We start from the raw sequence: 72089 nt of genomic DNA on the forward strand, positions 1-72089 counted from the left end.
CTCTTGGAATGCCACCACGAGATCCCCAAGAGTCCGATCCAACCCGTCAACAGCCGAGCAACCCCACCAACTACTTCGACAATATGTAGTTTTTTTTTTCTGTTTGTATTATGAATTTAAATATTATTGTATGACGTTTTAAAAATATGTTTTCCAATTTCATATTTTGTTTTAAAATTTAAATTATTTTAAATTCTGAATATTAAATATAAATTAAAATCTATTATATACTAATTAATAATAATATAATAAGAAACAATGTAAACTCCTCGTAAACATTACATGGAGTTTACATCGAATGTTTACGAGTGATTAACATCGAAATATTTACGAGGATTTTACATCGAAATGTTTACGAGTGATTTACAACGAAAGTATTTACGTTTGCTTTACATCAAAATAATTACGTGGGCTTTACGACGAAGTCTTACGTGGCGTTTACGACGAATCCTTTCCCTGCGCTTTACGAGGAATATATTTCGTCGTAAATGTAACGAGTCGTTTACGATGAAACCTCCATTACGACGGACGTTTAACAACGAAACGTCTTTCGACGTTAATTCGTCGTAACACCCCGTTTACGACGAATTTACAACGAATACTGCCCTAGTAAAAAATATGTTTTCTTGTAGTGATTAAGCTACAGACTTTTTTTCTTTAACATCTATCTATCTTATTAAAGTAGAAGTACCATTTAGATATTTTTGGAAACATGAATAATAGTAAAAAAAGAATAAAAGATTGCTTGGAAACATTGATAGCAATCTATTAATTTAATATTTTATAATTAACTTCCTAAATCTACATATACTATACGAATGAGTTTATATAAAAAACAAACATACACGAATAGACCTGTAATTTTGTAATATATTTAGACGTGTTTTTGTGTTGGTCCAATGCTAATCAAACAAGAAATATGATATACATACAAAATGTAAACGTGAGATTAGAGATCAAACCAAGTAATACACATCCAAAACCATAACTGATCATAAGAATACTATTTCATACAAACCCAAAACCATATAAATTCATTAGAGTTATGTATAAACCACATATAGATGTTTCAAAAAAAAACCCAGATATACAATACTAGAAACAAAATTACCCAACATACAAACCTTAATTTTTTATGGACTATCAAACTAGTCATTATTATATTGATTATTCAACTGATCAAATAATTTGAAATACCATCGAATTTACCGCTCACCTTAAAATTATTACTACAATATTTATAGCTCACAACATTTTACGGACGTCCCTGTTACATGACACAATGATGAAATACATAGTTTAAATAATAAACAAAAGTAGTTAAGATTAAATCGTTAAATTTTTCTTTCTCTAAAGTTTGTATATACTGTAAAACATGCATCCGTGCAGTCGCACAGGTCAAGATCTAGTTTAATTTAAAAGAGAGAACGACTAGTGATAATTATATTTAATTTTTACCTTAAATTTTTTAATTCTGTTTCATTTTTTTTTGTATTTGGCTTTAAATTAAACAAATTATAGTGTGAAACAAGAAAAAACTTTCACAGCAACTTGTATATTGAAACAGATGGAGTATATTTAAGTTTTTCTGACTCTAATGATCTTCAACATATATTTAGCTTTGAATAATAATATATTTCTGTTTACTTACGGATTATAGCTGATTTATTGAACTACATTCGATTTATGTGTCGTTTTACTTTCTTATTTATATATACTTGTTTTCATACTATCTTCTTATCTTCTTGCATCCATTATTAAGATATTGATAGTAGATTTTGATAAATGTCATACTGGTGGTAGAGTGAAACTATTTAAGAAAGTATACTAATGGGATTAGTTTTATTGTTTTATAAGGAGATGTTCTGCTTGATTAAGCACATGGGACATTCTGCGTTCGCACAAACTCACAAGGAGAGAAAGATGGGCTTTAATTACACTCATTGATTATTGCAAATGTTGGTCAATTATTTAATGTACTACACAACAAAGCTAGACAGAGGAAGAGAGCGATGAGCTAATTAAGTATACTATTATTAAGACATAGGAATACTTTAGAAGAAAGTTAATATGATACTACTAGTTGTTTTTGTTTGTTCCTAATAAAGTACATCGAAGTCATAAAATATATTTTTTACATTCTTCTAAACAAAACTAAATTAATTAGATATAAGTATAATTTGGTATACGTCTTTGTCATTTCCTCCTTTACACCTCAATCCGCATATTCCACATAAATTGAAATATGTTATACCGATGGACAATCGTATTTTACTTTTTTTTTTCCCTAAGATCATCTCTAGTGTATTTTGCTATTTTTGCTTTTAAAATAGAGAATCTCTATAATAGAGATGAAGTTTACTTCAATGTATTCTTCTATAATATCAATCTTCAAAATATAGAATAAAAATAAAAATTGCTATTTCTTACCATATAAATAGAGGAAAAAATAACAATCTCTATTTTGGAGAAAGATATAACAATGGATTGAAATCATTTTTCTTCTAAATGTTATTATATAGTCAAAAATAGCAATGGGTTGGAAATGCTTTAAAGCAAAATAAATTGAAGATGGTTGCTTTTGTCCTAATAAAGGCTACACTTAATTTGAAAGAAAATCACAAAAAAATCTTCGAATAGGCAATCACTAACACTTTAAACTTTTAATGTTTTTAATTAACATTTTAAACCTTCAACATGACATCTATATCACCAAAAACCTTCAACTTAGCTTACCTATTCATCATCAAGAATATGACCGAAACTATTCATTTATGGATCAAAAGTGATGAGATGTCGGCTTTTTTAATAAAAGATAAATAAATATTAAGTACAAATAAATAAAATCAGAAAACTAAAAATAGAGTCGACGTAAAAAACTATATTAAAATTGGATTTGTGTATTATCCATTAAAGTTCTTTTTACGATTTTATTGTTTGACAGTGTGTGTTACTTAATCCTAATGATCTTGAATGATTTTCAAAAGATTATTTGTTATAATTATGAAACTATCAAATCTTTGGTTGACTATGTTGTTAGCTAATAAGTGTAAAATTTTTTGAGAGTCTACAAATGTAGACTGCAGTGGAAGACGTACAAATGTAGACTGTAGTGGAAGTTTACGTTGAAAATTCTATTAAAAATGCATTTGTGTATTATTCATCATTTTTTCATGATTTAATTGTTTTACAGAGTGTGTTAATAAATCTTAATGGTCTTGAATGAATCTCAAAAGTTAATTTGTTAACTAATAGGTCTATTTTTTCAGAACTAGACTTACTTATAATTCTGCCTTTGTATTTTTATTGTTTGAAATATACACTTGAGACATTTGGAAAGTTTTGTGATTAGTTTTACTCTTGAAACTTCTTGAAAAGTTTGTATAGATTTTCTTCTTTCTTACATGTGAGTTAGTTATTGTTTTATCTTATGGTGGTTTTAATTGATTAGGTGATTAGAGTATCTTGTGAAAAATTAATGGTTAACAAAAATTATTAATATTGTACAAATGAAACACAACAAAATATGGATACAATGTTTATAGATTATGCATCAAAATAACATTTTTTATCAACAACATAATCAGATTCATATTGACTCTGAAAACCAAAAGGGAAGCTCGGCATCCATGTGGACCACGAAAGACGGCTGTTTCTTGGCACTACGTGCTAAGCTATCCGCCTTTGTATTGTGCGTCCTCGATATATGAATGATTTCCGAGCTGAGAAACTTTCTTTCAGGATCTTGAGTTCTGCCAAGTAAATTGCAAAAGCTGGCCATTCGTCTGGTTCCGAAACCATCTTCACCAATTGAGAACAATCTGTTGCAAATGTGACTTTAGCCTGACGTAAGTTCCTCATACATTCTATTGCCCAAAGAAGTGCTTTCATCTCCGCATGCAGGGGAGACAGACTAGCCCTGACATTTCTTGCCCCCATCAAACCATCAAAGCCTTCTAGAGTACTATATCAACCTTGTCCAGCCATAAACTCATTCTCTTTCAAAGAACCATCTGAAAAGCACTACCGACAGGGAATTGATGGTAGAGGCTCTGTCCTTGTATTTGGTACTGCCCTCTGCATTTTCAGTCCATGTGCTTCAGTTCATAGAGTTGACTCTGTTTCTAACCAGGCCAAGGGTATCCCTGAGATCCATATCCAAATTACTGAAAATTTTGTTATTTCTTGCTTTCCTGATATACCATAGTATCCACGCAAATTGATGATCTTCCATTTTCGGAGTAACTCACCAAAAAAATGGTCAATATTTGTAAAGAGCGCATTAGTTGGAAAAATTGTAGGATTGGACGGTATTTTTGATAGCACCCACACCTGAATCGCTGGGGGGCATTCGAAGAAGACATGGTTAATTGATTCCTCTTGAGCCCCACATCTGGCACAACATATTTCCCCTTGTATTCCTCTTGCTCGCAAATTATTTTTCACTGCTATACACCCTGATACCAGTTGCAATAAGAAGTGTTTTATCTTTGGTGGACATCGTACTGACCAGCAAAACGCCTTCAAAATATCAACTGTGGGTCCAAACACTTTCAGTGGTTTTTCCTTATCTGGGTAGACATGTTCCACTTGATAACCTGATTTAACCGTGTATCTCCCATTCTTTGTGAAATGTCATCCATCTCTATCTACCACTTGAGTCCTACTCAATGGTATACTTTCTATCATTGTCACATCATGGGGATCTACCAAAGCCCGAATAGCCTGTGAGTTACAAGTTCGCGAAGCAGAATCTATGAGAGAATCCAATGTAAGGTCTGGATAGGTATCATGTTGATTTTTAGTTGCTGGTTTCGGGCGAGTGGTTGGGAGTCATGGGTCATTCCACACAGCTATAGATGATCCTGATCCCACCTTTTTAATTAGTCTTTTGCTTACCAGAGATCTAGCTGAAATAATACTCCGCCAGCCATATGACGGAGAGTATGATCGGATCGGCTCCAGGGGTGAGGCATTCATGTAGTACCGTCCATTTAAGATTCGTGAAAATAATGTGTTTGGCTTTTCTATTAATCGCCATAACTGTTTGCCGAGTATCGCCGTATTAAAATCCGTGATATCTTTAAAACCCAAACCTCCTTCATCCTTACTTTCGCATACTTTGTCCCATGATTTCCAATGCATACCTTTTGTAATTCTCCCTGGGCTCCACCAGAAACGTGCTACCGTGGTAGTCAATTTCTTCATGATTGCCTTTGGTAATCAATAGCAATACATGACATGATTTGGTAAAGCCGTTACTACTGATTTTATAATCACTTCCTTGCCTCCTTTGGAAAAAAAAATAAAAGTCCATCCATTGATCCTATTATTTAACTGATCCTGCGTGAAACTAAAAACTTGTATCTTGGAACCTCCAAGATTTTCTGGCAGTCTCAGATAAGATCTCATGCCCCCTACATTCTGTATACCCAAAATGTCTCTCATCTTCTGTCGGTAGGCTTCCTCAATCTTATGTCTAAATTGAATGGATGATTTTTGGAAGTTAATAAGTTGACCCGAGACCTCCTCATATTCCTTTAAAATCCTGAGAATTGGTTGACACTCGTCCTTTTGTGCCTTGCAAAAGAAAAGACTATTATCTACAAAGAACAGATGAGATATCAATGGACATGCTTTGACTACCTCCATTTCCGTTAATTGTTTCTCTCTCTCAGCCTTCTTGAAGTTCGTAATTAAGGCCTCAGTACACATAATAAGAAGATAAGGGGATAAAGGATCCCCTTGACGTAAACCGCGATGTGGAATTATGAGACCCCGCGGTTGACCATTCAGTAAAATCTGATATTGCACCGAAGAAATACACTCCCTCATTAATTTAATCCAGTGAGGGTCAAAACCCAATTTCCGTAAAAGGGCGTAGATAAAGTCCTACTCCACCCTGTCATACGCTTTACTCATATCTGTTTTGATTGTCATGTATTTTCCTTGGCATGCTTTATTGGTTCGCAGGCCATGAAACATTTCATGAGCTATAAGTATATTATCAGATATCAGCCTTCGTGCCACAAATGCCGATTGAGTTTCTTAAATGATGGAGGGGAGACAAGTTTTCAAACGTTGACACAAAACCTTTGAGACGATCTTGTATCCTACATTGCAAAGACTTATTGGCCTTAGTTCCATCATCCTTGTAGGCCTCTCTGTTTTTGGATCATACATATATTAGTAATATTTAACCTTGGATCCATTTCTCCTGATACCAGAAAAGTATTTACCATTTCAACCAAATCTCGCTTAATTATGTGCCACGAATGTTGTAAAAAGAGATCTGTCATTCCGTCCGGTCATGGCGCCTTCTCAAGATGCATCATGAACAAAGCTTCTCAAACATCTTCCTCTGTCGCTACCCTTAGTAACCATTGATTCATCTGTGTAGTGATACTCAGTATTATCTCTGCCAGAAAACTATCAAACTCAGATGGGGGAAGTGGTACTATAAAGTTTCTCGAAATATTACTGCCACTTTTTCGACACCGTTGTCCTCGGTAATCCAATTTCCCGCATCATCATGCAAACCCACAATCATGTTACGAACACGTCGTTGTTTTGTTAAAGCGTGGTAAAATTGTGTATTGAGATCCCCTGATGTGTACCACATATTCCTACTCTTCTGATGCCAATATTCCTCTTCATCCTTATATGCGTCTTGCATTTTCCTAGATACCTTTAAAATTTACTCTTGTGATCTATTATCATCTGTCTGCACCTCCTCCAGGACTTTTTGAAGATCATTTATTTTTTCATTTCCATATGGTGGGTTGGCTTTCCGCCATTTCGAGATTTCGTGACGACAATTACTTATTTTGGCAACAATATCTCCCCCACTTCCATTATTATCTTCAGACCATCCCATGGCAATCGATTCCATAAGACCTTCATGTTCAATTCATCTCTTATCAAACCGAAACTGTCCTTTCCATCTGGTCACTTTGTCTTCTAGAAAGGCTACTACGGGTCGGTTGTCAGATCCTACCATCCTTAAATATTCTATATACGAACACGAGAATATAGTGTGCCAATCTTCATTTGCCAGAGCATGATCTTGACGACATCGGACCGTCACTGCCCCTTTCCCTTTCCCCCGCCGTCCTTGCCAGGAAATTTTGTTTCCCGAGCCAGAAACTCTAATAATCCACTGTCTCTGATCATATTGTTAAAAGGGATAAACGAGTCTGCACATCTTAGAGATTCCCTTTCTTTCTCATGATTACAAGTAATGTCATTTAAATCTCCAATAATAAACCAATGCTCTAAGCGTGAGAGCCGATATCTAGTTAACCTTTCACACTCATGTTCCCTCAACTTTTGGACCGGATCTCCATAAACAAAAGTTAAATAAACCTTTTTTCCAAGCGCCACCGCTTCCACATCTTTCATCATGTTACTTGAATATAAGATCCTAATTTGATACTCGTTATTATAGAAGAGAGCTAAACCACCACTTCTCCCGATGGGATCCACTGTTACCAAGCTATCATATCCAAAGTGCGATTGAAAGTCTTTAACAAAGTATGTGTCTTGCTTCGTTTCAGATGAAAATAAAAAATCCAGTTTATGTTTTTGCCATATCTCCACGAGGTAACTTATAGTCCACTTGCATCAAAATAATTATTTACAGAATATTTTAGAATGATAAATTATTACAAAGGAATTTTTATAGATTATGCATCAAAATAATTATTTACAGTTTCTTTGATTATTCATAATCTTGATGCCTCAAATGAAGTCCTGGAAAAGAGTACATGCAAAATAAGATACAATTATGAAAAAAGCATAAGATAAAAAAATTAAATCATATTTTAGTAGACTTCACTAGAAATCTATACTAACAAAAAGTTTTCAAATCTAAAATGTACATTTAGAAAATTTGAAAATAGTTTGTTCTCGAAATTTTTTCAAAATATTTTTTTTTAGCCTAAAATAGTAGTAATGCAAAAACATAGAGTTTGAATCTATAAATTTAGTTCAATATGAACACAATAATACAGATTTATAAAGAATAAATGTAAATCTTACATTTTTGGGAAGATGATTTGAAAACTTTAGAAGGCCGATTTTTTGGTACATCATATTCATGCATTTACAATTCCCCTGTTCGTTTCGTGGTCGCCAGCGTCAGCGACCAGAGTCAACGACCAGTGACTGCGACATGATGTTCGTTTGAAGGTCGCGAGGTTGATCGCAGCGGTTGTCGCTGAGTTGCTCGTTTCCATGTCGTGAGATAGGGTTCTCTGTCACTACAAGAAAACACAAGCTTAACGAGGAAAGTTAACGAGGAAAAACAATCCTCGTAAATTTACGTCAATTTTACGAGGAACTTACGTGGAAAAATAATGTCATCGTTATTTCCTCGTAAAGTATCGACAAAAGCGTTTCGTCGTAAAGTCGATGTAATTTGACGTGTCTTTTACGAGGAAATACTATTTCCTCATAAATACGACGTAAAATTCGCGTGTTATTTACGAGGAAATAATTTACCTTTATTTAGCGAGGAAACTTTGAATCCACCAACTTTGTGGATGTTACATGTTTTTTTTTGCTACCTAATTAATTTTCGTCGTAAATTCATAGAAAAATTACAACTACCAGATTCGAAATTTCCTATAAATATGGATGTTTGAACATCATTTTAAACACACCAACAATAAAAAACGTGAAAGAAAAAAAATGGCTGGCTCCGGGACTATTTACGAGTTGCGGAAGTGGATGTATATGCATAGAGATGCTAACGGGAGAGTGAAGAAAGAATACCTTGCGGGGCTGGAGACATTTATGCATCAAGCAGATTAAACACCGCTCGCCCAAGAATGTGGTAAGATGTTCTGTCCTTGTCAGAAATGCAACAATTCAAAACTGGCAAACCGTAAAAATGTTTGGAAGCATTTAATAAATAGATGTTTCACGCCAAATTACTATATCTGGTTTCAACATGGAGAAGATTTTAATTATGATCAGAATGAAGCTGGTAGTAGTAATAGCAATTTTCAGGAAAAAGAACCGGTTGATCATCATTTGCATAATGAACATAGTTACCATCAGGAGGATATGGTAGTTGATGCATTCGTAGGTCATGATGAAGATGAAGAACCTAATATAGATGCAAAAAAGTTTTACGAAATGTTAAACGCGGCGAATCAACCACTTTACAGTGGTTGTAGAGAAGGTCTCTCTAAATTTTCGTTGGCTGCTAGAATGATGAATATTAAAACTGATCACAATCAACCTGAAAGTTGCATGAACGAATGGGCGGACTTGTTTAAAGAGTATTTGCTGGAAGACAATGTGTTTGCTGATTCTTATTATGAGATTCAGAAACTGGTTTATAGTCTTGGGTTGCCGTCGGAGATGATAGATGTTTGCATCGACAACTGCATGATCTATTTGGGAGATGATGATTCTGCAAGAAGAATATCGATTCTGCAAGAAGCCACGATTCAAGCCGCAAGGACGGGGACGTAATAGGGTACCATACCAAAGGATGTGGAACCTACCAATTACAGACAGATGAAAAGATTGTATCAATCAGAGCAGACTGCTGGAAAGATGAGATGGCATGCCGAGCATACTCAGACGGATGGTGAGATGACTCATCCATCAAATGCAAGAGCTTGGAAACATTTCAACAAAGTACATCCGGATTTCGCTAGCAATTGCCGGAATGTGTATCTCGGACTATGCACAGATGGATTTAGTCCGTTCGGAATGTCAGGGAGACAACATTCATTGTGGCCAGTCTTTCTTACACCATACAACCTGCCACCGGAGATGTGCATGCAACGGGATTTGCTATTCTTGACCATATTAATACCTGGTCCGAACCATCCAAAAAGGTCCTTGGATATTTTCCTACAACCACTGATAAAAGAGTTGAAGGATTTGTGGTCAACAGGGGTGAGGACGTATGACTGTTCAATGAAGACGAATTTTACGATGCGAGCGATGCTTTTGTGGACCATAAGTGATTTTCCTGCCTATGGGATGTTGTCTGGATAGACTACACATGGGAGATTAGCTTGTCCATATTGTAATGGAACGACAGATGCGTTTCAACTGAAGAATGGTAGGAAGACAATTTGGTTTGATTGTCACCGTCGATTTCTTTCCATTGGCCATCCTTACCGAAGAAACAAGAATTTGTTTAGGCACAAAAGGGTTGTGAGAGACACTCCTCCTCCATATCTAACTGGAGAACAAATTGAAGCGCAAATCGACTACTACGGAGCTAACGAAACAGTTCGTTGGGGTGGTAATTGGCATGTCCCTCGTAATATGCATGATTCTTACGGTGTTCATCACAACTGGCACAAGAAGAGTATATTTTGGGAGTTTCCATATTGGAAGGATCTTCTTCTGCGCCACAACCTCGATGTGATGCATATAGAGAAGAATTTCTTTGAAAACATCATGAATACAATATTGAATGTCCCAGGGAAGACAAAAGACAACATAAAATCGAGGTTGGACTTGCCGGATATTTGCTCAAGAAGCGAGTTACATATTAAAAGCAATGGAAAAGTTCCCGTTCCGATATTCAGATTGTCTTCAGAAAAAAAGTCGGTGTTGTTCAACTGGGTGGCATCAGAAGTGAAGTTCCCCGATGGGTATGTTTCGAATCTCTCTAGATGTGTTGAAAAGGGTCAAAAGTTCTCCGGGATGAAGAGTCATGATTGTCATGTCTTTATGCAACGACTACTTTCCTTTGCATTTGCGGAGCTACTTCCAACAAACGTACATGAAGCACTTGCAGGTACGTAGTGTATTATAACGGTCTAATTTGTAAAATAATATATGACTAACAATGTGTTTAATTGTTTTTGAAATATAAAAGGCTGGAGCATTTTTCAGGGATCTGAGCACACGCACTCTTAAAGAAGAAGTTGTGGAACCGCTTCAGGAGAACATTCCCATCTTGTTGTTCAACTTGGAGAAGATATTTCTTCCCGGATTTTTTGACGACATGGAGCATCTAGCTGTCCACCTCCCATATGAGGCATTGCTTCGTGGACCTGTACATTACGGATGGATGTATCAGTATGTGCGAGCCATGAAATATTTGAAGGGAAAAGCAAGGAACCTCACCAAAGTTGAAGGTTCTATAATTGCTGGAAGTTTGACGGAAGAAGTTTCCCACTTCACATCGTACTACTTTGTGTCAAAAATACGTACCCAGAGAAGAGCTCCAAGATGATATGATGATGGTGGTGTTGCGCCAACATATGCAGTTGCTGGTGTTCCAGACATCTTTAGCCAGATTGGACGACTTGGTGGGAAGTCTAAAGAGGTTTGGTGGTCGAGTGAACAAGACGCTCATAGTGCACACACCTATATACTACTCAATTGCGAGGATCCATTGATGCATTATTTTGAAAGGCAACATATATGGACACTTCGAAACACATATAAGTATAATTAATTATATAATTGCGAGAGATTCATTCTTATAAAATGTGATTTTACAGCCTATTTTAGGCATGGGCATCCGGGTCTTCAGGTCGGATTCGGGTCGGGTATTGTCGGGTCCGGGTCCTTCAGGTCCTAGCAATTTAGACCCATATAGGTACCTATAACTTTTCGGGTCGGTTCCGGGTCGGGTCTTGTCGGGTCCGGATCGGTTCGGGTCTATAATTTCAATACCCCTAAAATACCCAAAATATTTGGGTATATTTCGGATCCGGGTCAGTTCGGGTATTTAGGACCCGAAATAGACCCGAAATACCCGAACTGGACCCGAAAACTCTAAAAATACCTGAAAAACCGTAAAAATACCCAAAAATTTATCCAAAATCAGACCCGAAAACCCAAAACATATCCGAATTTTACCTGAATACCCAAATTATATTTTCTAAAAATCTAAAATTTCACCAAAAACCTACAATTATACCCGAAAATCCAAACCCAAAACTTAAAAAAAAATCCGAAATACCAAAAATATACCCAATCACCCAAATAAACCTAGTATATACAATTATTTGCGGGTACTTCGGGTACTTTTAGAGTACTTAGCATGGACCCGAACCGAGACCCGCGAGTCCAAAAAAGAAAGACCTAATAGGTACTTAGCATGGACCCGGACCCGGATCCGAACCTGTATTTTCGGGTCGGTTCCGGTTCGGGTCTTCGGGTCCGGGTAAAATGCCCATGCCTAGCCTATTTGTTTCTCAAGTCGAAGAAACATTTTCTGGTATATCCACAAGTGACGTAGACAAAAGGAAAGATTAACACTTCATTAAGTGGTTGTTGAATCAGGTATTTCAACATTCTTTTTATTTTTGCAGGTTGATTATGACGACGATGCAGATTATCCTAAGTGGTTACACGAAGTAATTCAATCTCCACTTGTAAAGGTCACCACATCACAGATATATTTCACATGAGGCTATACTTTTCACACATATGAGTATGGTAGACAGCGGGTGACCAGTAACTATGGAATATGTGTGAAAGGGGAAACAACTTTCTACGGGATCTTGACGGAGATTATTGAAGTCGAATTTCCAGGGATACTGAAGCTGAAATGCGTCCTCTTCAAATGTGAATGGTTCGACCCCGTCGTCAACAGAGGTGTTCGGTCTAACAAATTCGGTGTAGTTGATGTCAACGGTGGACGAAGGTACAACAAATTCGAGCCTTTCATCTTAGCTTCACAAGCAGACCAAGTTAGCTTCCTTCCATACCCTCGGATGAGAGATTCGGGTATAAATTGGTTAGCAGTGATCAAAGTTACACCTCGAGGACGAATCATCAGTGGAGAAGAACCACCATTGCAAGAAGAACAGATAAATGAAGTCGAGGAACCTGAACAAGAAATTAATGACATCCTTCTCATTGATCCGCATAATCACGAGTACGAAGATCTTACCGATGATGCCATAGACGAAGCTGTTGAAGACGAGTTTAATGAAAATGATGATGTTTCTAGTGATGACGAGAATGTCGATGTATCCGATTGATGTATTTGATTTTGTGTAGGGTGTTTTATGAATAAGATGTGGGAGTTTGTTTCATCAATAAGGTAATGTGGGAGTTTATTTTATGAATAAGCAAATGTGGGAATTATGGTTTGGAATGGAAATAAAGATGGGGTTTGGAATATATGAAGTAAAAAGTAAGAGAGAATCGTCGTAAAGGACTCGTAAGAAGACGAGGAAATAACGATGAAATAAAAAATAAAGAAAGCGACCCCCGTTAAATCCACGTAGGACGAAATCGTCGTAAACACCTCGTAAAATAAATAAAGAACACGGGCCTCGTTAATTCCACGTAGGACGAAATCGTCGTAAATACCTCGTAGTGTAAAAACTAGAAAAAAAAGAAAAAGAAGAAAAATACCAGATTCACATGTGGCAAAACTTCCAGCAATTATAATACGTAAGTCTCGCCCACATGAATTCTAATATCTTCTTCTCTTCCTTTTTTTTTCAAATATTTATAATTTGAATAGGATTTTGCTGAGGAGTGCGATTTGGGAGTTTGTGTGTGGTTTGAGAAGGAGAGAGTTGTGGGTATATTTATAGGAAAGTGCGGCTCGTTAATACCTCGTATATAAAAACGCGGGCCTTTGTAATTCCTCGCTATTTCCTCGTACAATTGCTTGCTATTTCGTCGTAACGTTACGAGGAATTTGCAACGATAATAAAATCGTCGTTAATACCTCGTATATAAAAACGCGGGCCTTTGTAATTCCTCGCTCTTTCCTCGTACAATAAAACGCGGGCCTTTGTAATTGCTCGCTATTTCGTCGTAACCTTACGAGGAAATTGCGACGATATGTAATCTTATATATACCCCCGAGCGCTCATACTTTCTTTCCTCTATACTTTCTCTTCACTTCCTCTCCATTTCGTGGCAATGGTAAGCCTCTTTAATTTCTCTCTAATTTGGTTAGTTTAGGATAGATTAGGTTGTTAGTATAGGGAATTTAGATAGGTTTACGGGTTTTATGTTATTTAGTGTTGATTAGGTGGATAATGTTGGGAAATATACTGTTGATGTTAATTTTAAAAATGAAATTTTTTTTTCTCAGGTTCGAAAATGCAGACTTACTGCTCATTACAGAGAGATGTTCGGTGAGCCGGGTAGTCGTTTAGACTCATCTTCTTCAGCTCCCGGTTCTTCGGGTCAGGAGACTGTCCCCGATACTTAGTACACTCAGAGAGTCTCTGGGTCTCCTTCTTTTAGTGCACCATCGCCTCCTCATGTGCCTTCCCCGATGGCTCATCCGACGATGCCTCCTCCTGTGCCTCCTCCGATGGCACCTCCGATGCCCGCCGAGATTCATCCCGATTTGATGGTGCCTCCGAGTGCTCCTTACTCGCAGTACACTGAAGATGACATTCTCCGTCTGCAAGACAGAGAAGGTTTACCAGTCATCGACCCCGACCGACCGGACGGACCTTTGTGGTATGTTGCATTAATTTTTTTTTAATTCGTTAAAATTCTTTTATAACATAAAAAAATAATTTATATTTAAAATTTGTATTTTCCAGGTGGGGGGTTGACGGATGTCTTGCATCGGACGTAACCGACACGATCAAAGGTTACTTCTCCATGGCACATCCGAACTGGAGTAAGACGCCTCACTACGTCAGAAAGACGTGGTTCAAAATTTACGCTGTAAGTTTCTATTAATTAATTATATATACTTTAATTTTTTCCTGATTTATATATATATTTTCTAAAAAACTAATTGTTAATTTATTTTTTCCAACAGCAAAAATATAATTGGGCCTTGGGGATCACTGAGAAGGTGAGGAAGAAGTTTATCGCGAAGGCGAAAGTTCGCTTGTTGGACACGGTCTCCAACTGGAAGGGTGACTGGATCGTGAAGGGGTATGAGCGTGGCAAACCCTCTGAGCTCACCACGGATGTGTGGGATGACCTCATCAGTTATTGGCGTCTTCCTGATTCCATTAGAATCGCCCAGTCTTGCTCTAACTCCCATAACACGGTCGATGAGCACGGAAACGGGCCGATGCTTCACACTACGGGCCAAAAACCCCACGCCGGTGTCCGTTTGGAAATGGTAATTAAATATTTTATTAAATAATTTTTTTAATATATATATTTTTACTCTAACTTTCTTAAATGTTTTTTAGGCCAAAGAGACGAGACATTTCCCGTCTCTTATGGAACTTTACGAGAGGACCCACAAGAACTAGACGGGCGTATTTGTAGATGGCAAGTCCGAGCAAATCTACAACGACGTGGTTGCTCGGGTTGAAGACCGCCAGATCCAGCTGACCCAACAGTCTACCGACGGATTACCCGTCACCTTATCCACACTTGAAGTGGATAAGATTTACGAGGAGGCAAATTTTCTAAAATTTTAATTTTTTATTATTCATTTAATTTAACTTTAAATTTTTACTAACAATATTTATTTTTTTGTTTTTAAGGTTTTCCCTAAAAAAAGGGAAGGACGTTGGGGATTGGTTCCGTCAATAATGTTCCGAGAGCGACATCATCTTATGGTCAGCGACGGGATGATGAAGTCACTGAGCTGCGTAACGAGTTGGCCGCGACAAAAGCTCGTATGGGTGGAGTCGAGGGCTTCTTGGACGTTATAGCGGCCATAAATCCGGAATGGGAGTCCATGTTGAGGAACATGCGACAACAACATCCCATTCCAGGCGAGTCATCCGACACACATAACGAGGCGGATGTTGCGAGGAGGAGTGAGGAATTCTACCAGGCGATGAACGACCCTTAGTTCTTTTTTTCCGGTTGTTGTATTATAAATTCAAAACTTATTTATATATAAAATATTTTCGTATTGATTTGATTTTTATTTTAAATTTTAATTTTATTAATAAATTAAATAATTTTAATTATTTTTTTAATTATATTTTTAAATTCTGTAAAATACAAAAAACAAAGTAAATTCGTAGCTAATTTACGACCTATTTACGTGGAAACTTTACGAGGAAATGACGAGGAAAAATAAACGAGTATTTTACGAGGAAACATTTACGAGGAAATGACGAGGAAAGGTAAACGAGTATTTTACGAAGAAATACTTTCGTGGTAGTTACGTGTATTTTGCGAGGAAACACTTTCGAGGTATTTACGTGTAGTTTACGAGGAACACGTTTCGAGGTAGTTACGAGAAAATATAGCGACCTCCTTACGTGGAATATTTACGTGGTCTTTACGACGAAATGATGTACTTCGTCTTTACGACGAAATATTTTCCTCGCTAAGTTACGACGAATTGGCGAGGAAATATGTGTTACGACGAATGAGTAACGAGAAAACATGTTTCCTCGCTAATTCCTCGTAAAGCCTCTTTTACGACGAACTCACGAGGAAAACCGCCCTCGTTAAGCTTATGTTTTCTTGTAGTGTGTGGCCGCCGGAAATTGATCGGAGAGAGAGAGCTTGAGAAGAGAAGTTTCTGTGTGTGGCCGCCGGAAATAGATCGGAGAGAGTGCGCTTGAGGAGAGAGAGAGCTTGAGATTTTTTTTTATTTTTGGCGTGAGTTTGTATTAGGGTTAATGGCAATGTATTGTGATTCTGTAAATATATTTAGGGTAGTTGTCTTTTTAAGTTTTTTTTTTCTAGTCGCACGATTTTGGTCGCTAGTCGCACGATTTTGGTCGCGCCGCTAAAATTTCTAGCGTCCAAAATTTTAAATCGCTGATCGCTAGCGTTTGGTCGTTGAACTCACGACCGGTAAACGAACAACGTTTGGTCGCTGAAGTTGGTCGCTGACGCTAGCGACCAGCAAACGAACACGGCCGATATATGCAAAATAAAAATATAAGATAAAAAATTAAAATCATATTTGAGAAGACTTCAAATGAAGTCTATTTAAAAAATAAGGCTATAGTAGACTTCACTTGCGGTTTAGTAACTTCATTTAAAGTCTACTCTATCAGATAATTTTCAGATCTAAAAAATATTTACATTTAGAAATTTGAAAAGTAGTTTAAAATCTGGAAAAACTTCAAAAAAAAAAGAATTTACAAGTTAAAATAGTAGTAAAGTAAATGCATAGAGTTTGAATCTATAAATTTATATGACCAAAAAACAGGTACCTCATATTGGTTATTATAATGATGATTTATTAAAAAATTCACACAAATTATTTTTATACATTTCTAAAATTAAATCATTAATTAGATCAAATTATGATGTAAAATTTGGAATCGCTTTACACATTAGACTTCTTAGGAAGTCTACAAAGTGTAGACTTCTTTCTTTTAAATGTAGACTTCCGAATGACAAAATCGTAAAATAACTTTATGGTCTTCTGTTTGGTCATAAGGGCTACATAGTAACTTTACCACATTTTTATTTAGTTATGCATTTAATTGAATATGTGGTACAAATTTGTGTTTAAAATGAATATGCAGGTTAGTTTTGGCAAATTTCCCTTAAAAATCGCTAATCCCCTATATATTAATTGAGAAGCATTTGAAAAATTAGAACCTTAATTTTGTATTAATTAAAAAAACAAATCATAGGTGGCACTTTAAATGCCTTCTAAATTTCATTTCAAAGAATTCTAGAGCATCTAATATAAAGTATAGTTTAATCTAATGGTGTCACATTTTTCCGTAATTATATAACACTAGAGAACATTATATTAACCTAAAATATAGGAAATGTGTATTCTTTCCTTAAATAAAAGCTACGGAATTACCTAATATGATTTACATATATATGGCAATTAATGATTATGAATAATAAAGATTTGATAACAATTTTTGCATCCTTCTTCATTTTTGTTTAAATTTATATTATTAAAAAAAATAAACAATCACATTAACCATATAATAAAAATATTAGATTTTTCTTATATGTTATATTTTGAATTTCTTAAAATGACTTTAAATTACAAAAATGAGAAAACCTTATATGTTATATATATATTTTTTAAAACGACTTTAAAATACAAAAATGAGGACACCTTATATGTTATATTTTTTTTATATGTTAGAATTTTTTTATATGTTATATTTTGCATTTTTTTTAAAACAACTTTAAATTACAAAAATGTAAGCTTTCCTTAAATATACGACTAAAAACATTAAAATGACATGTATCAATCCGATGGTTGATTTGAAAGCTTTCAAAACCATATGGAAGATAAAAGTCAAAATAATTTAACTGTGGAAACAATACTGTTCATTTTTTTCAAGAATGTGTTTGATGGAAAAAATAAGATTTTTATGTCATAATTTGTTTAATGTCCACTAGAGAACATTATGGGGGTGATTGGTAGTTGTTGTAGATGCTGTCCACAGCCTTATTTATTTCTAAAGCACCAAATTCAGAGCAATCAAGCTTTAAATTTTTTTTTGAAGCCACAGCTCTAGAAATAACCTACAGCTGTACAAATGCTCTGCAGGGCCAAATATCCAAAGCAAATTTTTAGTGCTTTCATAAAATTCTACAGCAATAAAATTTAAAGCCACAGCAAAAAATCTACAGATTTTTTTCTACAGCAATAAAATTTAAAGCCACAGCAAAAAATCTACAGATTTTTTTCTACAGCAAAAATTTTAAAGCTACAGCCATTACCAATCGGACCCTATATTAACCTAAAATATAAGAAGTGTGTATTCTTTCCTTAAATAAAAGCTACAGAATTACCTAATATGATTTACATATATATGACAATTAATGATTATGAATAATAAAGATTTGATAACAATTTTTGCATCCTTCTTCATTTTTGTTTAATTTTATATTATTAAAAAAAATAAACAATCACATTAACCATATAATAAAAAAATTTGATTTTTTCTTATATGTTATATTTTGAATTTTTTAAAATGACTTTAAATTACAAAAATGAGGAAACCTTATATGTTATATTTTTTTTAAAACGACTTTAAAATACAAAAATGAGGACACCTTATATGTTATATTTTTCTTATATGTTAGATTTTTTCTTATATGTTATATTTTGAATTTTTTAAAACGACTTTAAATTACAAAAATGTAAGTTTTCCTTAAGTATACGACTAAAAATATTAAAATGACATGTATCAATTCGTTGGTTGATTTGAAAGCTTTCAAAACCATATGGAAGATAAAAGTCAAAATAATTCAACTGTGAAAACAATACTGTTCATTTTTTTAAAGAATGTGTTCGATAGAAAAAATAAGGTTTTTATGTCATAATTTGTTTAATGTCCAATCCGATCAACCCATGATGTATTAATTATAGTTTGTTCCATTATTTTTAATAAAAATTGATCCGATCCATTGGAAAGAAATTATATAATAACAACAAAAAATATTTTATATATAAATAAAATGATCAAATATATAAAAAAAACTATCGATAATATATACAAATAAATTCACCCTGCGCAAGACGCATGTCTTATCTTAGTTGTTTAAGTAAACAAACGTGAAGGAAAAATAGAAGTTAAGACTTTAAGTGTTTTTAAAGATTTTGAGAATTAAAAAAAAATGTGATTGGTACAATTATTGATTTTAGAAGCTTTAGATTATAAAACCCTTAAAGCTTAAAAGTCAAATCTCCAATCACAACTTTAGTTAAATGAGAAAAACTAAAATAAAGGTAATGAAAAATAAAGCCAGTGTTTGTAAAGCAGTTTTGCTTTGTGCGGACACTTTTTTTTTTGGTAATATGTTAAGATTTATACCAGTTTTTGAATAATACTGTCGCACTAATACAACTTATTGGCGCATAGAGCATACAAATTGGAATTCTCGAAGGAACCCAAACAGAAAAAGAAAAAAGACATAACTAGAGAGGACTACTAATATAACCAAAATACAAATCAAAGAGAGATGACATGCTTGGTGGAGAAGGCGGAGGGAGAGCAAGAAGCCGGACTCTCAAATGGCGGTCAATCGAAATGCGGATAGATGCTGGTGAAAAGGATACTTGTGTGAAAAGGTGGGAGCTGCGTCCCTTCCAAATATAAGAAACTGAAGCTTGGAGAAGGAGCTTGATGATGGTCGAGGTTGGGTTCTGAGAAGGCGTTCGGGTCTGGAGGACCCAATCGATTGCAGAACCGAGCTCAAGAGGAGGATGCTGCCGTATGCGGGCAGCTAGCTAGAGTACCCCATACTTGGCGAGAAAAGTGACACTGAAAGAACAGGTGGTCATGGCATATCCATCTGAGCAAAGGAGGCAAGCTGTGTGGACACTTATGTCTCTAACGTAGGAAAATGTATATGGAATATTTTTTAAAAAATTATTTATTGGTTTAATTTCGAGGTTTGATCAAGTTTTCGGGGAACAGAGAGTTATAATAAGATTTGTCCAAAATACGATAGCAGTGATAGCTGATAAGTTACACGAAACCATATTCAGTTTTTTGGTAAATGTTATAATTCCATGTATCTTATAGTAAAAATTATATGGTATGATAGAAATTGTAGATCTACAAGCGAACTTGCTATAAAATACAAATTATTATTTTATCAAATAATTTCTAATGTATAGATAATAATGTGTATTATATTTCAAATAAAAATTATAAATATCAATAATACTATATTTATTAATATTTTAATAAGATAATAAAGTAGAAAAATATATAAACATATGATTTTATGTATGTAATTTTTTCAATTACCAAATAGAGTTAAAATTAAATTAGATGAACAGTTTCGTTTTAGTAATTTAAATGAAAATAAGAAAGTTTATAAATAAATTTGAAAAACCAACAAATAGCTGTATAATTTTTTCAAAATAATTTGTATATTAACAAAGTAAACATGGAACATAACCAAAAAAAAAAAGTAAAAGTAGAAGAAAGTTAACATTTTTTCAAACAAAGTAACATGATATTTGTATGTTGGTTTATATCCCTTGATGATATGTAGCACTAGTGACTCTAATACATGTTATAGTTTCTTGTAAGCGAAAATAAAAGTTATTCCCTGGGCTTTAAATTGATCAATGTTTTAAAAGAAAAAAAATATTTTTATATTTTTATATTTTTTATTAGGTAATAAAGGTAAATTGTAAACGTCACAGAAATTAATTTTATTTATTAAATGTTGATTGGTTAAATGGTGCGGAAATAGGTAATCACAACATATAACATTTAAAACCAAAATTTAATATGTTTTTGATATATTTGAAAATTCCAAAACATACATCAATTTAAAAAGAATGGAATGTTTGATAAAACTTTGGATTTTTTATAACACTTTAGTTCATTAATTTTGAATTTATGTGGGCTTATTTGCTGTCAAAATATATGTTTTACTTTTCAAAATAAAAATACGTGATTGGTAAACCTTTTATTGAATAAGTTGTTAAAAGTATGTGGAATATCTATTTTGGATTTGATTTGTAGCGTATGCTGTTATATTTTATTTTCTACATGTTAAGTTTCGATCTCTAAATAACGAATAGACTGGACTATCTACCTACACCTACTCATTCATTATTCAACATCTATGAGGTTCTCCAACACCTTACGAATCCAAACACTCCAAACAATTATTGCAAGTTCTTTAGGAAATGGGCACATCTTGCACTTTTGGTAGACATCACTCACTCACTGTTTCCGGCGGAAGATTTAGGTGGTGGGTCTGTCTATGCTCCGTTTTTGTGTGTGTGTTTTTTTTTTGTTTAGACTAGTTCTATTTCTATCTACTATGTTCTGTTCATGTGTTTCTTTGTGTATTTTGGTTTTTTTGGCATTTGTAAATTCAATTTCGAATGTTTCCTTTGGATAAAAAAATAATTCTGAAGAATGAATTCTGCCAAATTTTCTTTTCGTAAAATTTTTGAACTATGGTCTTGATTGGTAGAGCTGATGACAAAGTAATACGAGTTTGCTATAGAAGCATTATGATACAAAAGCGGTATACTCTCCAAAATGTAATTAATAAAGCGATCGGTAGAACAGTAATGATTCATATATAAAATTAGTATATGATATACAATTTGTTTATTTCTGAATAATATATATATATATACTGAATAATATATATATATATATATATTATATTTATAATATATAATAATCTTTATTTTTATTGACAATAATGAGTTATATTTAATTATATTTTAATTTTGAAATAATTTTATTTTGTTTTAAAAAATATTATTTAAAAAATAGTTTTAACTTTTATTTTTCAAAAGTAATAATGTTTCTAAAAAATTATATTAAAAATAAATAAATTATATTTAAAAAAAAAGAAAATTAATATAGTTTTGTGATATTATTGGATAAAATAAATTAATTAAGTTAAATTATTTTTAAAAAATATATACTCAAATGCAAATGTTTTACCAAAATCTTCATATTGAATCATTGAGTAAAGATCATTTACACCCTCTAAATATTTTTTATAAAATTGTTGATTAGATAATAAGAATACAATATTTATGTTAATGTTCTGCCAATCAAACCCTATCTTTCTGGTTAATCCAGCCTTATATCATATTTAGTTTTTAAGACAATATATTTAGACGGAAAAAGAAAAGAAAATTTATTGTAGTTGAAAATACTTTGTTATATTTGATCTAGTGTAGTTCTTAAATATATCAATATTATAATTGTAAATTTGACAGATTATTACGTAATTGGTATGCTCACTATTATTTTCAACGTATTATTTAAATTGAAAAGAGAGCATTACACTTCCACAACTTATTAGGATATTCTTCCATCCAATAAGTCGGTGATCATATAAAAGAATGTTAGTGTCTCAATGTGTAATGCAAGCAAGAATGAGAACAGACTTAAGAGTAGACTTTTTTATATCAATCAAATAAAGTTTTTTTTGAACTTAGCTTTCAAATTAAAATGCAGAAAAAAAAAAATTACAGCCATAAGCTATGGTTTTTGTTTAAGAGCCCATCAAGCCCAGTTATAATTGAGACACAAAATAAAAATCAGAATGACCAATAAAGCCCAAGAGTAATGTAGAACGGTGAAATGTGTGGAGCTCGTCGTTGATCGAAAGAGCCGGAGAGATTTTAAGAATCCTACTGCTGCATCAGTCTTGAGGAGGAAGAAGAATTTGTTTGCCGGAATGAGAGGATACGATCCTTGATCTGCCTATCCAGAAGCCTCTCAATCGTCTCCGGGGAACGGTAGATTTGGCGATGAAGTCGAGCATTGCGCTCCATCCATGTCCAATAAACACAACCCTGCCAGCACAGTCGAAGTAGGATACCTTTAGTTGAATTCCGCCCTATTGATTGAAACTGATTCAAGACCAAATCCCAAGCTCTTTATGGTTGAACTCCGCATCGTGGTGCTAAAGATCCCCATAGACTCCAAGAGTAATGGCACATGAAGAACAAGTGGTCACGGCTTTCATCAGAGCGGTTGCAGAGAAGGCAAGTGGGTGATGTGTGATGTCCCCATCGGATGATTCTATCTTTAGTAGGGCAACAGTTGAGAACAAACAGCCAAGAGAGAAAGCTGTGTCTAGGAATTCCGCCCTTGTTCCAGACCGTGGCAAACCAAGGTACAGAGACTCCTTCCACACAGAGCTTTTCATAAATAGTACCCGCACTGTAACGGCTGCTGATTTTCCCATCGATATCCCACTCATAATAATCTTCATTATCATTGAGATGGATAGTAGTTAGATAAGCATGAATATTAACGAGATTGTCTGACCTTGCAGGGGGAAGTAGCCAGTTGTTGTTACTTCTCAGAGAGGCAATTGTAGCTTGCTGATGGATACCTAAGCTTGAGTTTCCCCCAAGGCTAAGGTAGGACCTTAGGGAGCCGTAAGGGGACCAATTGTCACTCCAGAATCGACAGGATAAGCCATTCTGCACACGAAGTTTGATCCAGCTGTAAATGGAGAGACTGAGCTTTAGCAGCTTGTTTACCTGCCATGAGTATCGCTGGCTTGAAGCAGTGGTTCAAAGGTTATTAACAGAGCCGTTTAACACTTCTTCAACAAACCAGGCAACCCACACCGAACCTGACTGGAAGAAAAGAAGCCATATCAGTTTGAGACAGCAGGCTTTGTTCCAAATAGCTAAGTTCTTTATTCCCAATCCTCCTTCACGCTTTGGCTTTGTCACAACCACCCAAGAGACCCTTGCAGTATGATGTTTCTCTATATCTCCTTGCCATATAAAGACGCCACAGAGGGAGTTTATCCGCTTCACACAAGCTTGTGGTAGGATGAAAGTGGAGCACCAGAAGGTCGTAATGCCGGTGATAACAGTTTTGATTAGCAGCAGTCTACCCGCAAAGGACAAGGATTTTGCACTCCATGAAGAGAGCTTCGTTTTTATTTGCTGAAGTAGCACCTCACAGTGCAAGAGTGATAGCTTCTTTGTGCACAAGGGGACTCCTAGGTATCGCACGGGAAGAGAGCCCATAGGCATACCCGTAGTTAACTGGATCAAATCAGTTTCCCTTTGTGAGAGGCCAGACGCAAAGAAGAAAGATTTTTGCACACTGACAGCGAGGCCTGATCTTAGCTCAAATTCCCGAAGCACCTGCAAGACAGATTGTACCGATTCCAAGGAGCCATCCATAAAAATCAACAAATCGTCAGCAAAACACAAATGGGTGAGTTTGGATCCTTGGCATTTGGAATGGTAGTTAAACCTCATCTCTTGTGCTGCCTGATTCAACATGAGGGAGAGAGTGTTCATGGCGATGACAAAAAGATAAGGAGACAAGGGATCCCTTTGCCTCAACCCACGAGTACCTTTAAAGTAACCATTTACATAGCCATTGTAGCCTACAGTGAAGTTGGTGGTACAGATACATGCTCTTAGCCAAGACAGGAACTGTTGGGGAACGTTAAGGCTCTGGAGACAGGAGAAGAGAAAGCTCCAGGACAAGGTATCAAATGCCTTTGCTATATCCACTTTTATAGTGATTCTTTTTGGTCATGTATTCTTGTGATAGCCCTGAACTAACTCACCAGCCAAAAAAGTATTCTCTACTAACAAACGTCCCTTTACAAACGTTGTTTGATTAGGAACAATAAGCGGAGTGAGTATCGGTTTCAGCCTCTTCACAAGCTGTCTCGAGATCACCTTATAGAGAGTGTTCAAGCAGGAGATGGGCCGGTATTCTGTAATGAGAGATGCTCCTGGAAACTTTGGGACTAATGACAAGATAGTGGCATTAGTCGATGCTGGTAAGAACGAAGTATTGAAGAAGTGGCATATAGATTGGATAACCTCCACACCAAGAACACTCCAAGAGCCTCTGTAGAATCCTGCGGTAAGACCGTCTAGACCAGGCGCGTTATTTTGGTTCAGTTTGAAGAGAGTTGACGTGATTTCCTCTGCTGCAGGGAAAGTGGTCATCTGAAGACACTGGCTATCCGAACAGAAGAAACCAGTCAGGGAGCGAAACCATAGAGAGGTTGAGATTATTCCAACTGCAGGCGCAGGCATAGGCCCGAGGATCTTCTGAAAATGAGTAACTGCGTGGAAGCTCATCAGAAAGGGGTCTGTTATGAGGTCTCCAGAAGGACGGAGGAAATAGCGTATGAAGTTGAAGTTCATACGCTCTTTATCAATCAAATAAAGTTCTGCAATAAATAAAATAAAATATATGGTTTGCCCTTTGTCAAAAAATATAAAATAAAATAAAATATACCATAGTTTGTTTATGTCTTCTTCTTGACTTTTGATATCCATTGTCAAATATGTATCTACATTTGTAATCAAGATGATCTATACCAAAAATACACAACTCACATCTTACGTTTTCTTACTTTTTCTGATAATCTGGAAATGAACAATTTAAATCTTATGATTTAAGATTTAAGAATGAAGATTTACACCATGAGTCACTTTTGTAGTTTACAATTACACTATAGGTCACTTGTCACTACTCACACACTTTTTTTCTAGGGAATTTGCAATAGATAACTATAGAAAAAATATAATTAGCTAAACGGTCATGCCACTGTTGATTTTTCATAATCCCTGTATTAACCTTACTCTAACTCGCTGATAGGCACAAACATAGCCTGACACCCCTGTGTTTTATCTTTCATGTATGCTTCTAAGTTAATTATAGATATTTTTGAAACCGAAGTCAATTCTACATTTCTTTAGTTATTTCTCTTTTTTTTTTTTTTTTTTTTATCTTTCTTTTTCTCTTTTCTTCCTGATTTGATCATGCTTCTTTCCTAAATAAAGAGCTGTTTTTTCCATGACAGAAAAATCTGATGAAACTCTATAAACTTTAAACGTTTCAATGACAACCGAAGTTTTCTCCATTTTTTTGGTAAGAGTCCAATCTCTCTCTCATGTTCTTGATTCATTTATATTTTTGGATGTTGATTTTTATATTTTTTTCAGGAATTGGAAAAAGCTTTATATCTTGTGTTGCAGCGTATGCCCAAACTTTTCATTTTGTTAATTGTGCTCCAACATTTCCTGACATACACAGTAGCAATGATTCTTTGCAAAACCGGTTTTCATCAGTTTCGTAGGCATCTCAGCACCATTGCGAGGACAAATTCGGTATTTTACCTTCAATTTCCTACCAATCTTGCAAATAAATAAATCTATGCATAATTCTGCAATTACCATCCATTTTCTGTATATTGACCTTATTGATCCTTTTTTCTAACGACATCTACTTTTCACACAAAAACTAACTAAAAAAAAGCCAATTTTTGATATCCATTACGCTAACTAAAATAAAATGGGTCCCATAGAACTTTCTTCTTCGTCTTCTTCCTCTCAAATTTAATTTTTTTTGTTAAATCAAATCTGATTCTTCAAAAAAATTGTTTAAAAGATCTTGGGTTTAATCATTATTTCTACGATTTGATTTATCTTTTGAGATATGTGAATTGCATCTCTAATGGTGGTGTAATGGTGATATATACCACGACGACGGCAGAGATCCGTTCAAGCTTCAACCATGGCGTCTCTGTTTTCTCGTGTCGCCGTGCTTTGTTATTGCTCCGAAACAGCCGGAGAAACTCATGCAAGCTTGATATCCAACCCACCGTCGTCTTCCTCATGGTGTCACACCCAGAACTCCGTCGCGTTCTCACTTGAAGTCAATCCTCCGCATCGTGTTCCAGTTCCTTCTTCCTAGGCGTGATTCATCATCGCCATGACCTCCGTTCCTCTCTGTCATGCCCTTCAACCATCATGAAAAGCTCGAGAAAGACAATGGCTACCTTTAGTGTTTTTGCACATCCGGTCCCTTAACTTTTATATTATTTGATTTTAACCTCAATGCTTTTTAGAGATGCAAATTAACCCCAATACTTGAATCACTTACTTTTCACATGAATCCCACTCACTCGTGTTTATGATAGACGATTTTAGTTTGTATTAGACTATATTGGCTGTTCAAATTTTCAAATGAATGATAAACTCTATTCGGTGTACAAATGAACCAGTGTACATAGGAGTTTTTGTGAAATGTTGTACATGTGGACAATGAAACATGTGTACACTTTGACGATATAAGCCATTGAATCGTTTTTTGTGAAATATTGTACATGTTTCTCGTTGTACAAATGAACTAGTGTACATGTTAATAGTATAATATTTTTGGCTTTGATTAAAAAGCGATTTCACAATTTTTCCTACAATTTTTATAGTGGAATGTTTTATCTATCCATTTGATAATTAAAGTGACATAATTAGTTGCAAAATATACGTGTAAAATAAGATACTCTAAATCTATCTAAATGAAACCTAAAATGTATTTAACAAATTTATCAAGTGTACAAGTTAATCGATGTACATGTGAGTCGTTGTATATGTTGATAGTAAATATTTTGTGTATACTTGATCATGTACATATAAATTATAAATAGAAACACACATATGTATGTACATATAAAATATACAATATTACAAAATTTATTATAAATTGTGCAATGTACAAAAGAAACTGATATACGTGTGGTTTTCTGGACATAGAAATTTGTACACACTGACAATTCCTTGTATATACTTGTAACAATTTCAATCTTTTGTTTGATTTGTGTAATCACTACTATTTTCTTAATTCACTCCACGTACACATGTACACCTAATATGGAGTACAATACCATGTAATATACCATTCTTTATATGTATACAAAGCAAAAAAATATTGGCAAAAAAACATCATAAAGTATTCATGTATATAACTTGATACATTGGTAGCATGATATAGATATACACTTTTAGATATGGATAGCTTGATATGTTGTACATGTGGATAGACATGCAATATAGTACACATGTACACACATATTTGTGTATACCACCACATAGTACACCTCTACTGCCATAACGTTTCATTATATGTACACAAATCAAAATCAATTCTCAATACAAAGAGTATCACTTACAAACAAAAGTCATTCGTCTTAGTAGACATTATCTATCTAAAAAAATCAAAAACATCCCAAAATATCATGCACAAATGTGTTATATATGCACAGACGTACACATCTTCCATTGTATCATGTACATATAGATATACAAGGAATTGACTTTGTTTTTGAATATCATCTTGTGCAAAACAGGAAGTTTGGGCTAAATTGGATTGTAACTGTGCAAAACAGAAAGTTTTAAGGTAAAGTTGTAATTATTCTAAAGATAAAGGACCGGTCCTGCAAATACCAGGAACTTGAATTGGGAATGGATCCCTTCGTGGTTCGACAGCTCAATTTCCCTCCAGTGTGATTCGTTGACGGTCGTAGAGGAGCAGTAGGTCACGGAGCCGATTGAGCCGGGTTGAATAGGAGACCCGCGGTGGTGACTCATATATTCGGTGTTGGATTGCTTAGGAATAAGCCGGTGAAGACGAGGGGTTTCAGACCCTCATGGAGGAAGGCACGACGGAAGTGAACGAGTCACCGACTTGAAAACGCAGAAGAAGACGAAACGAGACGGCGAGGAAGTCACGACCCAGCACCGACGGGGACGACCAGAGTTTGTCTTCGACAAGAGCTTTTCTCCGACAAGAGCTTGTCAACTTCCTCTACATCACATGGAACAACGAGAACAAAGATCTAAGTCGGAGATGGAGGAAAATCACAGTTAATCGGAGGTTCAACGAGTGGGTTCTGATGGAGGAGAAACTTGAAGATCAAAAAAATAAACAAACAAAAATGTTTACTCGACAAAGCTACAGAGATAAGTGTCGTTAGTTGTTCGTCGGAAAAGAAGAAGACTGTGGCGGAGGAAGGTTGTTTTGGTTGGTCGGAGGAGAGTATAAAGTACGAACTTTACGGAAAGAAGATGAATTAAAGTGGAGGAGAGAGTCAAACAAATATTAGAAATAAAAAATAGACAAAAACCAAAAGAATGAACTAAACTTCGTTGTAGTTACACTTAGTTAGAGAAAAGTACCTTAAGAGCAAGAAGTGCTCTACAATGTAATAAAAAGTGATAAAGTGACTTAAAGTGTAAATCACTCTTTAAGAATTAAGATATCATGCAGGAGTACATATATATAAACTCGAAAGTACTTATGTTTTTGAGGGTTAGAACTTGCAAGTTGCAAGTATGGATTTCTCCTACTTCAAACCTTTTTTACCGCAATTTTATACTCCACAAAAATATCGATTTGAAGTTCGAACAGTTTGTACTTTCGAGTTTTGAAACCATCTGAAAGAACATTTTATTTAATAAATTCGACGTCCTTTTTTTCTTCTTTTCATATATATATAATAAAAATATTCCATCGGAGAAATCGATGAGACTGGTCCCAAATCATTATTTCAGTATGAAAAAGCTAAAAGTTATAAACTCCAAATACTCATCAAAAGGATCTTTGTGCTTCAATCACAGTCGTGAGATGAAACCGTCTCCTGTGATAACATAACACAATCAATCTCTCACTCACTTCTCAGTTCTTTTGCATTACATTATACGTTACTACTATGCAATACCCTCTTATTGATTACACAAAGATTACAAACCATAATTGTTACGCTAATCACTCCATTTTATTCATAGTTTTTGACTCAATCCGATACAAACGAGACCGATTGATTTGAGTCCAAGCTGAAGAGCGTAAAAAGGGAAACTAACCCATAGAGTATGAGGGTGTAGGCAAGTTAATGACAGTGGTCTTCACTTTGGTCATCAGATTGATGCTATTTGTCACACCTTGTGATCCTATTCCACTGTCCTTTAGTCCCTGTTAATTCCAACCCAAAAAACAAGTTAGCTAACCGGTCATAACCGAGGCAGAAATTGGTCTAGAAATTTTATGAACCTGGAAAGGGAAATGGTCTGGTCCACGAGCTGGCGCAGAGTTAATCTGAACCGTTCCTGTCTCCATTGCATCACTGATCAGCATTGCCTTGTTGATGTCTTTAGTGAATACACATCCCTTCAAAAAGATGATTGTTGGGTTAGCTCCGGTTAAGTGAAACCCAATTAAACTGGCCCAAATAGCCAAAAAAGTTACGTTACCTGGAGGCCAAAGTTACTAGCATTGCAATGATTAATGCCTTCCTCAACAGAACTGATCCTCAAGACAGGCAAGACAGGACCGAAAGGTTCCTCCCAAGCAATCCTCATGTCTGGTCTGACATTGTCCAAAAGCAACGGCCAAATCAAGTTGCCTTCTCTTTTATACTCTTGACAGAACGTTGCTCCTTTCTCCTTAGCATCCATCACCAATCCTTCAATGAAATTAGCCGAGGATTCCGACACCACAGCTGTAATATCGCAGTTCTCTTCAGGCGGTCCCACCGTTAGTTTCGCCACTTTAGCTTTCACTTTCTCAACAAGCTCATCCGCCACTGATTCCATCACTAAGACTACCTTAACCGCAGTGCATCTCTGCCCACTAATTAAGATATAGAAAAAAACCGGTTAACGTAACGATATATGGACTGGTTAAAGTCTTTGTATATTTTACCTGTAGGAGAATCCTCCTTTGATGATATTGGAAGCCACTAAATCAAGATCAGCATCTTCCAGGACAATGCATGCATCTTTTCCTCCAAGTTCCATCTGAAGAGGGATCATACCAGCTTTCTTGGAGATTGAGATTCCGGTATCACCGCCAGTGAAACTGAAACCATTTATCCAAAAACATAAGTAGTTAATAGGAAAATAACCTTTTTGTTGAATGTGTATATATATATACCTAATGCAGTTAACAGCAGGGTGCATAGTGAGGAAATCGCCAATCTCAGAGCCTTTTCCAGTGATGCAGCTAATGAGACCTTTTGGGAAACCAGCTAAGTGAAAGCAATGCACCATATGAAGGCAAGAAACAGCTCCCTAAAGAAACAGACCGTTAAAATTTTAATGATTCTCAAAACTTTAATTTTAAAAGAGTGTACAGTTTTTTAATTGTTACTTGAGTTGGAGGTTTCAGGACAAGGGAGTTTCCAGCTATCAAAGCAGGAGCGATCTTCGATACAGCGAGATTGACAGGATAGTTGAATGGAGGAATAGCCAAAACCACACCGAGAGGGATCTGGAGCTCCACAATAGTTTGATCAAAACATTTGTTGTTAACTTTGATGTAGACATATGAGAGATTATATTATACCTTGGAAGTGAGGCAGTACTTGGTACGTTCATTACCAGGGAAGCTATCAGAGAGCAGAAACTTCCCTTCACCTAAGATCCTAACACCTTCTTCAGCACAATAAGAGATCAAATCTCCAGACCTCACAACCTAAACAAACATTAGAGATCTGTAAAAAAAAAAAAAAGGGTTTCAAATGAAAGTGATGCATAGAGAGAGAGATAAAAAAAACCTCAGTGACAGAATCTTTGGCTGGTTTAGCAATTTCCTTGACAAGAGACTCAGCAATGGGAGCTTTGTTGTCCTTGAGGATCGCAGCAGCTTTGTGAAGAAGCTCAGCTCTTTTCCATAATGGAGTCTTTGCCCACGATTTCTGAGCAGATTTCGCCATCTCCATCACCTTGTTTACTTCTTCTTGCGTGCATGCTGCGTTTCACAGAAACAGAACATTCACCTTATCTTAATATATCCTCTGTTTCTATTTCAAGTTATATTAAAGTAATCAAGTTCTTGTTTCATGAAGACAAGACAACAGTCAGGGGTAAATCGGTAAATTTCCCAAAAACCTCATCTAAAATTCAAGGAAGGAAACGTAAGAAGACAATGATGAGACATACCTTGAACCTTGTACTGTGTCTTCCTCGTGGCCGGGTTAACGATGGCCACACTCTTACCGGAGGAAGAAGTTCTCCACTCTCCATCAGCGTAGAACTTGTAGACTTCTCCGTCTAGAATCTCTGTGAAAATTCCAGTCCCAGCCATTGATGTCTTAAAGGAGGTAAAAGGAGTCAAAAGAACACAGTTTTTGTGTTGTGTTGCTTTTCTTTATGTTAAGACAGTGTCTGAATATATAAGCCAGAGAGGCAAAACAAAGAAGTCTTCTCTCCTCTGTCTCTCGCTTCTTGGGTGTTGAGAGAGTGAGGTAATTGATTAGTGGGTTTTATGAAAGGAGTGGTTAAAGAGCATGGAAGGTAGATGGATGGATAGATAGATAAGTTATGTAAAAGAAAATCTAGAAAGGATAAAAGAACAAATTGTATGGTGAGAAATGAGAATTAGAGAGTGAAGAGTTTTCTTGGTGTGGTCGTTTTGTTGGGTTATTGAATAGCTTTTGGACCTACACCAACGTTTATTATGGGATTCATGATGATAGCCACAACCATGTCTATTGATTCATACAGAAACAAACATGCAAGCATATATAATTTGACTCACAAGGTCCTTTTTTTGGAATATTCCCATTTTGAAAGGTATATATATACACATTTATATAGAAAAGTTAAAATATATATATATATATATATATATATATATATATCTTTTTTTTTCACTTGTACGACATTAAATATTTTTTTTATCTTAATCTAATCTATTAATTTAGTGTCCTATTTTTATCTACTTACAAATAGTGTAGGTTCGTCAATTACATTTAACTATCTTTCCTATTATTTCTATTTATACATAACTTAATTATTATTAAATATACACCCTAACCTAAAATTAAGGATTTAAATAACTAATCTATTTTTTTAATAATGAATTCAATTTATGTTAACACTACTTTTAACACTACAAGAAAACGTGCCCATAACAACGAACATTTACGACGAAAATATTTCGTCGTAAATTTACATGGTGTTTACAACGAAATTACGCGGAATCTAACTTTCGTCGTAAACGCCATGTAAATTTACGACGAATAGATTTTGTCGTAAACTCCATGTAAGTTTACGACGAATGTACGTGGAATGAGAAATACGTCGTAGTCATTACATCGACATTACAACGAAGCATGTTACCGTTATATTTAGGTGAAAACGTGTATTCAATGTGCTTTAACTTACCTAATTTCGTCGTAAATTCGTTGTAAATAATATGTTAAAACCATGTAAAATCCATGTAAAATATTCCTTGTAAAATCGTTGTTATATTTCAACTACCCAACTCGAAAATTTCTCTATATATATGTCATTTCCCACAACTCTCTTCCTCACAACACACAAACGGGAGAAAAAAAAATCCGAAAAAAAAATCAGAAAAAAAAAGATTTCAAAAAAAATCTAAGAAAAAAATGGCCGGTGGCGGTAGTATTTACGAGTTACGGAGTTGGATGTATTTGCACAAAGATTCCGACGGGAGGGTGACGAACGCATTTCTGAGCGGGCTAGAGACATTCATGCACCAGGCGGGCTGTACACCGATCACACAGGAAAGCGGTAAGATGTTCTGCCCCTGTCGGAAATGCAAGAATTCAAAATTTGCACGTAGTGAAACTGTATGGAAGCATTTAGTAAACAGAGGATTTACACCACAGTACTACATTTGGTATCAACATGGAGAGGGTTATGGGGGAAATGAAGCTAGTAGTAGTAATAATAATTTTGAGGATGGTCATCATAGTGAAGAACCGAATCATTTGCATAATGAATATAATTATCATCAAGATCATGAGCAGATGGTAGATCATGATAGGGTTCAAGATATGATTAGTGATGCATTTTTAGAAACAACTACAACAATAGCTGATGGAACTGGAAATGTAGAAGAACCTAATTTGGATGCAAAAAGGTTTTATGAAATGCTAGATGCTGCAAATCAACCAATCTACACTGGTTGTAGAGAAGGTCTCTCTAAATTGTCTCTAGCAGCTAGGATGATGAATATTAAAACGGATCATAATTTACCTGAGAATTGCATGGATGCATGGGCGGAGTTGTTTAAAGAGTATTTGCCAGAAGACAACGTGTCTGCTGAATCTTATTATGAGATTCAGAAATTGGTTTATAGTCTTGGGTTGCCTTCGGAGATGATTGATGTTTGCATCGACAACTGCATGATCTACTGGAAAGAAGATGACAAGTTAGAAGAGTGTCGATTCTGCAAAAAACCACGATTCAAACCGCAAGGCCGTGGGAGGAATAGGGTACCGTACCAAAGGATGTGGTACCTACCAATTACAGACAGATTGAAAAGATTATATCAATCTGAGAGGACTGCTGCGTCGATGAGGTGGCATGCGGAACATGTCCAGAGAGATGGTGAGGTTGCACATCCATCAGACGCAAGAGCGTGGAAACATTTCAACAAGGTACACGCAGATTTTGCTACAAATATTCGGAATGTCTATCTTGGGTTATGCACCGATGGATTTAGTCCATTTGGAATGTCTGGTAGACAATATTCTTTGTGGCCAGTCATTCTTACGCCGTACAATTTACCGCCGGATATGTGCATGGAACAAGAATTTCTATTTTTGACCATATTAATCCCTGGGCCGAAGCATCCAAAACGGTCTCTTGATGTTTTTCTTCAACCGTTGATAGAAGAGCTAAAGCAATTGTGGTCAGAAGGGGTGAGGACGTACGATTGTTCCTTGAAAAACAATTTTACGATGCGAGCAGTTCTGCTGTGGACGATAAGTGATTTCCCTGCTTATGGGATGTTGTCTGGCTGGACAACACATGGAAGATTATCTTGTCCATATTGTCTTGGATCGACGGATGCTTTTCAACTGAAGAATGGTAGGAAGAGTTGTTGGTTTGACTGTCATCGTCGCTTTCTTCCACTTGCCCATCCGTACAGAAGAAATAAGACATTGTTTCGGCACAAAAAAATTGTCAGAGACGGTCCTCCTCCATATCTCACCGGCCAGCAGATCGAAGCAGACATTGATTATTACGGAGCTCAGGAAACAGTTAAAGTTGGAGGAAATTGGCATGTTCCTGGAAATATGCCTGATGGGTATGGTGTGTCTCACAATTGGCATAAGAAGAGTATATTTTGGGAGCTACCCTATTGGAAGGATCTTCTCTTACGCCACAATCTGGATGTCATGCATATTGAGAAGAACTTTTTTGAGAACATCATGAATACATTACTTAACGTCCCTGGGAAGACAAAAGATAACAAAAAGTCAAGGATGGACTTACCTGATATTTGCTCAAGAAGTGAGTTACATATCAAGAGCAATGGAAACGTTCCTGTTCCCATCTTCCGGTTGTCATCAGAAGCCAAAACAACCTTGTTTGACTGGGTTGCATCAGAAGTTAAGTTTCCTGATGGTTATGTTTCAAATCTGTCAAGATGTGTTGAACGAGGTCAAAAGTTCTCCGGAATGAAGAGTCATGATTGTCATGTGTTTATGCAACGACTACTTCCATTTGCTTTTGCCGAGCTCCTTCCAGCAAATGTCCATGAAGCACTTGCAGGTAATTATAAAACGTTAATATATATACATATGTTATGAAATGTTATTAATTTGATTACTTTTGCAATATACAGCCATCGGCGCTTTTTTCAGAGATCTCAGCACACGTACGTTCAAGGAAGAAGTCATCGAACAACTTCATCATAACATTCCGATCATATTGTGCAACCTGGAGAAGATATTTCCTCCTTCATTTTTTGACGTCATGGAGCATCTAGTTGTCCACCTACCGTATGAAGCATTGCTTCGTGGACCTGTTCACAACGGATGGATGTATCCGTATGAGCGACAGATGAAACATTTGAAGGGGAAAGCAAGAAATCTTGCAAAGGTGGAAGGTTCAATAGTTGCGGGAAGTTTGACAGCCGAAACATCTAACTTCACATCATACTACTTTGCTCCAACTGTTCGTACGAGGAAAAGAGTTCCTAGAAGATATGATGATGGTGGAGTACCGACATCATATCCAATTGATGGTGTTCCTGACATTTTCTGCGAAATTGCACGGTTTGGTGGTAAAACGAAAGAAGTATGGTGGTCATGTGAAGAGGATAAACATAGTGCCCACACTTATATTCTGCTCAACTGCGAGGATGCAGTGACCCGTTACTTTGAAAGGTAAATATTTTTGTGAATGTTAATTATATGAATTGCAGTTAATTATGTATGACTTGATTATTTGTTTAATTTGCAGCATGTTTGTATCTCAAGTTGAAGAAGCAATACCAGGAATATCTGCAACTGATGTGGACACACGTAAAGATAAGCACTTTGTCAAGTGGTTAAAATCACAGGTACGTAATATATCTCATACATTGATTAATTAAGTAAGTGTTTTGATACTTCAATATTAATTAAGAATAACTGCTTTTTGCAGGTTGATTATGACGATCCTTATTATCCCGTATGGTTTCACGAATTGGTTCAAGGTCCAGTTGCAAAGGTCACCACATCACCTATGTATTTCACACGAGGATTTACCTTTCACACATACGAGTATGGGAGACATCGGGCAACGAGTAACTACGGAATATGTGTGAAAGGTGAAACGGACTTTTACGGGATCTTGCAGGAGATTATTGAAGTGGAATTTCCGGGGTTATTGAAGCTAAAATGCGTCCTCTTCAAATGTGAATGGTTCGATCCTGTTGTGAACCGAGGGATTCGGTATAACAAATTTGGTGTTGTGGATGTCAATTTTGGGAGAAGATACAACAAATTTGAACCTTTCATTTTAGCTTCACAAGCCGAGCAAGTAAGCTTCCTTCCTTATCCTCGGCTTCGAACTTCCGGGATAAACTGGTTAGCTGCTATCAATATGTAATATTGATGAGAACAAAAACGATTTAGAGTGATGTAATATATGTCTCTGATGTTGTATTTCTCTATTGTAACGTATGTTTAAAGAAATATTGTTTTTTTACTATCCTAATGTATGTGTAACAAATGTTGTTTTATATAATATGTATTTGTGTTAATTTTAAAAAAAATTATTTGGAGTTTTAGGGTTTTAGAGTTTAAGTTGGAGAAAGAGCACAAAGTAGTAGAGAAGAGATATGATGTTAGATGATATGTGACTTTGGGGTTTAGGGATTTCATTCTCGGTGTTTAGGGTTAAGCGTTGTAAAATCGTCGTAAATGGTTATCTATTCCACGTAATTTCGTCGTAAATGGAAAAACGCGGTCCTGGTAACTTCGTCGTAAACGTGGGCCTTGTAAATTCGTCGTAAACTGATGTTTCGACGTAATTTCGTCGTAAATCGAAAAACGCGGGCCTGGTAACTTCGTCGTAAATGAAAAAAACGCGGGCCTGGTAACTTCGTCGTAATATTACGTCGCGTTTACGACGAAACATTTTCTATATATTGGGTCGCCGAGACGAGGTTGCCTCGTCCATTCCTCCCAAACTCCTCTCCTCTCCCTCTAAGGTACATTCTCTTTCCTCCTTTTTTTTTAAGTTAGTTTAGGTTATTAATTAGTTAGGTAATTAGTTTAGGTGATTATTTAGATAATTAGTTTAGGTGATTAGTTAGATGACGGAATCCTATAGTTTAGGTGATTAGTTAGGTAACAGAATAATTTTTTAATTATGTCGTCATAATTGATTAAATTTATTTAAATTTTTTTTAGATGGCTCCTAGAAGGAAACCAGCAGCACCTACTTATGCCCAGTTGTTTGGCGATGGTTCCGGTACATCTTCTTCCGGTCCAGTTCCAGACTCTCAGACTTCTCAGAGAGTTTTTTCGAGTCCTCCTCTTCCACCGCAGATGCCTCCACCTCCTCCTCCAGCGGCTGCACCTGAGCCTGTCCCAGAAGGTGCAGTTCATCCGGATTTGCGGGTGCCTTCATATGCTCCCTTCGCGAGATATACGGTGGAGGATTTGCTTGCCCAGCCTGGACGGGAGGGTTGGATGTTCTAGACCCTGATAGACCCCGAGGAACTTATTGGTAAGTTATTAATTTTTATTACTTTAAAATTTAATTAATTTTTATTTTGTAACGGTTAAATTGTTTTTTTTCAGGTTTGGGGCTAACAACCGTGTTAGCCGGAGCATTTCGGCGACGATTAAGGGTTACTACGACGGGGCATACCCGAACTGGAGCAAGACACCAAATCACGTTAAGATCACGTGGTTTAAATGTTTTGCGGTAAGATTTTTAAATTTAATTAAATTTTCACTTTTAAATATATATATATATATTTTTAATATTTATTATTAATTGTAATTTTTTCAAAATTTTTATGTTTCAGCAAAAGTGGCATTGGTCTTTGGGAATCACCGAGAGGGTGAAGGCGGAATTCGTTGCAAAGGCAAAGATACGCCTCTGCAACACAGTCTCTGATTGGAAGGACAAGTGGGAGATCTACGGGTATGAGGGAAAGCCCACTGAGCTCACGACGGATGTGTGGGATGGCCTCATCGCCTATTGGGAGCACCCCTCTTCGATCAAAAAGGCCAATTCGTGCTCGGCTTCTCGAAGGACGAAGGATAAAGATGGTCATTTGCCCATGCTTCACAGAACCGGACAAAAACCTCATGCAGGAGTCCGTCTAGAAGCTGTAAGTTTTGTTTTAAATATATATTTTAAAATATTCAATTAATATAATTTATAATATTTAATTTTTTTTTTTTTTGTAGTTCGAGAAGACGGGAGTCTTACCTTCTCTGTCTGACCTATTCAAGATGACTCACGCCACATCCGACGGAGTTTTTGTGGATCCTGCATCTGAGAAACTCTTCCGAACAGTGGCTGGTCGGATTGAAGAACGGGAGACGCAACTAACCCAGGAGTCTCCCGATGGATTACCAGTCACATTGTCCACAGAAGAGGTCGACAGAATCTTCGAAGAGGTAACTTAAAATTTTTGTTTACATTATTTAAAATATTTTAACATAATTAACTATATTAATATATGTTTTGATTTTATAGGTGGCTCCTAAAAAGAAGGGACGGATAGTCGGTATAGGCTCTGTTAACGAAGTTGCAAGGGCAACTTCGTCATACACTTCGAGACGGGATGAAGAGACTGCTCAGATGAAGGCTCAAATGGATAGCCAGAAGGCTCAAATGGATAGCCAGCAGGTTCGTTTAGACTCTCTTGAGGATTTGCTAGACGTGATGGCCGTGGGAAACCCGGTTATGCAGAAAATGTTGAATGAGAGACGAGCCGCTCTTGGAATGCCACCACGAGATCCCCAAGAGTCCGATCCAACCCGTCAACAGCCGAGCAACCCCACCAACTACTTCGACAATATGTAGTTTTTTTTTATTTTTCTGTTTGTATTATGAATTTAAATATTATTGTATGACTTTTTAAAATATGTTTTCCAATTTCATATTTCGTTTTAAAATTTAAATTATTTTAAATTCTGAATATTAAATATAAATTAAAATCTATTATATACTAATTAATAATAATATAATAAGAAACGATGTAAACTCCTCGTAAACATTACATGGAATTTACATTGAATGTTTACGAGTGATTAACATCGAAATATTTACGACGGTTTTACATCGAAATGTTTACGAGTGATTTACAACGAAAGTATTTACGTGTGCTTTACATCGAAATAATTACGTGGGCTTTACGACGAAGACTTACGTGGCGTTTACGACGAATCATTTCCCTGCGCTTTACGAGGAATATATTTCGTCGTAAACTTAACGAGTCGTTTACGACGAAACCTCCGTTACGATGGACGTTTAACAACGAAACGTCTTTCGACGTTAATTCGTCGTAACACCCCATTTACGACGAATTTACAACGAATACTGCCCTAGTAAAAAATATGTTTTCTTGTAGTGTAAGTAAATAATCAATTATATTTTAATTATTAATATAAAAGAATTATATATGCCTATTAATTCATATATACAGTTGTACTTTAATTCAAATGCAAAAAAAAAAAAATTCTTTAAAACCCTCACCAAATACATAATAATAAATATTTTTATACATAAAGTATTAAAATTAGATATATATATATATATATATATATATGTATTTGATAAAATAAATAGTAATAGTCGTTAATATTTAATGATATGTTGGAACATGTTATCGTGATATTTTTTATAAGTATAGTTTTACGGGTTATTCCAACACATATAAAATATTTATCAAATATAAAATTAATTGAACAAAACATAAAACATACTTAAAGTTATGCTTGAGCGTTCAGGTACCCGTTGCGATACGGATTGGGTTTTTGAAATTTTGATTCTAATTTATTTCACATCTTAGATCTCATTCTGTTAAATTTGTAAGTACAGAACACGTTCGGATATAACACATAGGTTTTACTTCTAAATTGTATCTCATCTAAAATCCGTAAAGTAACAATATATTTTTCCGATTTAGGTTATATTGGTTCAGATATATCCGAAGTTAAATACAAAACTGAAAAGCAAAACATAAGAAATAGGATTGGATATTTAAGGTACTCATTGAAGATTTAAATACTTATTTTTATATATAATTTCAAAATAAATATAGAATTGAATATTTGAAGTACATATTTATGTTTCATATATTTATATTTGCGATTGATTTAGAATTTTGGTCGGTTTTTGGATTTTTTTGGATTTTTTTGGTTTTTCGAGTTTTCCGTTTGGGTTCGGCTAATAATAATTCGGGTTCAGATATTTGATGTACCACACTATAAGACCTATTATGGGATTTCTTATATTTCGGATTGGGTACTGATCACGTTTTTTTGTTTGAGTTTAGTTGGACTTTGGGTTACAGATTTTTTGTTCAGACCTATTTTAAACGAAGAGAAAATGCGATTATATAAAAAATTTGCCAAAAAATTATCCCGCGCTTTAGCGCGGGTAAAAATCTAGTTCTTAATTAAACTGTACCCACATTATTTGTTTCTACTCAAATTTTCTGTCATAGACGTCAAATAGAGAATTTACAAACTATTTTATGGCAGATGTTTGTCTGCTAAAAAATGGGATAACGAAATCATAATAAGTTGTATAATATTTTTCTCTAAAAACGTAAAATCATATATTCACATAAAGTAACGTGATAGTTATTTAAAAGTGGACGAATCATGTCATATGTTAAAATAACACCATAATTTCATTTATTTACATACGTCATCCAGTTCTTGGCAATCTCCACTGCTTTGGCATGGGCCGCCGTTGGTGTGATCATGGGGAACTTTCAATATCGGGAAGATAGATAAGGTCTTAGTGCCTTGATTTTATCGGAAGCCTTCCAAGTTTGGTGTGCCACCTCTCCATAGAACAAAATGATGTGGATTTTTTAAAAAAACTCGGAGTTTTATGCTGAACATCTGGCGTTTTCTATCCATATCTAAAGTGCATTTGCTAATATTTCATAATGCCTCACCCCGTACATGTCGATCTTACAAGTGTTGATATATTTCTACAGATCTTCGCTGTGTGTTTGGCAAGATATCCCTTGCACATCTCACGAAGGCATCACAAGTCGACCTTGATGCACAAGGGGTAGCTTCCACAAACGTTGATTTTCTTCTAAGGATAGAAAGATCCTTTTCTAACGGTGATTGCTAATGCACAGTTGTTTAATATTCCACTCTTTTGAGTGCCAAACTATTCATTCAAATTATTGTTAATATGCATTATGTGCCTTACTATCATTGGAGATCAAGCACAAACCAACACCATGGAAGGGGAAATGGTCAATGGGGATATTGTTGTGGTTTCTTCGAATGATCCTACCATACTCAACTCAAAAGATCGAATCAGTGTAAAGGGAAGACTGCGACCAATTACTTATGTTTATGAATTTTATGTGATATGCGTCTCTTTATACAACATTTGATCACATCCTATTTTATGAAATTTTATCTATTAAAACAGAAGTCTCAACTTTTCTCATGTGTGATTTTTTAAGTTGGATTATTTCCTAGATAGGTACTAGAATGAATTTTTCTATTTGCAAAATAAAATCATAACAATAATTTTGATTGCATTTTTAGTCATTTCTTTCCCTAAACAACTAATTAAAAGTATTGATATTATTAAAAGTATTAAAAATATATTAACAAGAATTTAAAAAATTTATTATTATAATTAAAAGATTTTATTTTGTTTTAATAAATCTATATTTTATTTAGTTAAAAGATTTTTAATCTTTTGAAATTAAAAATCTATTGAAATTCAGAAATATAATTTTTAACAAAATTATGAAAAAATCTTTTAAAAATATTTTCAGAATCATTTAAAAATTCATTTCCGAAAGTAATTAATTTAAATTTTTATGATCATTAACTATAATTAGAAACTAAAATTTTTTATTTTAGTTTTGATATATAATCGAAAATTTAAAATTATATAAAATATTTAAAATTATATAAAATATTTAAAATTATATTTTAAAGATAATAAAAATTTAAATGGTTAATTTTCAAAATACATTTTACAAAGATTTTGGTAGAAAGATCCATTTCTATTTCAAATAAAAAAAATTATCCAACTTGGTGTTATTTCAAGTAATTTCTCTAATAAGATCTTTACTACAAAATTATTTTGTTGTACAATGTATTATAGTCTCTTATAAAAAACATTTTTTGTTGTCTTTAACAGTATCTCAAAAAAAAAAGAAATCTCTATTATATAGGTCCATTTTAATTTATTTCCATGAAATTTAAATTTAGAAATAAAACAAAAAATTATGTAAAATAGTACTGTTACATAATAATGTTTTAAAAATAAATTTTGTTACAAAAATTAAAATTTATAGTAATAATATATAAACCAAATAAACATATATATAAATTATAGAGTTATATAATATATATAACACTAAATTATATTAAGTTATTGATAAATTTATTATATAAACTAAAATATTTTAGTATAGAGAGAAAAAATTCGTACGGATGTGCGGATCAAGATCTAGTAATGTATGTGATGGATCTCTTTTAGCATCTTATGAGAATTGCTTAAAGCAATTCAAATACAAAAATAACAAAGATATAAGAAATTTAAATGAATGAAAAAATAAATAAATAGAGGAATTGACTTATTAAGCTATGAAAAAATTTAAAATATATAAGAACTAACATATAGCAAGTTAAATAGAAAAATTAATGATTCATATATTAAGTAATGAATAATGACATTCACATAACTTTAGTTAAAAATATGATTATAAAAATAAAATACTAATAAAGGAAATAAAAATGTGAGATTACCAAGTAATATATAATATTTATCAAGAAAATCAAAATATTATAAATAAGTATTACTAATATTATTTTTTAATAAAATATTATAGACAAGTATATTAGAATCTAACTAAAATTTGGTATACATATTGTGTTTCATGTGAAATTATTTTTTTAGTGGTATACCAATTATCTTTATAAATTGTATGAAATTGAAAATAGATACACGAAAACGAAACAAATGCGGTTTTTAAAAATTTAGACTCGGAAACGTTTTAGAAATGCCTATATATATATATATATATATATATGATTGCCAAGTTGTGAATTCAATTTTTCATTTGTTTGGTTTATCAAAAAGAGAAAATCAAGTAATAGAAGTCTTGTTTTTTTCTAAATTTTTAATCCAGGTCAAATTATTATACAGAAATGATATTAAACACCAAAAGATATTATTAAATATTTTATTTAATGGTAAGCATATGAAAAAAGTAATCATTAAACATCAGATAATAAGTAGGTATTTCTTGCTTTTACAAATCAGAATCGTAAGTTTAAATGGAAACTTAAATTTTCAACCGCTTCCAAAATATATATTTTTAAGAAAAGTGGTTGCCAATACGTTTCCACGCATTTTCAAATGATTTCGATTTCAAAACGTTTACGAAATAGGAAACGGACCTTAACAGAGTTTTTATTCAACGTAGAATATAAATTAGTAAATTGACGAAATGGCAAAGAAAAAAAACGATGACACTGGATGATGCCAAAAGCGGTTTTGGAACTGGAAGTTGTTGTTTGGTTCAAGGCCTTACACGTTTTATTTGTCTCTTTAATTAGTTTACTATGATGTCGTGTTCATAATTATAATTTTCAGTTGAGATAAACTGATGAATTTTGAATCGTTATCACTATATTTTTAATGAAGTAAGAAAGAAAAAAAAACAAAAATAGCACTAAATCAAGTTTTTGTTTCCAAACTAGCACTCAAAGTCAAAAGTCACAAAAATAACACTTAATGTTTTATCAAAAGTCACAAACTTAGAGTTTAGAGTTAAAGGGTGGGGTTTATGATTTAGGGTTTAGGGTTTAGGGTTTAGAGTTTAGGGTTTAGGGTTTAGGGTTTAGAGTTTAGAATTTAGGGTTTAGGGTTTAGAGTTTAGGGTTTAGGGTTTAGAGTTTAGGGTTTAGGGTTTCGAGTTTAGGATTTAGGGTTTCGAGTTTAGGGTTTAGGGTTTAGAGTTTAGGGTTTAGGGTTTAGAGTTTAGGATGTAAAGTTTAGAATTGAGAAATGAGGTTTTGGGGATAAGATATAAACTTAGAAATGTGCTATTTTGGTCATTTTAGTTTTTGAGTGCTATTTTTGTGATATAAACTTAGAAAAGTGCTATTTTGGACATTTGCCCAGTAAGAAACTTGCTTAGCATTTAAATAAAAGTGTAAAAACAAATGAGTTTCAACCAAAAAAAAAAACAGATGAGTTAAAAATGTTCGGACTTTAGTTATTTAAGTCCCTACCCCAAGATGTCAAAAAAAAGTCCCTACCCCAATTCGAAAATTTAAGTGACGTACGGTTGTGAGTGCGAAGTTTTTGTCCAGAGTTCGTTATCTTCTTTGGCCATAACGATTGACGATAAGATCTCATTACATATATTCACACACTATCTTCTTTTTACTCTTCTTCTTTCTGTTTGCTAAACATTCATACACTATCTTGTATATATTTATATACAGAACAGTATTGCCTTACATAGCTAAATGTCTTCAAATTTTCTGGATATTTAAGTTGATGATGGAAAAGACTACTGCTCTCCCGTTTTTATAAGATGGCGTTCTAAAGGAATTTTTTTTTGTTTTAAAGTAGTTGACGTTTGAAACACTATATCTAGATACAAAAACTGGTCAGACTTTTAACGGTCCAGATACTTAGAGCCTGATTGGTTTCTCCGCTATCACCCGTAAACGCAGCTTTTGCGGGTAATAGCGGTTGACAGCGTTTCGAAACAATCATACAAACCGCTACAAATCGCTTCAAACCGCTCCGAACCTCTTAAAATCAAAAGCTGGTTCCAACTAGCGTTTGCGGTTGCGGGCGGTTGATTTTTTTGTCTTTTTTTTCCAAAACCATATAAATACAAAAATAAAAATATTCAATAAAAATTTTAAATTAGAATTATAAAAATACTATAATATATCTATTGCATTTTAATTAATATTATAAAATTTTAAAATAAAAATATTTTCTATAATTTTAAAATTTTAAAACTATAACTTTCTACATATAATTTTCATATTTATTATAATATTATGATTTTTTGATATTTTTATAATTATATAAAATTTAAATATTGTTAATTTATTATTTAACCGCTGCTATATTTGGTAGTTAACCAGTCATAAGATCTCGCAAACACACTAATTTCTAACCGCAGAACCAGTCGTACCAATCTCTTAAAATCGTTAGAAACTGCAACCACCCGCATCCGCAAACTCCCGCAACCGCAACTGCAACAGCTGCGTTTGAACCAGTCAGACCCTAAACCTCTTTTAACTTTTACTTGGAAATTAAATTTCTCTCCACAATTAAAATTTTTATTTGGTAAGCTATATCCGAACTTTATGCATAGCCAAAAATTTGAAGACACGTGGTATACAACGATCACGTCCCAATGTGATACACAGTGTAATATTTGTGGAACAGAGGAGAAATCAATAAACCAATAACCTTGGTGTTTTTCCTACGTCTTCCATATTTTCGAATAATTTTTTATTGTTATAAAAAATTCCAAAAGGTTATAATTGTCGTGAAACTTAGGATTTAAAGCTGTAAATAGGAAAAATTACAAATCATAAACATAAACAAATTATGAAATATGCAAGTTGTATCCGCCTCTCTCCTCTCTCCAAGTCTCGCGGCCGCCTCTCTCTCTCTAGGGTTTGACCATCTCTCTCTATAAGTGTATGGGCCGGTTATGGACCGGACCTGTAGAAACCCGTTAAAAAAAAAAAAAAAAAAAAAAAAGAGAGAGAATGGCTGAGTATCATTGTGGTGGTCGAGTTGCGGGCAATAAGGATCGATCGAGAAGTTTTAAAGTATAAGGTGGGCGAAGAAGTGATCGTGGGTGAACTATGAGTCGAATAAGTTGCTCGACCATAGTTAGAAGATGTCCTAGATTGATGAGACAGACGTTTTGGAAGCATAACAATTTTGGAAGCACGACGGTTTAGAAGCTCGACGTTTTTTAAGACCGACGTTTCTTCATCACGAAGTTTTCTCGGAAAATCTTCGTATCAGTAAAATATTATTCTGGAGACATAATAAGTTGGAAGCAGGACGGGAATTAAGCACGACGGAAAGCAAGCACGACGGAAAGCAAGAACGACGGGAAAACCCGAAGTTGGGCGAAAACCCTAATTTCGGTATTATGGAATTCTTTGAGGAAGCCGGAGGTTCGGGAAATATTTTTACAGGATATCAGAATTCATCTGGAGTCTATTAAAAATATTTAGAGCATCAGAACGGTAGCGGAAAAATATTCGGGATTGATCACGGGTTAGAAATTTGCCGGAAGGGTAAAAAATCGCGTAAACCGACCAAGACGCTTGAGGTGTCTCTACGTATATGGCCAGGACGTGATAACTACCATCTAAGCAGCTGAGTGTCTACAGAAGCTCGAGGTGTCGCCGTGCATATAAGCAGTACATGCAGCCTGACATGTAGAAGCACGAGGTGGATCGACCAAGCATGAGGTGTCTCCGCGCATGCAACCGAAGCATGCTGATCGACATGTGTGTACTGGTGTGGCTTCGTGCATACACTACAGGCATGCATCCTGACATGTGGGAGGAGTGGTGGCGTCCTGCATGTGTCCTGGACATGCAGCCTGACATGTGGAGCACGAGGTGCCGCCGCGCATGCGTCCGGAGCCATGCGAAGCGACACACGGGCTGCCACCAACCTGAAGCTGATTGGCTGGTGTCTCCTATAAATACTCCCACGACCCCAGCTCATTTCTTCACATCCAGACCTGTCCAAACCAAGTTAAAAACGTGAGAGAGAAGTAGAAAAAGAAAACAAGTGATTCCGAGCTATTTCGAGAGTTTTAGAGAGTTTTCGAGGTCAGTTCTCTACTGATTTCGAGTCAGCGCCTAGGGACGGTTCTGTCCAACTGAATTCGTCCAGGCCACTGAGTTCCTTTGATGATCAAGTGGAGATGCTGTCCGGAGTTAGTTCAGTTCTACGGGTTCAGATCAGTCGAAGTTCTGCTCGATACTCCGCCGGGAAGTCCGAAGAACGGTCCAGAAGCTAAAGGAGGTTCTGTCCGAGTCAAGATCAGTTTGTCGAGGCCTGTCAGTTTCTTCATGGTGAAGCCAAGGTTCTTTCCAAGTCAAGATCAGTCCAAGTCGAGATCAGTTCAGTCCAGTCCAGTCAAGTTGTCCCTTGGGTTTTGGCCATGTCCTCTCCGATCAACCAGCTGCTTCTCGCCTAGAACACTGTGAGTTGGTTTTGTGTGAATTCCATTTGGAATTTAGGGAAGATCGAGTGTTTATATAGATTGGAATGATCACTCTATTGAATGGTAGAGTCCTTAGGGTTATTTATTTATGGAACCAGACTCAGTTTAGCAAGGGCTAAGCTGAGATGAATGGAATTAAGACTGAGATGATAACCTGACTAGGACTAGGGCTAGGATGCATCATGTTTTCTACTCTTGCGTGTTGATATGGTTGAGTGCAGGTTCTCGTTATCTTTAAAGATAGTGTCGTAGCAAGAGGCCGAACTATCTGGGTAAAGGTTTGATTGAGTAGATTTAATTAAATGCTTGCTCGTTTAATTAATCTTGTTGATTGAGGTTAGTCATCTCTTGGTAAGGGAGTGACTAACTGGTTGAGTTGTTTAGTCATAATGTTGTTGTTTAGGAGATCTTTGGCCATATAGGCCGATCTTCTGGTTGTGATGTTGATACTACGGGTCCTATGCCATATAGGCTGGACTACGAGTATTGGGTTGATATTGTCGTAGACTCCTATATATTGTTTAGTTTTGGGTTGGAGTCTTGTCCCTTAGGTCATTCATAGGGATAATTGTGTCGAGTGTGTGTTATGCCGACAGCAGGTGCGAAACCCGCCCATGCTAGGCATGTTTTGGGGTGGACTAGTGTTTCCTCGGCCTCGTATTCAGCGGGTTCAAGGAAACCCCTTATTCGCTGGATCGGGAAGACTCAGATAGACGGGGTCATGGCCTATGGCTGAGTGATTACACGACGGTGTAATGTGGCAGTGACCCGAAGGATTGTGGGCTGTCGCGCGGTGACCCGAAGGACTGTGGGCCGCGGTCGGTTGAAAGTTCCTTCTTCTGGCCTTTGTGGTAGGGAGATAGGATATTGCCGATAGAGAGGAGGAACACGAAGTCACCAGGGCCCAGGTTAGAGTGTTGTGTTAGTGTGTCGTAGAGGGTTATGGAACCATCGAGTTAATGTAGCACTGATATACGGTGTTACGAGCAAGATCGAGTCATTGGTAGTTACTATCTTATTATTGTTGTGGTTGTGGTTGTTGATTGCTTTGTTTGCAGGTTCTGACATTAAGTCCTAAGTCTGGCTTAGGTACCGGATTAGGCTTGGTGTATATTTTGTTAGTGTAGGCCTGACGTTGGCCTATATGTGTTTGAGGGATTGCTTGTGAAGGGTGGTGGATATTAAAGCTATGCGGTATCATTGGTTGGCCGATCATGTTCTTGTTTGATTGTTGGTCGACCGGCTCATGATACTTGTATAGTCTAAGTGTCTAACACTACATGAGTACTGAACTCAGGCGTATATATGGTTAACTAGGGATTGGTTGTTAACTTGTTTTAATGCAGGTTCCCGTTACTTGGAAGTTGGATTATGGCAGGAGGCCAAGTCTAACTTAGTAACGGTTTGCTTAGCCTTAGCTTATATTGCATGCTAGGGCTAGATTGATTGTTATTTTGGGTTGTCTGGGTTAGAGTCTAGGTTGCGGGTAGAGGCCACCAGCTCACTGAGTAATACTAGATTACTCATCCAACTCCGTTGTCCTTTTTGCAGGTCGCTTTAGGTAAGGATGATTGGATAGCATGGTGCTGGACGTTAGGACCGCCGGTGTAGATTTTCATGCCTTTTGTAAACGGTATTGTGAATTGTGTTATGTTGACTCGATTTGGCATTAGGCCGGGCCCAGTCTTGAATTATTCAATGTATGAATATTTCTTAAATCAATAAAAGTAATTGTTTTATATACGCTTCATGAGTATTCTGATATTTGACTAGTCTGGTCTAACACAACGTTAGGTCGTGGTACGGGTTGAAAAGCCTTAGGCCTCGATCTAACGGAAAACGCTAACTCTAGGTACAGGTTGCAAAGCCTTGTTCCTTGACGCAGCCGGACGTGTTAGTGGACGAACTGGTCGAGGTCGTGGAGTAAATTTTGTGACTCTGGCCGGATCGTCCCTAACCCGTCACGTAGCGCTTCCGAACCATGGTGTTGGGTTGGACGGTCAGTCATGTTCTTGTTTGATTGTTGGCTGGACGGTTGGCCTTTCATCTCCAACCCTTGGTGTGGGTCGTCTGTCGGTCATGTTCTTGTTTGATTGTTGGCCGGTGGGTTGACCTATGCCTAGGACGGTTCGGGGGTGTTACAGGGCCGGTTATGGACATCCACCAATTGATTTATAACACTCCCCCTTGGATGCCATAACCATACAGAGATTGTAATACGCTTAATGTTTCCTCTTTAAAATCTTATCAGAAAAACTCAGTGGGACAAAACCATGATGAAGGAAAAAGAGTACAACACGTACTACTCCCCCTGATGTAAACCTCAGTGGAGGTCCTTCAGCCTACGCATCCCAATCTGACGCGTGAGCTTTCTGAACGTGCAGGTAGGAAGTGCTATGGTGAATAGGTCAGCTGAATTGTCACTTGATCGTACTTGGACGACCTGGACCTCACCGGCTTTCTGAAGCTCGTGAGTAAAGAAGAACTTAGGCAATATGTGTTTCGTTCTATCACCTTTTATGTAACCGTCCTTGAGCTGAACAATGCACGCAGCATTGTCCTCATACATCACGGTTGGCTTTTTGCACTCGGCTATCCCGCAATCAGCTCGGACGTGTTGGGTCATCGACCTCAACCAAACACACTCGCGGCTGGCCTCATGTATGGCCAAGATTTCTGAGTGATTAGATGAAGTGGCCGCGATGGTTTGTTTCATGGAACGCCATGATATGGCCATACCTCCATGTGTAAAGACATATCCTGTCTGTGATCGAGCTTGATGTGGATCTGATAAATAACCAGCATCAGCAAATCCAGCTAAACCATCTTTGTTATGGTTAGTATAATATATACTCAAGTCTTTCGTTCCTTGCAGGTAACGAAGAACATGTTTGATCCCATTCCAATGCCTCTGGGTCGGACATGAGCTAAACCTAGATAGTAGGTTCACGGCAAAGCTTATATCAGGCGGTGTGTGAGTTGCCAAGTACATTAAAGCTCTTATGGCACTGAGATATGACATTTCGGGACCTAGTTCATCTTCATCGTCCATCTTGGGACGGAATGGGTCAGTGTCCAGGCCGAGAGACCTCACGACCATGGGACTGTTCAGAGAATGGCAATCGGCCATATTGAATCTCTTGAGTACCTTTTCAGTGTATGTCATCTGATGCACAAGCATCCCATCATTTATGTACTCAAGTTATAATCCCAAACAGAATTTTGTTTTCCCGAGATATTTCATCTCAAATTCTTTCTTAAGGTATTCAACCGCTTGGGAAATTGTATGCAGAGGTTCCTAGGATATTCAGATCATACATTTCGATGATTATCAGTATTATTCTCGAGAACTTGATGTACATTCAGCTCAATACCCTCAGCTCAATACCCTCTAGTACTTTCATTATCCAGTGGACCATATAAATATGCAGTCACTACATAAGTTTGCTGCAAGTCTAATTTTATCTATTATATAGCCAGACTTATGAGAAATCTTAAAAGTAGTTGCATCCACCACATGGGAGTATATCTCCTCATAATCTATTAATGGTCTTTGTGAGAATCCTTGTGCAATATTAGCTTTATATCTCACGATTTCTATTACTCACAAGACTCATTTATATCCACTGGTTTTAACATCATATGGCGTCTTAATCATATGGCCAAATACGCCTTTCTTCTTTAAACTATTTAACCCCACGTTTTCTTTCAATCTGTTCTACGAGTGCGCACTCTTATATTGACGTGGGTTCATGATCCTCGATTATATTCATAAATTCAAGTTCTACCTTGTATCATCTTATGTCGACATTCCTTATTGTGTTCCATTATATTCCAAACATGATATAATCGATTGAGATTCATTATTATCAGGACCTTTAATACTTTGCAGCTTGGCGTCCCAAGCTACATTGTTTGGTACCTGTACCTTAGAGCCGGCCGGCCTTATCTCTATGTCTGGTATGGTTTCCTTGACCTCGGATTTGTTTTATCATTCTATGCACCTTTCTCTTTTGTTTCTGAGGATTCTTATCTTTTGGAACTTTATTGGTCTATCTTGTTTAGACTTTGTAACAACTTGACTGTGTCTCTCTTGGACATCAATTTAGTTGATGCTTTACAAGTTGGTTTGTATATGACTTAGTCATTCTTTTTCCGGTCAGCAAATGTGTCTGGCATTTGATTAGCTAGCTTTGTAAATATATAATCTTTGGACGTCTATTTCACATTCTTTAGTCCGAGGATCTTGCCAAGACAATGATGGTCGATGCCATTTTGTTTCTCTTACCAGCTTATTATTTTCTCCCCCTAATGGTGGTTAGTCGGATCCATTAAACTTTGCAATCCGTGTTCTTGGCCACTAAATAGATCACCCATATTTGGCTCAAGGTACTTCATTATTTGTGGGAGATTCATATCCAACATATATCCTCATCCTCATCCTCTTCTAAGGATCCATCTTAGACGGCACATATATTTGTGGTGGCTTATCCAAATATCTCAAGATGTTATATGTCTGGCTCATGACCCGTAATAAATTTGAGATGGGAATATCTATGCTCACTTAATGGTCTGATGCTTATTAGTTAAGATGCATGTAAATTCGTGTGTCCCCAAGCCTTGGACTGAGAGTTTGGACCTACGGGTAATGGCCAATACAGATTTATAAAACGATTCAGCCAAGCTATATATAGTATGGACATGTGCGGATTTGTCCTCACTGCCCCCTCATGGACATACTATAATCTTTAAGTGCTTTGGGACATCATGGCCTAATGAGTTTCTCTTTTGTTCATGCTATACACGTGAGATTCTAGGGGATAACTCTTTGTACCCTTTCCAATATCAATTTCGCATCATGTTTTGGACCAGGATGGCCAATCCGGTCATACCATAAAGTGTATAATTTCGTGGATAAACCATTCTGGTTACCATGACTATTGCCTCTATCATACTGATCTTGGCATAGTCTAGATCAATAGAGAATGCATGTATAGTTTTTTTTAGGACTCATTATGGCCTTGGGCGATTTTATACATATATATGAAGGAACTCTTTGTTTCCTTCGCCCATTATTTCAATATGGAAACCATTCATTCTTATATCTCTATATAATCTCAATGGGTTTTTCTGGGTGAAAATAAAGCATCTAAATGCTTGCCCTTATACATATCCGGCCATAGCCCTTAATGTGTACCATACCCGCAAATCATATTGGCGTTTTCAAAAATCATTCATTCCTTTTATTAAGTTTTAATAAAACAAGTTCATAGAAATGAAAAACATCAAAACAAAGAACATAGAATTTAGATTACAAATGTCGAAATCAATCTTCGGTTTTTTTTAGACAATCTGAAGTTTCATAATCCATAAGATCGTCCTTCTCATGATCGAAGTCATTTTCATCATCTTGGTAAGTCATATGGGCTTCAGGATTCTTCCCTTTCAAGCTCTCTTGATAGAGGTCAACTAGATGCTTGGGAGTCCTACAAGTCTTAGTTCACATCTATGGCACACGTAGTTCTCTGATTTAGTCGAGTGTTGTGGTTTGAAAGAAGATCTACGGCCACGACTATGGCCTCGTCCAAATGAGCCACGGTCCCGTCCATGGTCTCGACCATTTCCTCGCCCACGGCCAAAGGATCTTCGACCGCGGCCACATCCGTTTGATTTGTCTCGGCCACGGCCATGCTGGTCGTTTCCTTGGACGTGGTTGGACTCTTTATTGTCCTCTGTAGTGTGTGCATCAGGTAGTGGAGCTGATCCAAGTGGTCTCATCTGACTGTTTCTCATTAGTAATTCATTGTTCTGCTCAGTGAGCAAGAGACAAGAAATAAGATTAGCATAGGTTTTGAAACCTTTCTCTCGGTACTGTTGTTGTAACAGCACATTGCTTGCATGGAAAATGGAAAAGGTTTTCTCAAGCATATCCTGTTCCGTAATACTTTTACTACACAGTTTCATTTTAGAAACAATCTTAAACAGTGCAGATTTATATTCGTCCACAGACTTATAGTCTTGGATCCTCAGATTCGTCCAATCAAACCGAGCTTTTGGTAAGATCACCGTTCTCTGGTGAACATATCTCGATTTCAATTCATTCCAAAGATCTAGTGGATTCTCAATGGTTAGGTATTGATCCTTGAGACTCTCATCTAGATGATGACGAATGATCAAGATGGCTCTGTAACGATCCTTTTCATTGGCATTATTGTTCTCGGTGGTACACTCACCGAGTCGCTTGGATTTCAGGATGATCTTAGCATTGAGCGCTCACTGAAGGTAATTGTCTCCAGATAGATTTAGGGCAGCGAAGTCAAGGTTGTTGATTTTCGACATCTAAAGTTATTGATTAATATTTTTAGATCTTTTAGGAATAATTTTTAATGTTTAAACGATTAGAGTTTTATGTTCAAACAATCAAACAAGCCTTCACAACCAAGATCTATGCCTCACGACCAATGAGCAAGCCGCACGACCATGGATGCAAACTAGTTCTTTTTTATGCATTTAGTTTGTCGTTTAATTGCAATCCAAACATGGTTTGTTTCTATCAGTTCATGATGCAATTAAAACAAGCAAACATATCGGCCAAGCAAAGATCAAGCCACACGGCTATTTGATTCAGTTCAACACCATTCCTAGAATAAGTTCTAAGTGTAATTGCAATCAATCAATGTGATTAAGTTATGGTATGAATGCAACATGGCCACACGGACACAATGATCAAATCTAGAACAGTTTAACCTAATATGTAGTTTCAGATTTCGATTTTAAAATAATCTAAACTAGGTCATTAGGGTTTTAGTTTAAACAAGCCAAACAATGAGATTCGAGTTTGAACAATCCTAACAATAGTTCTAGGTGATCAAATCAACCAATCAATGTTCAATTTCAAACAATCAAAATCGATTTTCAGAATTAGGGTTTTAGGGTTTCGATTTTATTAACAAGCAATTTCAATTTCAGGATGATCAAAATCAATCTCAATCAATCAATCAATCAGTTTAATTAATTAATAGTTTTTTAATTAGGGTTTAGGGATTTCGAAAATTTGATCTTAGATCAAAGGGATTTGATTTGAGATTCAAAACCTTTAAGGTTCTGATTTTAATTGATCAATGGATCAATCTCAATTTTTAGGGTTTGGGGATCAAACTTATAGAGCTTTGATTTACTCGCTTAGAGATTGATCTATTATCCTATGGCTTTCATTTTAGAGATTATATTTTAGGGTTTCATTCTTCACAATCAACCAAATTCGATTCATTATGTTCTTAGAATTCGAAATACCTTTAGTTTAGTTGTTTGTAGAAACCGGACCACCAAGAATGAACCTCGAGCTTAGACACGATCGGGACACGAGCTGGACATTAGCTGTCTTGGACGCGAGCTGGAACAGAGTCGCGAACGGATTAGGGTTCGTCAGTATCGTCGGGTTCGGATTAGGGTTCCAAAGCAAATCAGCGCGCACTGTATCTGTGCGTGAGGGCGCGTTGGTGATCAGATCGACAAGCGGTTTGCACTGACTGATTCGTCTCGGCCAGGGCTTCGATTTGATATCTTAATTGTTTTCTGGATCCTCACGGTTTGGGAGAACGGCCTCTTCGAAGTTCCAAGGCAGATTCCTTTTCATTTAGGGTTTTAGGGTTTTAGCGATTTGGTTTTAGGCTCAGGGTGTTAGAGGCTATCGTGCTGATAATGTGTTGTGAAACTTAAGATTTAGAGCTGTAAGTCTATGTATATTATTAATGAATAAGTGTTCCCTTTATATAGGGGTTACAAGAGAGATAAATGGAAATACAATAATAGGAAAGATTACAAATCATAAACATAAACGAATTAGAAAATAGGCAAGTTGTAGCTGCCTCTCTCTCCTCTCCAAGTCTCGCGGCCGCCTCTCTCTCTCTAGAGTTGGGCCGTCTCTCTCTAAATGTATGGACCGGTTATGGAAATCCACCAATTGATTTATAACAATAATTTCACCTATTTTCCTTAGATTGTGTGTTATATTTGGAAAATCTGATAATTTTTTTTAAAAAAAAAGAAATAGAAATCCACAAGAGATTTTGAGTGTAGCCAAAAAAGAGGGTGCAATATGGTCTGAAGCGCAAATTAAGGAATCAAAATTTACAGAGGAGGCTCTTGAGTTATCAATTGAGCTATATAAGAAGATGCTACATTGATGGAGCATGTAACGAAACTGATACTATTTCAGGTCAAAGTTGGTTCTTCAGTAGTGTAGACTCAGATAGTCAGATTATGAGATCCATAAAATGAAGGACGAACAATATTCATAAGGAATGTCATATGTGCCTATAATTCTTATTTTTCTATAAATGTCTTTTAATTTATTTATTTCTAAATGTAAATGTCTTTTAGTTTGATACTTATGTCTTGGACTTTGAAACCAACGGTAGAAACTTGAAATGGATCTACAACAAATATTCACTGATATATCATATAATACTGGAAAACTAATGGGCAATTGGGTAGGTGAAGGGATGGGAAGAAAGGTAGATGAGAAATTTCATCACATAATTTTTGGTAGTTCAGAAGATCGAGGAACCACAAATTCATTCGGATAACGAAAGAGAAAAAAAAGGTGCAGAGTGATTAATTCACAGGACCACAAAAACCATAACATAACATCAATATCCCCACAAGCCACACCAAATTGGTACCAATCAACCACTCTTGAATTAACCCTGGGAACAAACCATAGCCTTAGATTTTTTTTGTTTATTTTGTGAGTGACTAATGATATAACTACATTTTTTGGCTTATGAGTGGTTAGCGTTATAATTCAATTTAAAGCATACTGCTTTTATAGTTCTCTAGATAATTTCTAATAATCTTATTTCAAACAATAGTGAAGTGTATTCATATATCAAAACTAAAATTGGTTTAAATGATTTTTGTTCAAAACTTGTAACTTAAAAAACGCAAAATAATCTTAGTTGGTTTAACTAAATATGAAATTACAGATAGGGTTTGTCTAGGTGTGGATTCATGTATGTGAGTCTAATATCATGATTAACCCGGAGTTTTTAGCCGGTTCTTAAAGTCCTTATTTAAGAACCAGTTCTTAATTTTTTTAGTTAAAAGTTAAGAAACAGTTTCTTAACTTCCGCTAAGAACCTCATCCTAAGAACCCGGGTTAATCATGCTCTAAGGGGGGGGGGTGTTATTTGTAAGTGAATTTTCATAAATTTTGAAAAATTTGAGATTTCATTGTTATTGGTTCTTGGATTTCAAAAATCTTAATAGCATCCATTGTTATTGATTTAAGAATTTTCAAAATCCATTCAAAACTCTTCTAATTCAAAAAGTTTTAGTTATTATTGATTCTCTAATTCTAAAAAAATATAGTGTTATTGGGAGATGAATTCTATTCATTTTTACTAATAAGACTCAACTTTCAAAATATCATATATAACCTTGTGATTTCCAAAATCCATGTGAAAAAAACTAGAAAACAAAATAATTATTCTTACCAAATATCTATTGCACCTTAAATCCAAATTATATGTCCAAAACTATAATTCATTACATTTATATACTTTTACATTTTAGAATATATAATTATTTTTATAAATAATTATCATTTTGAATATAAATATTAATAATTACATTTATAAATATTAATAATTTTAAAATATTATTTTTAAAATAGTTTCAAAAAAATTTTGAATTTCAAAAAAAAAAATTTGAGAGCCAAATCTTGGGTTATGCGAACAAACCGGAGTTTAAAAAATATTTTGAAAAAAGTTTCAAAATTATAAAAATTATTAAAAAGTTCAAATTTGAAAACATATAATTCGAAATTATAAAAGAAACTTCGAAGTTCAATCGCTCATCTTTATGTATTAAAATTTTATTTGGTAGTTTATTATTAGACAAGTTTAGATTTGACCAAAAAAAGAATAATAATTTCATTACTAATGAAAAATTAAACATGACAAAATTAACCATGCATAGGACCTGTGGTTTAGTATTTAAAATAGGTTTGATTGTGCCGCTAGTTCAATTTCTGTTGAGAGGGGTAGATTACCCTATGTTTACCCCCAGAAATAGATAATTATTTGGACCGAAGGTCCATACACCTCATAGTTAATAAAATAATCATGTAACCTTCATTTTTGGAATAAACAACTCAAGTTAAATAAGGTTAAAAGTATATGGACTATGAAAAAGAGATTAAAACCTCATCTCTCTCATTTTTACAACAATAATCTTTTCACTTTCATATTGTTCTTCTTTCTTTTTTTAATTTGGAATCTAAGAAGACAACACCTATTAGATTCATTTTTTTTTTTTTTTTTTTTGTGCAACATTAGATTCATTAATTTATATTTTTAAATGCTACAAAATAGTCGATTGTGCGGTTGTATCATAAATTCTGCTTGCGTTAAAACGTCCAAATATACTACAAATAATTAAAGAAATGAAGAAAAAGGTGTTTCATCTCTAGATAATTCATTCTTCACCTATCAGTTTTGGGAATTAATTTTATATATTTCTGTATTATTCAAATTTGTATCAACTTTCTATTGCAATTATTAAGTTTTAGCATATTATAAAACTATGATACATCATGATTTAACACTTGTGAATTGACTTTCACGCATTGGCGTAAAATGTGTCATTTTCATTTGTATTTACTATTTAGAAATAAATCTTACCACCACTTTTCATTTTGTTATAATTAGAAAAATCAGTCCCTACAATGCATTCGCATCCCCTTTTTAATTTACTCCCTTTTAGTGTACTTTTTAAAATGGCAAATCTTCAAAATATCACTTTTCTAAGTTTATATCATAGAAATAGCATTCAAAAATTAAAATGACCAAAATAGCATTTTATCATTTGAAAATTTTAATTTTTTTATTTTTCAAAATTTGAAATCTTATTCCCAAAACTTCATTTCTAAACTCTAAACCCTAAACTCTAAACCCTAAACCCTAAACTCTAAACCCTAAACTCTAAATTCTAAACCCTAAACCCTAAACCCTAAACTCTAAACCCTAAACCCTAAACTCTAAACCCTAAACCCTAAACCCTAAATCTTAAATCCCACCCTTTAACTCTAAACCCTAAGTTTGTGACTTTTGATAAAACATTAAGTGCTATTTTTGTGAATTTTGACCTTGAGTGCTAGTTTGGGAATAAAAACTTGATTTAATGTTATTTTTGTCTTTTTCTCTTTTTAAAAAGCTGTTTTCTTTTTTCCATCTAATGATTAACCCCGGTCTCTTAGCCAAGGTTTTTAACTCATAATTTGATATTTTTTAATATTTTTTAATTTTTTTTTACACTTTTCGGCTAAGAGACGGACTCTTATATCTCTTATTTAAGAGACGCTTCTTAGCTTTTCTTAGTTAAAATCTAAGAAAAACTAAGAACCGTCTCTTATCCGAAACTAAGAACCCCAGCTAAGAGACCGGGGTTAATCACTCCACTCTAGAATTAGCTTTTGGGTGTGAGTTAGGCCTATCACTAATAGGATCCGACAAATAAAAGTCTTCAAAACTAAACAAACCTTGTGATATTCCACAAACTCAAAGTTTAAAGGTTCCCCGCCTTTCTTCGCAAGCGAGTCATTGACATGTCATGCTCATTATCATCAAAACATATGTACAAGAATGAAGCATTATCATGGGGTTTGCACTATCGTTATTCATTTGTCTCTCTCAACCGGCCTCGTTGGATTATGTGACTATGCAACTTTGATTAACCTATTTTCTTCTCAAGTGAGTCATGTTTTTAATTAATTTTCATTAATTTTACAAAAAGTTACATGTTAACCTTGTTTCCTAATATCCCACAGTATTGAAAGCCTCAGATCAGCACGATCTGCATAATAATAAAATAACCAGAGAAATCAACTACTAAACAATTGTAGCCATGTAGAGAGAAAGGTTAGTATTGTTGGCCGGTTCCTATGAGCTCGCGGTAGAGAATCAAGCTTGGCCCTAAGAGAAGTTGAACATTCAAGATTAGTGATGGATCGGGTCTGCAAACCAAATTGTGTACCGAGAGTTTTTTTTTCCAAATGACATACATAGACGCTTGAAAAGCGAGCTTATAAGAATCAAGACAATGTTTGGCTCCCTTGTAGGGTTTTAATCATCTGATGCTATTCTCAAACTGAGTAGGAGGCAAGAGATGTGCTTTGTTGGTAAAGAAAAGACCATACCTGTTTTGAAGAAGGGCAATCAGAGAAAATATGTTGCTCATTTCAGCAGCTGCATTGGGATAAATTACAATTCCAAACAAGATGTCGGCTTTGACTTTCGAGATTTGGAAAAGTTCAATAATGCCTTATTGGCAAAAGAAGCTTGGCGTCTACTAACATATTCTAACACACTCTTCGTTCGCATGTTCAAAACAAAATATTATAAGGATGGATTTGTATTACAAGATTCCTCTCAGCGTAAACAATCATATGGATGGTCATCAATATTGAATCATTAAGCATGGTGTTCTTTTTCAATGTTGTAGATGGGAAATATATGGATTCTTATTTTTCTGATAATTGGATCCCTACTAATCTATCTAATGATAAATGCTGGTTAACAATATTTTGGAATGAATTCTCTATCTTCGTATCTTACGGAGACCGGCAGAGTATTGTTGAAACAAATTTATCTGAGAAAATGTTGTGGTCCAGAACAACCTATTTTGGTCATATACATTCAGATTATTGTATTACTAGGCACGACTGATGGATTCATGTGTTTATGCTGTTACTCCACCAAGAGGCAATCCTGTTATAAAAATAAGGGTATGTACGTGAGCTGCCTAATCAACCTAAACTTTAACACTTTCTTTGGAGGATTATATCTGGAGCTTTCAGTACAAGAAAACATAAGCTTAACGAAGAATATTTTTCCTCGTTAATTTACGTCGAATTTACGAGAAAATTACTCGGAAAAATAAAATCAGCGTTATTTCCTCGTAAAGTAACGACGAAACAGTTTCGTCGTAAAGTCGATGTAAAGTGACGTGGCTTTTACGAGGAAATCGTATATCCTCGTACATTCCACGTAAACTTAGCGTGGTCTTTAGGAGGAAATAATTTACGTCTACTTAGCGACGAAATTTTGAATCCACCAACTTTGTTTGTCACACGTTTTTTTTTCGGCCAGCTAACTAATTTTCGTCGTAAATTCGTAGGAAAATTACAACTACCAGATTCGAAAATTTTCTATAAATAGGGATGTTTGAACATCATTTTAAACACACCAACAAAAAAAACGTGAAAGAAAAAAAATGGCTGGCTCCGGGAATATTTTCGAGTTGCGGAAGTGGATGTATATGCATAGAGATGCTAACGAGAGAATGACGAAAGAATACATTGCGGGGCTGAAGACATTTATGCATCAAGCAGATTCAACACCGCTCGCCCAAGAAAGTGGTAAGATGTTATGTCCTTGTCAGAAATGCAACAATTCTAAATTGGCTAACCGTAAAAATGTTTGGAAGCATTTAATAAATAGAGGTTTCACGCCAAATTACTATATCTGGTTTCAACATGGAGAAGGTTATAATTATGATCAGAATGAAGCTAGTAGTAGTAATAGCAATTTTCAGGAAGAACCGGTTGATCATCATTTGCATAATGAACATAGTTACCATCAGGAGGAGATGGTAGATTATGATAGGGTTCATGACATGGTAGCTGATGCATTCGTAGCTCATGATGAAGACGAAGAACCTAATATAGATGCAAAAAATTTTTACGAAATGTTAAACGCGGCAAATCAACCACTTTACAGTGGTTGTAGAGAAGGCCTCTCTAATTTGTCGTTGGCTGCTAGAATGATGAATATTAAAACTGATCACAATCTATCTGAAAGTTGCATGAACGAATGGGCAGACTTGTTTAAAGAGTATTTGCCGGAAGACAATGTGTCTGCTGATTCTTATTATGAGATTCAGAAACTGGTTTATAGCCTTGGGTTGCCTTCGGAGATGATAGATGTTTGCATCGACAACTGCATGATCTATTGGGGAGATGATGAGAAGTTAGAAGAATGTCGATTCTGCAAGAAGCCACGATTCAAGCCGCAAGGACGGGGACGTAATAGGGTACCGTACCAAAGGATGTGGTACCTACCAATTACAGACAGATTGAAAAGATTGTACCAATCAGAGCAGACAGCTGGAAAGATGAGATGGCATGCCGAGCATACTCAGACGGATGGTGAGATGACTTATCCATCAGATGCAAGAGCCTGGAAACATTTTAACAAAGTACATCCGGATTTCGCTAGCAATAGCCGAAATGTGTATCTCGGAATATGCACATATGGATTTAGTCCGTTCGGAATGTCAGGGAGACAATATTCATTGTGGCTAGTCTTTCTTACGCAATACAACCTACCACCGGAGATGTGCATGCAACGGGAGTTGCTATTCTTGACCATATTAATACCTGGTCCGAACCATCCAAAAAGGTCCCTGGATGTTTTCCTACGACCACTGATAAAAGAGTTGAAGGATTTGTGGTCAACAAGGGTGTGGACGTATGACTGTTCAACGAAGACGAATTTTACGATGCGAGCGATGCTTTTGTGGACCATAAGTGACTTTCCTGCCTATGGGATGTTGTCTGGATGGACTACACATGGGAGATTAGCTTGTCCATATAGTAATAGAACGACAGATGCGTTTCAACTGAAGAATGGTAGGAAGACAAGTTGGTTTGATTGTCACCGTCGATTTTTTCCCATTGGCCATCTGTACCGAAGAAACAAGAATTTGTTTAGGCACAAAAAGGTTGTGAGAGACACTCCTCCTCCATATCTAACTGGAGAACAAATTGAAGCGCAAATCGACTACTACGGAGCTAACGAACAGTTCATTGGGTGGTAATTGGCATGTCCCTCTAAATATGCCTGATTCTTACGGTGTTCATCACAACTGGCACAAGAAGAGTATATTTTGGGAGTTGCCATATTGGAAGGATCTTCTTCTGCGCCACAACCTCGATGTGATGCATATAGAGAAGAATTTCTTTGAGAACATCATGAATACAATATTGAATGTCCCAGGGAAGACAAAAGACAACATAAAATCAAGGTTGGACTTGCCAGATATTTGCTCAAAAAGCGAGTTACATATAAAAAGCAATGGACAAGTTCCAGTTCCGATATTCAGATTGTCTTAGGAAAAAAAAGTTGGTGTTGTTCAACTGGGTGGCATCAGAAGTGAAGTTCCCCGATGGGTATGTTTCAAATCTCTCTAGATGTGTTGAAAAGGGTCAAAAGTTCTATGGGATGAAGAGTCATGATTTTCATTTGCGGAGCTACTTCCAACAAACGTACATGAAGCACATGCAGGTAGTGTTTTGTAGCGCAATAATTTTATAACGGTTTAGTTTGCAAAATAATATATGACTAACAATGTGTTTAATTGTTTTTGGAATATAAAAGGCAATAGAGCATTTTCAGGGATCTGAGCACACATACTCTTAAAGAAGAAGTTGTGGAACAGCTTCAGGAGAACATTTCCATCTTATTGTGCAACTTGGAGAAGATATTTCCTCCCAGATTTTTTGACGTCATGGAGCATCTAGCTGTCCACCTCCCATATGAGGTGTTGCTTCGTGGACCTGTACATTACGGATGGATGTATCAGTATGAGCGAGCCATGAAATATTTGAAGGGAAAAGCAAGGAACCTCGCCAAAGTTGAAGGTTCTATAATTGCTGGAAGTTTGACGGAAGAAATTTCTCACTTCACATCGTACTACTTTGCGTCAAAAGTACGTACCCGGAGAAGAGCTCCAAGAAGATATAATGATGGTGGTGTTGCGCCAACATATGCAGTTGCTGGTGTTCCAGATCTCTTTAGCCAGATTGGGCGACTCGGAGGGAAGTCAAAAGAGGTTTGGTGGTCGAGTGAACAAGACGCTCATAGTGCACACACCTATATTCTACTCAATTGCGAGGATCCATTGATGCGTTATTTTGAAAGGTAACATATATGGAGACTTCTAAACACATATAAGTATAAATCATATAATTGCGAGAGATTCATTCATATAAAATGTGATTTTACAGCCTATTTTTTTCTCAAGTCGAAGAAACATTTCATGGTATATCCACAAGTGACGTAGACAAAAGGAAAGATCAACACTTTATTAAGTGGTTGAGGAATCATGTATTAATTAACTCAAACTATTTTTTCATACATGATCTGTATTTCAACGTTCTCTTTATTTTTGCAAGTTGATTATAACGACGATGCAGATTATCCTAAGTGGCTACACGAAGTAATTCAATCTCCACTTGTAAAGGTCACCACATCACAGATGTATTTCACACGAGGCTATACTTTTCACACATATGAGTATGGTAGACAGCGGGCGACCATTAACTATGGAATATGTGTGAAAGGGGAAACAGATTTCTACGGGATCTTGACGGAGATTATGGAAGTCGAATTCCCAGGGATATTGAAGCTGAAATGCGTCCTCTTCAAATGTGAATGGTTCGACCTCGTCGTCAAAAGAGGTGTTTGGTTTAACAAATTCGGTGTAGTTGCTGTCAACGGTGGACGAAGGTACAACAAATTCGAGCCTTTCATCTTAGCTTCACAAGCAGACCAAGTTAGCTTCCTTCCATACCCTCGGATGAGAGATTCGGGTATAAATTGGTTAGCCGTGATCAAAGTTACACCTCGAGGACGAATCATCAGTGGAGAAGAACCACATTTGCAAGAAGAAAAGATAAATGAAGTCGAGGAACCTGAACAAGAAATTGATGACATCCTTCTCATTGATCCGCATAATCACGAGTACGAAGATCTTACTGACAATGCCACAAAGGAAGCTGTTGAAGACGAGTTTAATGAAAATGATGATGTTTCTAGTGATGACGAGAATGTCGATGTATCGGATTGATGTATTTGATTTTGTGTAAGGTAATGTGGGAGTTTGTTTTATAAATAAGATATTGAGATAATAAGTTAAGGAATGGGGTTTGGAATGGAAAGAATAGATTGAGGTGAAAGAATATATTGAGTTTAAAGGGTAGATGGGTTTGGGGTTTGGAATATATGAAGTAGAAGATAAGGAAGATGAGGTTTGGGATTTCAGATTTTAGGGATTTAAACATAATACTCGTTAATTCCTCGTAAATAAACGTGGATATTATGACAAAATATAAAAAAAAGAACGCGGGACTAGTTAATTCTACGTAAGAATAAATCATCGTAAGGCACTCGCAAGTCAACGAGGAAATAACGACGAAATATAAAAATAAAGAATGCGGGGTTCGTTAATTCCACGTAAGCGCAAATCGTCGTAAATACCTCGTAACCAAAAAAAAGAAAGCTGGCCTTGCTAATTCTTCGTAGAATAAAAACTAGAAAAAAAAAGAAGAGAAGAGAAGAAAGATATTGGAATCACATGTGGCGAGACTTACGTAAGTCTAGCCCACATGTGTTCCAATATCTTTCTTCTCTTCCTTTTTTTTCAAATATTTCTAATTTGAAAAGCATTTTGCTGAGTTGTGTGATTTGAGATAGGGTGTGATTTGTGAGATTTGTGAGATTTGTGAGTTTGTGTGTGATTTGTGAGTTTGTGTGGTTTGAGAAGGAAAGTTGCGGATATTTATAGTAAAGCGGAGCTAGCTAATTCCTCGTAAAATGTTGACTCGTAAATTCCACGTAAACTTAGTCGTCGTAAAAAACTCGTAAACCTAAACACAGGCCTTTGTAATTCCTCGCTACTTCCTCGTACAATAAAACACGGGCCTTTGTAATTCCTCGTAAAGCTAAACACGGGCCTTTGTAATTCCTCGTAACTTTACGAGGAAATAACGAGGATAAGTAATCTTATATATACTCCCGAGCGCTCACTCTTTCTTTCCTCTCTAATTCCTCTCTAATTTGATTAGTTTAGGATAGATTAGGTGGTTAGTATAGGGAATTTAGATAGGTTTACGGGTTTTATGTTAATTAGTGTTGATTAGGTGGATAATGTAGGGAATTATACTGTTGATGTTAATTTTAATTTTTTTTTTCCAGACGATTCGAAGGAACAGACTTACTCCCCATTACAGACAGATGTTCCATGAGCCTGGTAGTCATTTAGACCCGTCGTTTTCTTCAGCTCCCGGTTCTTCGGGTCCGGAGACTGTCCCCGAGACTCAGTCTTCTCAGAGAGTCTCTCGGTCGCCTTCTTCTAGTGCACCATCGGTTCCTCCTGTGCCTCCTCCGATGGCTCCTCCGATGATGCCTCCTCCTGTGCCTCCTCCGATGGCTCCTCCTATGCCTGCCGATGTTCATCCCGATTCGATGGTGCCTCCGAGTGCTCCTTACTCTCAGTACACTGTCGAGGAGATTCTCCGTCGGCCAAGCAGAGAAGGTTTACCAGTCATCGACCCCGACCGACCGGACGGAACTTTGTGGTATGTTACATTAATTTTTTTTTAATTCGTTTAAAATTCATTTATAACATTAAAAAATAATTTATATTTTTAATTTGCTTTTTTCAGGTGGGGGGTTGACGGATGTCTTGCATCGGACGTAACCGACACGATCAAAGATTACTTTTCCATGCCACATCCAAACTGGAGTAAGACGCCTCACTACGTCAGAAAGACGTGGTTCAAAATTTACGCTGTAAGTTTCTATTAATTAATTATATATATTAAAATTTTTTCATGATTTATATATATTTCTTTTAAGAAAACTAATTATTTATTTAATTTTTTCCACAGCAAAAATATCATTGGGCCTTGGGGGTCACTGAGAGGGTGAGGAAAGCGTTTTACGCGAAGGCGAAAGTTCGCTTGTTGGACACGGTCTCCAACTGGAAGGGTGACTAGATCGTGAAGGGGTATGAGCGTGGCAAACCCGCTGAGCTCACCACGGATGTGTGGGATGGCCTCATCCATTATTGGCGTCTTCCTGATTCCATTAGAATTGCTCAGTCTTGCTCTAACTCCCGTAACACTATCGATGAGCACGGGAACGGGCCGATGCTTCACACTACGGGCCAAAAACCCCACGCCGGTGTCCGTATGGAAATGGTAATTAAATATTTTATTAAATAAATTTTTTAATATATATATTTTTATTCTAACTTTCTTAAATGTTTTTTAGGCCAAAGAGATGGGACATCTCCCGTCTCTTATGGAACTTTACGAGAGGACCCACAAGAACAAGGCGGACGTATTTGTAGATGGCAAGTCCGAGCAAATCTACAACGACGTGGTTGCTCGGATTGAAGACCGCCAGACCCAGCTGACCCAGCAGTCTACCGATGGATTACCCGTCACCCTATCCACACTTGAAGTGGATAAGATTTACGAGGAGGTAAATTTTCTAAAATTTTAATTTTTTATTATTCAATAAATTTAACTTTAAAGTTTTACTAACAATATTTATTTTTTGTTTTTAAGGTTATCCCTAAAAAAAAGGGACGGACGTTAGGGATTGGTTCCGTCAACGATGTTCCGAGAGCGACATCGTCTTATGGTCAGCGACGCGATGATGAAGTCACTGAGCTGCGTAACGAGTTGGCCTCGACAAAAGCTCGTATGGGTGGAGTCGAGGGCTTCTTGGACGTTATAGCGGCCACAAATCCGGAATGGGAGTCCATGTTGAGGAACATGCGACAACAACATCCCATTCCAGGCGAGTCATCCGACACACATAACGAGGCGGATGTTGCGAGGAGGAGTGAGGAATTCTACCAGACGATGAACGACCCTTAGTTCTTTTTTTCCGGTTGTTGTATTATAAATTGAAAACTTATTTATATATAAAATATATTCGTATTGATTTGATTTTTATTTTAAATTATAATTTTATTAATAAATTAAATAATTTTAATTATTTTTTTAATTATATTTTTAAATTCTGTAAAATAAAAAAAACAAAGTAAATTCGTAGCTAATTTACGACCTATTTACGTGGAAACTTTACGAGGAAATGACGAGAAAAAATAAACGAGTATTTTACGAGGAAACATTTACGAGGAAATGATGAGGAAAGATAAACGAGTATTTTACGAGGAAATACTTTCGTGGTAGTTACGTGTATTTTGCGAGGAAACACTTTCGAGGTATTTACGTGTAGTTTACGAGGAACACGTTTCGAGGTATTTACGAGGAAATATAGCGACCTCCTTACGTGGAATATTTACGTGGTCTTTACGACGAAATGATGTACTTCGTTTTTACGACGAAATATTTTCCTCGCTAAGTTACGACGAATTGGCGAGGAAATATGTGTTACGACGGACGAGTAACGAGAAAACGTGTTTCCTCGCTAATTCCTCTTAAAGCCTTTTTTACGACGAACTCACGAGGAAAACCGCCTTTGTTAAGCTTATGTTTTCGTGTAGTGTTTAGGCACGTTTATGAGACTTAATCCCAAAGTATTCATATGGATACTACTTGCCAACGATGTTGTTTTTCGGTAGAAACAATCATCGATCTCCTCTTCGAATGTCCAATTTCTCAGGAAACTTGGTGCATGTCCAACACTCTACCAGCTGAGCCTTCAACTGATTTTGGAAACAAATATTTGCCCTATAGTTAATATCCTTGGACATTGAGACAGCTGTCCAAGCACAGCTACTTCCTTAGTGGCTATTGTGGCGGATTCGGAAATCACACAACAATCTCATTTTGAAGAAACATATACCCTCTCCGCTGAAATATATATCGCTTGTGACTGGATGTTGGCAATTACTGTATTTGGTCAGGACGATGCGATGGCTGAGCATATTTCATTACATTCATTATGTATGTCATAGTGGACACACCCTCCATCAGGTGTGTGTAAGTGTAATTTCTAAGCGGTCATGATAATCAAAAGAGACGAGTGGCTGTTGGTTGAATTGGCATAGTGATACTCTTAGAGTTCCAACATATTGAGGTTTTGTAACTCTTGGAGAAGCGTATGCTGCTCTTGAAGCATAAGGAAAAAGCATATTTAATGGCAATTCAAACTACTAAATTCATAGGATATGACTCGAATCATTTTTGAAGGCGACAACGAGATCCTTATGCGAAATTTAGAGAAGAAATATATAAGAACTACTCAGTCCACAATCTTTTGTCATGATATCCATTTTTGGTTCTCCAACAAGTTATTTCATACTATTCTCATAGAGGACCACCGAACTTAAGTTTTTATTATGTATGTTGTTATCCTCCACTTTGGTTAACCCAAACTTTATTTTAAAGATTTTTTTTGAAATTTAAAGGTTATTTATATCCACAATTAAATTTAATCCTTTTTTTATTATTTGAAGAGCATTAAAAATAAATAACCTTTAGTTCATGTGTTTATTACAAGTGTGCCATTTCTTACGTGGCAACTCCACAAGCTTCCTCACCTATTCTATTTAAACCCCTTTGTTAACTAGAGTAATTACACATCATGCCATTGATCAAAATTTTATAATTACCTTAGTTTTGTCTACATTTGTCACATATATATGTTGATACGTATTACATCAAACCTTATCATTTATTTCTTGCGTTAGTTACCTTAATCGAAGTTCTACGTATTACATCAAATATTTTAAAATTATGTTAATTACCTTGACTGAAGTTTTTTCATTAATTTGTTTCAATACAAAAACATTACAGACATACGTAGTGGTCTAATTTTTTATTCAAAATGAATATAGATGCGAAAAAGTTAATGTGCGATTATCAATCAAAGTTTGTTTTCTGAAAAATCCTAAAAAGTATTTGATGATCAATACGTGCTCAAGTGATTGATTTTCTTAAAAATGCGAAAAAAATATTTGTTCTCTTAAAAATATATCAAGAGAAAAACTTTTTTTTCTTAAAATAGTGAAACAGAAGAACCATGCATATGGTATATACTTGCCCCGTTTCATTAAATTGTTAGATGATCCCCGCCTTGCGATTGTAGAAACTAAGGTACAATACGATTTTCTGGCATACAATTATAAAAACTTACCTTAGGTGATCTATCGTAATTAAGATTTTAACGCCAGCTTGCATAATGCAAATAATGGCGGAGCAAATTGCCCATGATTCAAACGTGATTTGCAAGGACGAAATTGATTGATGATTGGGAAAAAGGAAACTTCTAATAACTTTGATATATTTTTAAATTACAAATTTGGTAAATTGATGGTAATAATACGTGATTTGCGAGGACTTGACTTTTGTATATAAGGAACGTAGATTAAGGTTCAAATTATTATAATCAATTAATAATCGTGAACTTTCTTGAATTTGTTCAATTGCGATTGATAAAAGGAAGTTTGCATTAACTATTTACAATATTAAAGTAATTCTCGACTAAGATTGGAGCGCAAGTTATGTGTAATATTTGATTTAGTTACAGCCATTATTTTGAATCCATATGACCACATGGCGATTCCTTTTAGTATAAATATACGGCTTCTATAATTCAGAAAACTCACCACACCTTTCTTCTCGACTTTGCTCATATCAAAACATTCTCTCAAGCAATCAAATGGCTGGTTTTAACTCTGTTTCCGATTTGAAACCATTCAAGACATTGTTTCTTTTATATTTTATTAGTCTATTGCTTATGTTTAGTTTTATTTTATATTTATAATTTATTTTAGGCAAACAAATATACAATTTTTAAACAAAAATTCCGCAGCTTAATTTAGATTGACATACTAAATTTCGTCTAACCCTTACTTTATAACATATAGTATTTCTTGCTATGACATTAACTTTTAGGGAGAATTGCCAAGTGTGACTCAAAACTTGGAGTCAAACCCAAAACAATACCCTAACTTGGGTCAAAGGCAAAAGTAACCTAAAAGGCTATTGAAATTACAACTATCCCCTTGTGACCAAACAAAAAAACGGAATTTTTTTTACGTTTCTACCCCTCGCAAGTCGTCTGTTTAGACGACTTGAAAATAAGTCGTCCAGACGACTTAACTGAAAGTCGTCTGGACAGTTAGTCTTAAACATAATTTAAAAATTTTGTAAAAAATATTTTGATAATTGAAAAATGGGAATTATGTAATTAACATATGTCTTAGGAGGTATAAATTAAGATATAACAAATTTCAATTGTTTTCAGCATAGATGAGTGAAAGTAGTGAGTCATGATATTCTTTAGTTTATGTTTCATCAACATATGTTGTAGTATTGTATGTGTTCTTAGGGTTAGATTTTGGAAAGCATTAAAACCGTTTTTGAAAATTTTTAAAATTACTTATGCGTGTTCATTTCTGTGTATAGTAAACACTATTTAAGTATAATTTGATTTTATAACGTGGTTAGTTAGTTAATCTAGTCATTTTAGTTTAGGGGTTCATTTTAGGGTCTAGGACGACTTAATATTTTGTCGTCTGAAAACAGACGACTAAATATTAAGTCGTCTGTTGTACATTATCAGCCAGAATAAGTCGTCTAAACTGGACCAAACCTTAAAGTTTACCAATGTACTTTTAAAGCTAACCGGATTATTTACCCAATATATAAGGTGATTTTTTTTTTTTTGTTTCATTTTTCGCGAAATTCAGAAACCCTAACAGTTCTCTCTCAAAGGCGATTTCGAATTCCCACGATTTCCGAACAAACCATCGTTCTCAACGTCGGCTATCTATCTCACTTCATTCTCACCGTTGTCGCCACAGCTTCTTCTAACCCTAGCGCCGCCGATTCCTCTAAACCCTAGCGCCGCCGATTCCTCTAAACCCTAGCGCCGCCGATTCCTCTAAACCCTAGTGCTGCCGCTTCCACTATTTCCGAATAAACCGTCGCCCTCGCCACCGTGGTCACCAACGTTCTCACCGCCGCTTCCTCTAAACACTAGCGCCGCCGCTTCTTCTAAACCCTAGCGCTGCCGCTTCTTCTCTGTAAACCTTAGCGCCGTTTCTCTGTAAACCCTAACGCCGGTAAGTCATCAATCTCGAGGAAAAGATGAACATAAAACGTTGTCTCTATCAATTTACTCATTCTCACCGTTTCACGTTTATTTTTTCAGATCTATAACCGCAATGACGAGTACTCCAACTCCTTCTGCGACTAATCAGGTCCGCTTTGTACTGGAAGACTTGTAAGTAATTTAAGTCGTCTGGAAAGTCTTCTAACTGGACGACTTAGTAGATGACTTAAATATAAGTCGTCCATTTGGAAGACTTTCCAGACGACTTTCCAGACGACTTAATTATAAGTCGTCTACTAAGTCGTCTGGACTTATATTGTTGTCTTTGATTATTTTGCAGACAAAAAGGATGGATATTCCAGAACTCCCCCGTAGGTTATAC

The 72089-nt window shown here is 35.7% G+C and overlaps 2 protein-coding genes across 2 annotated transcripts; both read right to left on the bottom strand.

The window, feature by feature from the left end:
• Positions 1–23209: 23209 nt before the first annotated feature.
• On the bottom strand, positions 23210–25468 carry LOC106448602. The gene is made up of 3 exons (XM_013890465.1): positions 24877–25468; positions 23898–24690; positions 23210–23783 (listed from the first exon to the last, which is right to left on the bottom strand). Exons 1-3 carry the CDS (start codon positions 25466–25468, stop codon positions 23210–23212), a joined length of 1959 nt encoding a protein of 652 aa, XP_013745919.1.
• Positions 25469–29674: 4206 nt separating this feature from the next.
• Positions 29675–32577, bottom strand: LOC106446634 (NADP-dependent glyceraldehyde-3-phosphate dehydrogenase). Its single transcript, XM_013888414.3, has 9 exons — positions 32045–32577; positions 31660–31853; positions 31449–31577; positions 31254–31373; positions 31038–31174; positions 30807–30962; positions 30356–30734; positions 30156–30272; positions 29675–30077 (listed from the first exon to the last, which is right to left on the bottom strand). Exons 1-9 carry the CDS (start codon positions 32187–32189, stop codon positions 29964–29966), a joined length of 1491 nt encoding a protein of 496 aa, XP_013743868.1. The 5' UTR covers positions 32190–32577; the 3' UTR covers positions 29675–29963.
• Positions 32578–72089: the final 39512 nt, after the last annotated feature.

This window comes from Brassica napus, chromosome C4 (assembly GCF_020379485.1).
Source record: "Brassica napus cultivar Da-Ae chromosome C4, Da-Ae, whole genome shotgun sequence".
Lineage (NCBI taxonomy): Eukaryota > Viridiplantae > Streptophyta > Magnoliopsida > Brassicales > Brassicaceae > Brassica > Brassica napus.

What these genes read in the sequence shown, in the direction of transcription:
- LOC106448602 (XM_013890465.1), bottom strand. Translation starts at nt 25,468, where the DNA reads ATGAACTTCAACTTCATACGCTATTTCCTCCGTCCTTCTGGAGACCTC. An exon ending in AGAGAATACTTTTTTGGCTG is followed by an intron (nt 24,691 to 24,876) that starts GTGAGTTAGTTC and finishes ACTTCACTGTAG; the next exon opens with GCTACAATGGCTATGTAAAT. An exon ending in GGTTCGGTGTGGGTTGCCTG is followed by an intron (nt 23,784 to 23,897) that starts GTTTGTTGAAGA and finishes CTCCATTTACAG; the next exon opens with CTGGATCAAACTTCGTGTGC.
- LOC106446634 (XM_013888414.3), bottom strand. Translation starts at nt 32,189, where the DNA reads ATGGCTGGGACTGGAATTTTCACAGAGATTCTAGACGGAGAAGTCTAC. An exon ending in AAAGGAGGATTCTCCTACAG is followed by an intron (nt 30,735 to 30,806) that starts GTAAAATATACA and finishes TATCTTAATTAG; the next exon opens with TGGGCAGAGATGCACTGCGG. An exon ending in CAGACCATTTCCCTTTCCAG is followed by an intron (nt 30,078 to 30,155) that starts GTTCATAAAATT and finishes TGGAATTAACAG; the next exon opens with GGACTAAAGGACAGTGGAAT.